This window comes from Osmerus eperlanus, chromosome 25 (genome assembly GCF_963692335.1).
Source record: "Osmerus eperlanus chromosome 25, fOsmEpe2.1, whole genome shotgun sequence".
Taxonomy (NCBI): domain Eukaryota; kingdom Metazoa; phylum Chordata; class Actinopteri; order Osmeriformes; family Osmeridae; genus Osmerus; species Osmerus eperlanus.
In genome coordinates, this window is record NC_085042.1 from 3278474 (window position 1) to 3350562 (window position 72089).

The 72089-nt window shown below is 46.5% G+C and overlaps 1 protein-coding gene across 1 annotated transcript; it reads left to right on the forward strand.

Annotated features, from left to right (window-relative positions):
- Window positions 1–13604: 13604 nt before the first annotated feature.
- Window positions 13605–46241, forward strand: rtn4r (reticulon 4 receptor). Its single transcript, XM_062451761.1, has 2 exons — window positions 13605–14108; window positions 44168–46241. Exons 1-2 carry the CDS (start codon window positions 14087–14089, stop codon window positions 45544–45546), a joined length of 1401 nt encoding a protein of 466 aa, XP_062307745.1. The 5' UTR covers window positions 13605–14086; the 3' UTR covers window positions 45547–46241.
- Window positions 46242–72089: the final 25848 nt, after the last annotated feature.

Below are 72089 nucleotides of genomic sequence, written 5' to 3' on the forward strand. Positions count from 1 at the left end.
AACGTAATTTCCACTTAAACCATGCAACGGAACGTAAATCCCAATAGAAGCAACTCAATCGCTACCAAGACGAACTTTTGACACCTAGGTTGTCTATGTAGTCCAAATATTGACTGAGTTTTAGGGGGGCAAAAAGAAATAATAATAATATATATGTGAGAGAACAAAGGTTGTGCTCTCGCCGAAGGCTTGAGCACACCCAATAACATCCTGCCTGAGATTCGAGATGGAACATGCTGATCTTGCAAAAACACATTTACAAGCAACTCATCCCCTGGAACATCCGACAGATGTTATAAATATATCAGTTGAGCGAGCTGTTCCAGCGTACCGTACATCCACAGAACCAGGTCAAGAGCACGGCTTGGATTTTGTTCTTTCCATGACACAGACGGGTACAAAGGAGAAGGACACATTGATCTATGGTTGTGACATAGGGCTGACCACAATTGTACAACAGCTAGCGCACACAGGCCGAAAGCAGGGCTAAAACAGGAAGCCTTCAGCATAATCCGATTAGTGGTGCGTGTCCAGCACATGAATCAAATACTTCCTCAGGGGAGGAAGTGGAGGTGGGTGTGGATTTATCAACAAAACTCTACAAACCACTCGCCACGTAGCATTAGCATGCATTGCCATACTGGACTATGGATGGGTGGACTGAACTTGAATCCCATCGCAAACAGCAGTCTGCATACATACAGTATCACGCCTGAGGGCAGACACACACATGCACACACACACCCTCACCACACCGACACACACACATGACAGACAGCCCGGGGGGTTCAACAAGGGGTTACATCTCCTCAGGATACTGTAGGTCAGTGCATGGTAAGCATTGGAGACAGTGGCACAGAACAGTACAGTAAGACTGACGCTACATCAACAGAAACAAATCTTTTGACACACAAATATGAGATTAGCATCAAGACAAAGCGCTGTGCACAAAGCTTTCAGCATTGAGCACCTCTGACCGGCTCACATTTACAGATGCCTAATCCTACACGCAATTGGGACACTGGATTTTATTCCTGGTCACACATCAGCATGTCACGAAACAGCGATGACAGTCGTTCAACCAAGTGCAAATGAGGTGTGATGATAGCCTGGTCGTGTTTAAACTCCCGGTCTCGCTCAAACACAGGCGCAAACACAAACAACACAGACACACACCATATAGACACACCCATAAGAACACACACAGACATATTCACAAACGCACGCACCAAACACACACAGACACGCAGACACACAAATTCACACACACAGGCAGGCACACACTCACAGACACACGCACACACACGCAGGCACACACACACACACACACACACTCACAGACAGACACACACAGACACGGACACCCACAGCCACACACACAGACACAAACCCACACACGCACACACACTCACAGACACGCACACACAGGCACACACAGACACACACAGACACGTACACACACAGACACACACTCACAGACACACGCTAACCCCATTTTCGTCCTGTCACCCCTTCAGTCGCAACACTTCCAATGTGCAGTCTTTCAATCATCCAGATCGGATGTGATCTGAGTGTCTGCTGCCTCGTCGTGTGAACTTGTCAACGCCCCGGGGCTCCCGCTGTGGGACGGAAGGGACGTTGTGGTCAGCCATCCTCTGAATCAGATAGCCCTGCAGCCCTGAAGAAACCAGCTCAGCTCCCAGCTCTACGCCAGCTCCACTCCGCACCGACACACATCAACAGTATCGATCCCCATCGCCGGGACAGTGAGACTGCTCTGCTCGGATGGCGGACTCAGAGGGGTCTTTGTGAGACTTCATATCTGTGATTTGTGGTTTATCCCCCCCCCCCCCCCCCCGCCCTCCCCCCCTATCAGAAGCAGGCACACGTCGATGCTGGAGGTGTGAGATGTGGAACACAATCGGGCGCGTCTGCGTGGGCGATGTCAATGGAATGAATCCACCTTCACTGTCATCTGAGATTAGCACCATGGCGAAGACGAGGCAGGTCCAGTCTGGGATGATAGCGACTCTCTCGCCAGAGAATCTGGTTGTCAGCAGTCTGGAGACTGACATAGAATGTTCTGATGATGCCTTTGACAGAGTATGAATTATACAATATCTTGGAACTTGTTTTGGTAACGGAATAGGCCACATCCGTAAACATTAGCGACGTTTAAGCCGTTGACTGCGATAGAGAGCACTTTGGCAAACTCAAAGCATCAGTTCAATACAAGTAGGAAAACAAAAGCACCAATGTGATAATGCTGCAGCACCAGACACAACAAAGCAGCCCCCGTTCCTTGGAAATGTCTGTTCTTCCGTAACGGAAATGTAACTTTGAATTTGTCGTAACCCAACCCTCCCCTAGCGATGCCTAATCGAGCACTTTGGTCTCAATCGAATTATAACGGCTTCATTTTGTCTTCAAAGGAGTGTCGTGTGTTGTCTGCCTGTGTCCTAACCTCCCTACCAAAGGACCGAAACGGCCCAAAAAAAGTTAAGCCTCCATTAGCAGGGGTCGTGATTTATAGTCTCGCAGAGCGGTCTAATGTAGCAACTGGACAGGCAAGGCTGTATTTAGCCTTGTGGTAATGAATCACTCCCTCGCTGCTAAATCCAACAGATTCAAATATCTCGGCAGAGGACACAGGGAGGAGGACTGAGAAGCTCATCGTTGTCCTGAGCGACGCCGGGGAACTGGCTGTGCTCTCCTTTCATACTCGTCGCAGCCAATAATTGATATAATGCCACGCGGGTCTAATTGCCTACTGGGTGATGCTGTTGCGACACAGAGACCGCCACCTTGACATTTGGCGGTCTGATCTATCATGCCTCATTTGAATGAACACAACGTGGATGAAAAGCTCAGCGGAAGGTTAGGTCGTCCTCGTCGCATGCACTGAACTGCCCCCATCCGCTGGGTCTGTGAGCCGTGAGGAACATTGGCACATCAAGTAACCATCATCCCTCCTGGTGGACCGATCACGAGGTGTCCTCCTCCACTCACTCCAGCCCAGTGCCGGGCTGGAACAGACTGATAATCAATAATGTCAATAACATCAAACTCTCAAAGCTGCTCCTACTAGTCCCCTGCAGGACACCTGGGAGATGGTCCATTCAACACAACATCCAACCCTGGGAGATGGTATATTCAACATAACATCCAACCGTGGGAGATGGTCCATCCAACTCGACATCCAACCCCTGGGAGATGGCCCATCCAACATGATATTCAACACTAGGAGATTGTTTATTCAACATGTCAAATAGACTAGGGAGATCCACCTGTCCTCCTCATCTATCAAGTGTTGAAAAACAAAACAACACTAATCAGAAAACAAGCCATGCACTACATCGAAACGAGTGCTTATCTGTGTGCCTGGGCTTCCTTCTTCAATGTTTACCTCAGAACGATGTCCTCCAAAAAGGAGACCAGAGGAATGACATGCTGACGGAGAGATTTAGGACTGCAGACATTAATTTCCCTAGTGAGGCCAGCACCGAGTGGTGAAGGGCTGGACTGACCTTTGGTGGGCTCTGAAGTAACGTAAGACAGAGTCTGTAGAATCATGAGCTATTAGATCGTAGGAAGTGGATGTTTTAGGAGTGGGAAAGAAAAAGGGAGCGCCTTTATCCTGTTTCGTCACGTTAAAAACATCCGTGACGGATCCAACTTCTCCGTGGTCTGCTGGCTTGAGGCTCCGGGGGCTCGATTGGGGTTTTGATCGGCGGTCGAATAACACAGGCGTCCATGTTGGACCCGCCGCTCTCAGCGGGGGCCTGTGTGGAGGTGGAATGATGGACATGTTGCGCGGGCGCGTCACAGACAGAGAAATGATTCCCAAGCTCCTGTACCTCGTGTTGATCCGACGTGTCGACCCAGCTCATTCAGCGCGTTAACCCGCGAAAACGCCGCTGTTGTTGAGTTGACCTCGTCCCTGACATACTGTCCTGCATGACCCGCTGTGGGAGCATCACTGGAACCAAACAGAGCCACACACACGCACACACACACTTGGTTAACTGTATAAAATGACTCCTGAAAGGCATTGCAATTACACCATTGACCGTGCCCAGAGAGAGGCCTTAATTGGGTCTGGGCGTATTGACCGCTGCGCTCGCTCCTGTGGTCGATGGAGCTGTAGTAGAGGCCGGAGGCGGGCCACCTCTTAGATCCATGTTTCAGGCCCCCGGGTCAGGGTCTATGTGCTCCTTCATGTGGCGGGGAGGAGGAGTGGGAGGGGTAGGAGGGGTGGGAGGATCAGTGGTGAGGGGGGGGGGGCTTGACCCTGCCTGGGGCGAGAGATTGGGATCCACACGCAGGTCTTTTAAACCGATACGCCCTCACGGTCGTGACTCTCTTTAGCCAGGCTCTTTCAAGCAGATCCAGCCGGCCCAGCAGGCTGGAGACAGTGCTGTTGCACTATCCTATGTTTCAACTTGAACCTGTTGTCCTACACTATGGAGCCTTGTTTATTGGGGTTCCATTGAGATAACTTTGTGTGGCTCACTCAGACCATTCACTATGTGTGGGGTGAGGTTGGGGTTAAGTTTTGACCTAGCTTGGTTAGGGTTAATCCTCAAATAACGACAAGGGTTCAACTTTTACTGGAACGTCAGAGCAAGTTATTACTGACACAGCACTATGACACCTCACGAAACACCTTTCAGTGTTAAAGGCTTATTTCTTTCGGAAACATGCTGTCCTTCCATGGTTTTCCACAGGGGTTTGATTTGACATTTAATTTAACAGATTGCAGAGGAACACAAGACATTTCCACGTGTGACTCACATAATTTTATGAATATCATATACATAATGATAATGATATAAATAGATACTTTTTCACTTTTTAACATCTTACAGATGATTTACTATGTCTCGGCTTGTGCTCATTAGAGCTGCTTTCAGCCATGTTCTTCACATGGCGCAGTGCCACTGAAAAACAAATACATGTCCTTGTCCTCTGGCCTGACAGTTAGAATCATACTTGGAATAGCTTCTGGATCATTAAACGGTAATCGTAAAGAACATGTACCTTCGCTTTTTTCTGAATGTCGAGTAAATTATATTCCGATTATTTTTGAGAGGACATCCGTCAAGATAGCCCGGAAACATCTAAATGCTTTAAACGCCGCAGTCACGGCTCATGAAAATCTTCTTGTCGCAGACCAAGGACATTAAAGATGTGAGGTTTTGATCCACACAATAAGCGTGTACAACAACAGCAGGCAGGCTCGAAATCCAGGGACAGTAATGAGTTCAAAAACCAAACAGAAACAGAACTAAACAGACAGGCAGGGTTCTGGACAGGAACTGGACACAGGAAAGCAGGAAACGATCAGGAAAAACACCAGCATCATCTGGCAGGTATCACAGGAACAGACAGGACATACAAACAGTCAACTAGACAGAGCACAGGTGAAGCTTGTGATGTTAATTGTTCTCAATTGAGGGCCATGGTCGAAGTCTGAGGTAAGGTTGAGGTGCTAACACGTCTTTCTCATGTAATCGTGCTGTTTGCTCATTGAAGTTGTCACAAATTTAATTGGTTTTGTGTTGGGTGAAGCCACAAGTCGCATGGCACAAAAACACAGTCTTGGCTCATAATTTGTCAAGCGCGGTATTTTCTAATTGCGGCTATTAATTTGTTCTCCACTTAAAACGTCAATTATGGCCTTTTGGTTAAACATTTCCTTTGTTTTTCATCATGTGGCAAATGGACCGTGTGGAGAGAAAAATCTTTCCTTGATGCAAGTGGTTGCTGTGGTCTACATGGGGCTAGAGGAATGTTCCGGAAAGTATTGGTTTTGGGGCTAGACTATCTGCTTGAGTCCGATCCAGGGATTATACCCTGGGTAGAGGCCCTGCTTTGCCTGCAGTAATTAAGCTCCACGTTTCCATTGATCCTTCGCTCCCCCTCTCCATCCTTCCCTCCTTGTTCTTCCTCAGGCTCATCCTAAAATAAATAATGCAGTATTCAGCGTGTGTGTTAATTGGCTTCTCCTCATGTGTCCAGAGAGCTACCGCTGACCTTTCTGGAGATGGCCTGTAGCCCAGGGCCACACCCTCCTGAGACACACTGAGGACTGCTCGCAGTGGGAGACACTGAGAACAGATAGCTATAGGACACACAGGGGGGACAGCTAGTTGTAGGAGACACAGAGGACAGCTAGCTGTAGGAGACACAGAGGACAGCTAGTTGTAGGAGACACAGAGGACAGCTAGCTTTAGGAGACACAGGGGGGACAGCTAGCTGTAGGAGACACAGAGGACAGCTAGCTGTAGGAGACACAGAGGACAGCTAGCTGTAGGAGACACAGAGGACAGCTAGTTGTAGGAGACACAGAGGACAGCTAGCTGTAGGAGACACAGAGGACAGCTAGCTATCATTTACATTTAGTCATTTAGCAGACGCTCTTATCCAGAGCGACTTACAGTAAGTACATTCCCCCGAGGCAAGTAGGGTGAAGTGCCTTGCCCAAGGACACAACGTCATTCCGCACGGCGGGGAATCGAACCAGCAACCTTCCGATTACTAGTCCGATTCCCTAACCGCTCAGCCACCTGACTCCAGCTATAGGAGACACAGAGGACAGCTAGCTATAGGAGACACACTGAGGACTGCTAGCTAGGAGGACAACACCAGAACAACACTAATAATGGGTAGGAGACCAGAGATAGACAATGTGAAAATGCCTACCAATAAGATGTAGTCAAATAAGTTTTACAGTGTAATTTACTCAAAATTGGTCATGTTATGCTGCCAAAATTGGCAACAGAGAAATTATGGATTCAATTTGTTTTCAATGCTATGACGTCAAAGTATCGATAAAGTACATATTTGAATTTGGATTTCAGGTATTTGTTGGATACCTGTATGTTATGTACTTACTGGTATGTACATAACCTAAGTCATAACATAAGTCATAAGTCATCTGGTAGTTCCACTTGCATGATGACTCTTCCCGACAAGGGGTTCGACCATGTATGTGTGATTCACAGATGTCCGCTGTGGTGGGGTTTATTAAGGTCATTCCAGAAGGACATGGGAGTCATCCATCATTGTCTGTCAGTTAAGGGATAGCAGAGTTCAGAATGTGGCCAATTAGATTGCATTCTTCACAGCCATCTTGATTCATGACACCCCTTATTGTTTGCACAGTGGACAGGGGCGCCGTATAGGGGAAAAAGTTAGGACAATTCTAAGGGCCCCTGACTGACAGGGGCCCCAACTTTCGTCGGTTGCACAGGGGTCCGTTTTTGAATGACATTTTTACAACTGATATTTCTGTATATTTTATATAAAAATGCATACTTATTATTTATAAAGATTACATAGATTTAAAATCTTCTTTTTTGCTGCTCATTTACAACTGAAAATATGAGTGAAGTGTAGAATGAAATAGATGTCTTCTCATTTCCCCTGCAAGAGGCAGCCTCATCGTTGAATCAAAACGAATAATTATGGCAGACCGGTCTAAAAATTGACCTAATCTCTATGACTTAAACGTCATTTTAAGTTTTTCCCTTCTCATGATATTTTCAGGCATTTAGCCTACTCATTGCATTCATTCATTAATAAAGAACCCCCTTTGAAGATTATTCTACGACGTTACCCGGCAGTAGAAGATGGAATCGCGATTCAAACAGTACCATCTGCTAACTGAAAATATGCCCATCAAAACGTAAATAAGCTTGACATTTATTTAGTGGAAAATCGCTCATTCATAAAAAGCTCACTGGTAGCGATCATTGTCAGTAACAACGCCAAGTGCGATATAGCCCTGTGTGGAGAAGCTGCCCCGGTAAATTGTACTACTACGGTACAGTACTAGACTACTGCTGTGTTCGTCTTGGTAGCGATTGCGTTGGTTGAATTGGATTTAACGTTCCGTTGTACGGTTTAGGCTGAAATTAATTATTTTCATGAACAGATGGACAACGTTTAGGCTGTGGCAATGAAGTTCAGGTTAGTAGTTAGATAGACTTTTGATTTAAGTAAGGGGAGTGCCGAACATGTTCTGTTGCCGTTTGACTTTCTAAACAGCTGTGTAGATGTTTTTGTAGTGTCTCGCGTAGGCTACAGCGTTGCAGTGAGCTACACTGGTTTGAAACGACAGGTAATGATAATTTCACCCACAAATCGTTTACTTGTAATCTAATGTCATAATAAATCCTACAACGAAAACGTATTTGTGAGGAATGTTTATTTTAACGATTGAAAACAGATGCATCATAGACCACTGTTATGTGTTGCCCGGGCAACAGAGGCTAATGTCATGATGCTAATACTTCAGTGACATAGTAAACTACTGTTTCCGAAAGTAGATGTACTTCCTTAATAATATCAGCTTATATTGTACATTACACATCACAATTGTGTGTCATATCACAAAGTAAAATTAGTAAATAGTTATCACCCTGGCCTCTTTGCTTGTGGCGTTTCTGCAGCTGCCTTGCAGTAAAGTAGTTAGCTTAGCTATCTCCCAGAAGTTAACGAGCTGCTAAACTAATGTTCTGCTAGAGGTAGTCACGCGAGTTTTCGTGACGTTAGTGACGTAGTGACGTTAGTAACGTCAGTGACTGTGGCTAGCAAATTAGCCACCGTTAGCTTCACTTTTCGCCACAAAAACTTAACCTAAGCCTAAACCATGCAACGGAACGTAAATCCCAATACAAGCAACTCAATCGGTACCAAGACGAAACTTTTGACACCTAGGTTGTCTATGTAGGCCAAATATTGACTGAGTTTTAGGGGGGCAAAAAGAATAATAAAAATAATAATATGTGAGAGAACAAAGGTTGTGCCCTTGCCGAAGGCAAAGCACACCCAATTATATTATATTATATAAACCATCATCGAGTATATAATACATTTAAAATATAATAATACAATGAATGATCTCTTTGTTTTTACTTGTGTTTGGCAATAAAGGTTAAATATCCCTATTGACCACTTTTTTTTTTTGGGGGGGGGGGGGGGGGCACTTTGAATTTTTGCCATGGGGCCCGAAATTCCTGGCGGCGCCCCTGACAGTGGAAGCCTGTGAGGGATCCAAGAGGACGTTCAAACACGTACACATTTTCTCAGTTGTATAATGTAATTGATTTTATGGCACATATTGTTAATTAATTCCTGTGAAGTGCTAAGCTCATAAGCTACTCACGTTCACATGATATTCAGCAATTGCATGTGTTCCAGGAAACCAGGGAGGAAGGCTAATGGTTCTGAGGGGAAAAATTTTAAAGTCAGGCAGCTTCTCAAATCGAATGTTACTGTAATCAACATAATCAAGCAACTGAAAACAAATTTTAAAATCTGTGTTGTTTTAATTAACTGTAGTAAAAGGTAAGGAATTTTCTCCAGCAACATTTCACCTCACAAATCAAATCCACGATAAAAAATAACGTTGCCAGAAAGTGGGCATAGAACAGTTGTGGCTCTCGTGCTCAGCTCAGTTCCTTGTCAAGGTCTTCAAATCTCCAGTCAGATCTTCTCCAACTTCTTCACCTGACCTCCCCTCAGCTCCTGAAATCCAAGCTTGGATGGGGAGAGAACCCAGCCCTGCCAGATGCCCCAGGCCCAGAGGACTGCCTCAGAACCTGAAGTGTCTCACTCTGACACGGATGGTCCTCCCTGACTTGAAACCCACGGTTCCCTCCACAGGAGAAGAGGGAAAGGTTCTCACTGTAAAGTACACTTAGTAAGTTTGCTCTCGACTAGCTGTGCATCAACAGCAGTAGATCAGTTGAGGCCTTAGCGCCGTTACTCGCTTGCTAAGGAGGTTCCGACCCTCTTGCCAGACAAAGAGAGTAAAAAGAAAATGAATCGTTATGCAAGCACACATGCCAGATTAGTGAGAGGATCTGAAAATGGAAGCAGTTTCATGGGTCAACTTTTTATATATTTATTTATAGAAAGTAGTAACACATTATCTGTCTTTATCATTCTGTGATCCTCTTTTGGAGGCTTACTGTATTTAAATATAACTTCTAATGTATTCCAGTGGTGATTACATTTGGTGATTTTGCTGGATGTAAAGTGTTATATTATTTGAAAAGTGTTATTTTGTAAAAATATAAAATATGAAATTATAGCAGGTATGAGGTCTCCTAACATATATCCACATGTGTAGTATGTCATATGTATATCTGTAATATTGAGAGTAAGCAGATCTCATTATATGATAATTGTCCAGTCACAATACCATTCATCCACTGGTGTAGGAGATATTGCATTTTGACTCTAAGAAATTGACAGTACACCAATTGAAAAAAGCCTCTTTGCTATCATTGCAAATACTGTATCTTAGATATAAAAACATATGTCGGAAAATACCGCAATGGTAATGGGGATTTGTTTTACAGATACAACAATGCATGACAGATATATAACTGTAGAAATAAAAATGACTATAATCCAATCTTAATATGAATTTTTACAAGATCATCACATGGTTGATATCTCTTCACTTTTGCAACAGTAAAGTTGAGTATAATTGTAAACAACGTATTCTATGTCATGCCCTGATCCTAATTCCAACCTTGATTATTTGAAAGATTGAAACACTGGGCACTCAGTTGTTTGTCAAACAATTGTTCCTTCATTAAATAAGAGTGTAAAACAAGCTTTGTACATACCAGGAATTGTACTCAAATAAATGTACCTAGTACTCTTAATATTGATATTCAACAAACCACAATCCGCTCTAAACCATGAGAGTTGTAATAGACACCAGGTGCTGAGGTGAAACCATAGTCAGGGTGATGAGTAAGAGATTACACTGAATGAAGTGAAGCAAATTACCTAATTCCATTTGGAGACACGCTGTAATCTGCTTAATCTACCATGGAGGCGGTATTAAACCCTCAAATCATCTGGAATGAACGGGACTTAAGGAAACGAGGAGCGGAGGGTTAAAGAGAGTGAGCAAGAGAGAGAGACAGAGAAAGCGAAAGAGAGAGATGTAGTGAGAAAGATAGAGAGACAGAGAGAAAGAAAGAGCTAGAGAGGGATCTGCGGTCTGCCAGCCCACCTTGTCTTCCCTTCATCCCTCTCTTCCAGGAGTATCCACATGTGGGCCTGGGGAGATCATGTTTATCACTCTGCGGAGCACCGCTGTTTCACTTAATCTGGTTTATTTCCATTCTGATCAATCTGCTACATGGGGACTGAAAACAAATAGGATTCGGTTTTTCTCACCTAGAGAACAACACGACCCTCAGGTTGAAGGTCAAACAAGCAGACAGTCCTAGATTATATGAGGAAAGGATACGATACACGCATCAAAGGCTACAGCTCAGTTAATACTGCAATTACTGTAGTTCTAAATCCTCAACTTGAAGACAGCTGATGAATCATTGATTGTGAGGCAGCCCAGGAAATCCTAGTGGGACATCTGGCGTTGGCGTCCCCGAGTCACCCGGTGGACCAGACCAGCATCCCCCGGAGGGAAGAACGGGGGCGCTGCCGCCATGTGCTCACTCTCGAGGAACGCCAAGGTCAGACGCCACGTTAAAATGCGGGGAATAAATTTCCTCCTGCTTGTCCTTTACTGCCAGTGACAGTCTGGAGGATTGTAGCCTTGTCGTGCTGATAACCAATGACTCACGGGGAGACATCAGTGAAGCGGCCTCTCCCGCTCTCGCATGCTGCTCAAGAGACGTACGTCCCTCTCCTTCATTTACGAGTCGGAGTCCAAGTCACACAGAGCATGTTTGAGAAGGAGAATCTAATTAAACTGGCAAATGGAAAAGAGAGAGAGAAAGGCAGGGAATCAGCGTAATTACAGCTTAATGCGAACAAGTCTGCATTGTCTTTATTCCAATGAGTTAATGAGGTTCTGGACAGAACTGCAAAACAATTCCATCACCGCCATTGTGTTGTCCGGCCGGGTTGTAAAATTAGCTGTCAGAGGATTTTAATGGTGACAGAAGCTTGGCCAGAGCCCGATGGATATCTGCTCCTGTCTTAATGAGCAAGAGCAAGGAGCACTGCGAGCGGACACTACGATTTTGGAGAAGGAGGAAGAAAATAAGATTTGTTTGTCCCCAACGATGGCAGTTTGTAAAATGATGATGATGAATGAAGTTTTATGTTGACTGAAAAAAAAACGGATGAATTCTATGCGCATAAAGCCTCGACATCGCGTATGTTTCCCAGTAGAAGGCCTCTCAGCTAACCCAAGGTCAAAGATAAAGCTCAGTTAAGTCAAGCTCTTTCAGGTTTTTCTCTGCATAATGTACCAGCGGCTAGTTTATTTACAGTTAGCGTAGGCTACAATATGGACATATGGTTTTTAATTAATTGTAATTTAATAGATCCACTACCTCTACTAGACAAAAATGTACAGCTTAGCATGGCCAGACCAGTTAACTATTTTCTCTAGCAGTTGAAAGGATATTTAATTGCGTCACGTCTGGCTTGTTGTTGAACCAGCTAAATAAGTATGGGCTACATGCTATGTGAAACCACATGGACTCTTGTGGTTTGGTGAAACCCAAAGGACTTCTTCGATGGTTTGATACCGTATCTAGAGCTCCATATGTTTGTTTTGCCGCTGGAGATGAGTTTAGAATATAAAGGTGAAACCATCCCTTATCTCCCTATATGCAGTAGGGGCCTATGTATTTGTGTCCCTCATTTTGGTTGGTATATGTTAGGCCTACTGCTTATTCAACATTTTATGAGATGCATTTATGAGGCATGTGAGATGTGGAGGTCAATCCCAGCGGTGTATTTATTTGATTGTTTTCATTTAATTCAAGAAGGGTTCGCAGCGTTATAACACGCGGAACGCATTGTTTTCTCAATTATTTTCCTGAGACAATATCATGTAAGTCGACAAAGTCTACCGGTAGGCGGCGCATGTCACCCAAAAATATTGCAACTAACTCCTGCTCTTATTTCCTATTCCCTAGAGTTTGTATAGATCCACCGTCAAGAGGGCCACGGGGAACTAGTCTTTGGAACTGGTCTTCGATTTAATAAGCTTCAGCAGCATTGCAGCTCACTGGTTTAGATCTAACCACAACAAAAGCTTTACTTCATCAGCTAATCGTCTGAATTTATCTCAATACACTTCACATGATATTGTCGATTGGTTAGAAAAAGCTTGAGAATATTGAATAATGGTCAAATGTACTGATAAAACGTGCATTGCATGTCAGACACATCACTAATCCTGCTGTTATCCTATACACTAGATTATAATATCATCTATCATGGAGCCCAGTGTGGGTGCTTGAGCGGTGTCTCACTGAGATGTCATGGCCCACATCATGCGGACATCTCAATGTTTACACAGTAGACCGCCCGTGCTGAGTGGCACAGGTCGCCTTTAACCTTTATCCTTTTAAGTGTGTTCCTGTATGCATTTGCGTGCACTGCGCTGTCGGATCCAAATAGATTCACCTCACGCCAAACCCCCAAATATCATAAAACATTCATCAGCGCGCACAGTCCCTTATTCAGACCCATGAAACATTAATCTTTGAGTTCTCTCTCTCCCTCCTCTCTCCCTTTCTCCTCTCGCTCTCTCTTTCTCTCTTGAGCGCACTTCGGTCTCGCTGCCCCGCCTTTCCCTTTTCCGCCTCCCCGTGCGAGCGCAAACTGTACGCGCGCCAGTGCGGCCAACATCCAACCCTCTCACTGAGCCTTGTGTACTTCGGAATGCAGCAACACAGAAGTCGGACTCGATCTATATCTCTGCATCAGTGGATTCATTTCTGATTTCGCCTCTCCGTTTTTGATCGTGTACTCCTGCGGAACTCTGAGCTTTGTTGGAGGGCGTGTGAGCGTCCTTGCCCTCCGGTTCTTCTGCGGCCCCAGGTTGGATAATAGTTTGTTTTACTCGCTGTGCCCAAATGACTGAACGTGGTTTCCTCCGGAGACGGGGCTCTCCAGTCGGCCTCTTCAGGACAACCTCTGGCTGAAGTTTGAATGTGAGGGAGCCGAGTGTGACTAACCGTGCCCTGGATTTGCACTTATCTAACGGTAGCAACACTGAGCGGATATACTGGCTCCGAGAACAGGAATCATTCCTCTGGAATTATACAGCAACTGGATTAATTCATAAAACATGAGTATCCCTCTCGTTGATGGTGAGTAGCCGGGAATGCAACCGGACTAACGACCCCCTAACAAAGTTTTTCTATCGATCTGGATGCTGCGTAAATTAAGCACTTAGAAAATCGACATCGGCCAATGTCATTGCCCTGTATTATACCGCCCCGTAGAGAAAGTAATCTGGATCCAACGGTTGCTACAATTTAACGAAGATTAGTTAAGAGTGCTCAATGTAATCCTGTCGAGCTACTTTACTACACAATTCCATTTCTTTTATGTTGCTGCTTGAAGCATAATATTTAATAATATATCATATTTTTTATATCGTTCAATATGCAGGTTCGCTTCTGTATCCAGTAGTTTATTATATTTATGAAGGCTATCATTGACAGATACTCGGTTGAGACAGCACGCAAATGAGTCAACGTTTTGTACATTAAATACATTTAATTTGAAAATGACCATCTGTATGGTTCAGTATACGGGTATGGCTATCACAACGTATAGTCCTAGCCTGTCTCCAGCAGTTAGGAGATCTCACATGAAATCTGTAGATGCAGACTTGACGGGACGAGTTCAGATGTTGTCTAATTCCATCACTGATACTGATATTACAGATGGTGGGTGTTTACATGCAGACATATCGAGAATATGTCAGCGCTAATGAAATGTTCCTCCCCTTAGCCCCCTTCCCTCCCTCCCTCCACACACACACACACACACACACACACACACACACACACACACACACACACACACACACACACACACACACACACACACACACGCACACACACGCACACACATGTATACACATATATAGATGCACACACGCGGATTTGCAGAACTGCGTGTGACATATCTTAATCACCTACCCAGCTCCCTTTTACACTTTTATCTTTTTGACACGCCACGTCAAATGCTGTCCCAGTCGCTTTTGCAGTGGTAATGTGAATGCCTCAAAGGCCGAGGTCGTTGATGCCTACTGATACTTCAATTAGCCTGCCATGTGCTGTGTTTAAACTGTCAAAACCAGGAGGGTGCCATTTCGGCTGCATACGATCAAACACCTCCTTCACCAAGCTACTGCTCTGATGGGTTAGCGTCTTCCTGTGACTTTCCAGGCAAAGCCAACATAGCCCAAATGAACACCATTATAAGGATCATAATGCTTCACTTTGAGCAGCTTCCAATCACACAATAAAGGTTTAGTCCATTCGTGAAGGCAGTTATCGTCTTGCCAAGGTATAAGAAGGATTTTGGCCGTTTTTGGTCATTCTTACATTCTCAGAGGGCTGGTCGTTGGATTTGATGGCAACGGGGTCAGCAATACTGTTTGTGTAGAAATGGGACATGGACATGAACCACAACCTTGATTTGCATAGCTTCATCAGGTATGATCAAACGTCATGATATTAATTTGAAATGAAACGTTGCAACTTCTGTATTCTGAAAGGGAATTGGAAATGGATTTCGGCTTGTGTTTGGATGGGTGGGTCTGAGAGAGAGCGAGAGAGAGAGAGAGAGAGAGAGAGAGAGAGAGAGAGAGAGAGAGAGAGAGAGAGAGAGAGAGAGAGAGAGAGGGGAAGAGGGAGAGAGAGAGACACACAGACACTGACACAGACAGACAGAATTATCACCTTGCTCACATTTCTCGCTTCTTTCCGCTGGAAGACGTCAATAAATGTTGATGTGCAATTTCATGCCCCATAGAAGTGTGTGACTGTGAGATCTGTGCCGGGGCGGGATAAGCGTGGTGATAAAAACATCCCAGGTTGTGAATTCACCAACATTCCCAGTGGAATCAATCCTGTCCTGCTAGGACACTGAGGATTGCGTCGAGCATGTTCTAGCCATGCAGCGCTAATTGAGCTTTCTCAGCATGGATAAAGTGGATTGGTCGTCACTGGTAGCCAGCCAATAGAAAGCAGCTCTCTCCGGTGATTCTCTTTGGACCAGGTGCTGTCAACACCATGGTACAGGTGTGCTACTGGTTCAGTCGATGCACCAGCCAAGACACAGGACCCGGTTCCCGATAGAAATATACACCTAGATAACTCTAGGTCTAGATAACTAGAACCAATAAAAAGGTTATAGCTGTCTGTAAAATGTACTCTTCAAAGGACTCCCCTACAGGAGAACAGCAGAAAAAACATTTATTCAGAGAGGGAATTTGGCAAAAACGCAGGTTACCAGGGTGTATTGTATGTTAGCAAGATTTCCTCACTGATGGAGCCACTGTAGAGGCCTAACTACTAATGCATCGTGATAAGCACAATCCTCTAAGGGATATGTAATTAGCTAGCCCTCATGTTGGGCTCTGTTTCTGTTTAATAACACCACACACACACACACACACACACAACTGTATCCAGCCTCATATATCCTTGGAGTCGGTCACACAGGTCGCCCCTTCAGCACTCATCACAGTAGACAGAGAAACGAAATGGATAAACGAAAGAAAATGAGATTTGTTTATGCGGATATACACAAAAACTGAGGCGGTGGAAATGGAATATGAAAGACTTAGATGACGGGGCCCAATCCTCTCTGGATTATCACCCGCCCGCTGTAGGCATGACACGGGTAACGCCGACTCGCCAATGACAAACTGAGGTTTGTCGATGGTAGGAAATATAAATAAGACTTGACTCTTTCGTCAGCAGGGGTGGTGGGAGGAAGGGATATGAGGAGGAGGAGGGGGGGGGGGGCGACAATATCCCTTCAAGCACCGAGCTGAAATGGTGTTACGCAATCACGGGGAGGGAGGGAGAGAGAGGGGGGGGGGTGGATTTATTTATGTGCTTAAAAGATCCTCTCTCCGCCGTAAACGGTATCGTAATCCGTCAGAGGAGCCCACCCACGGTGGAGCGGATCACGACCCCGGAACATGCGCACAGCTGCATCACCACGCCAACCCGGCATCGCCGTGCCGGCGTGCGCTCACGGAAGGACGGCCTCCTCAATATGGACGTACTCAGAGCTGTTCGCACACAGGTCATGAGGCGCCAGCCCCTCACTCACCTACTCCCTCCCTCCCGCCCGCGGGGAACAATGTGGAAGAAATTTGGATTTCCTGTGTGCTCACATTATTCACTAATCAATAGAACTAGTCATTGGATACTAGCTAGTATGTTCTCATGTAAGCTTGCTATTAATAAGAGCAGATTGTGTCTATGTGTCAGGGTTAATATACTATGTTTGGGGTCAGGAGAAAGTACTGGCTAAACGTCCCTTGTCATGACTACAAGTCGAGCTCCAACTATGAACTCTGTAGTCTGAGAGTGGTCATGTGTTGGGAGCTGTGAATCTCTTTCTCTGAGACTGTTGTAACGTCATTACTGCCTGACTGTCACTATCTATGTTTACATTCTTGTGCCCTATAAAAGATGGTCCTCTGGCTTTCAGAGCTGAGAGAGACATGATTGAGACCTAAGCCTGGTGTTGTGTTGTCATTTATTGTCAGAGGTCTGGTTTTCTCTCCCAATCTGCAGATTGATAATACTTATTAAAATCCAGAATGTAACTGAACTTAGTCACTCCGTTTATGAAGAGACGGACAAAACACTTTCTTCATCAACAACCACACACAGGGCCATCTGCTGGAGTCCTCTCACACCCAACCGCAACTCTCCAGGCTTGCCTGTGGCGGGGAGCACACCATCCAGCAAGGATGGCCCGGAAGCTGGCTAGCTGATGGACCCTGCGTGGTCAGGTCTGGTTCCCTATGTGACTGGGGGACTGGTCTGTGTATACGACAGGGTGGGCACAGTGCTACATTCGTGACGCTTATTATACCAATGGAGAGAGTGACCTGGTAAATTGTTCATTAGACACAGCAGAAGCTCTCTTAATTTAGACTACTGAATGGAGAGACCTGTTAGAGAGACCTGCTCTGTCAGAGACCTGCTCTGTTAGAGACCTGCTCTGTTAGAGAGACCTGCTCTGTTAGAGAGACCTGCTCTGTCAGAGACCTGCTCTTTTAGAGACCTGCTCTGTTAGAGAGACCTGCTCTGTTAGAGAGACCTGCTCTGTCAGAGACCTGCTCTGTTAGAGAGACCTGCTCTGTCAGAGACCTGCTTTGTTAGGGTAGAGAGGAGACATTCACTCAGTCATTTCACTCTCATTTTCAATCAACAAGCATCGATTCGTGAATCCGAGGATGACGTTGTAGAATGCTACCGTAGAGAAACATGGACACATGTTCCAATAAATGAGCACTGGCAGTCAGATAGGTGGGAACGTCCTTGTTTTGACCCGTTTTTCTGTGTTTGCTGACACATCCGGAGAAATCACTGGGAGCCGTGGGTTGATGCTGGCAGGGATGTGATCTGCTGCAAAGTGATCAGCCTGGATCTGACACAAAGGGGATTTAAAGGAAGAATTGAAGCTTTTTGGAATGATAGATATTCATGGCTATTTTTGGCAATGTTTATCTCATTAGTATTTGTGGGAGAAATGCTGTACTCGCTGGAGCCCTCAGATCTGTCTCCCTCAGTTTTAATCTGGCTATAACATTTGTTTGTGACAAATCAGGCAGATGAGAATTACAATTATAAGGAGAATCTCTTCCAGCATGTCTGGGCTCCACGTAGAAGAAGCTTAGATACTTCGAAAAGTATCAATTGTTCAAACCTGCTTTTCTATTGTTTATTGCCTTTCAAACCAAACTCCAAAGGATGACTTCAAGAAGAATTTATGGTTTGCTCAAATGGCAGTTCCTATACGACAGATCCCCTTTCATAAGATTCCCATTTCTGTAAATGTTATTTAACTGATCGATTGATCGATTGACAGGACATTCAGGTGGAATGAGGACCGCACTAGACCAGTGCTGTGTTTGTGATTGACCCAACTAGGTATAGTTCTCTGCTGAAATATGTATAGGGGGGAGGCCTTCAAAGGCAGTAGCATTTCAGACCTTCAGTCCCTGAGCTCTGTTGAAATAGCAGTAAAGCCCATTCTGCAAGAGCTAAACAGCAAAATATAGAAGCGATATCTTTCAAACACCAATTCCCTTAGCCACCGACTCCAGGTTTGCTGAAATAACTATGTTTGGCAGGATTCACAGTGATCCAAGGGGCTTGAAAGTATAAAGATGAAATCAAACAGAACTCATTGCATATGCGCCAACATGGTATGGAGGATGGCAGATAATAGCAAGGGGGAGGGGGCGGGGGGTTGTCAGGGTGGACTATCACTATATCTTTAACATCATACATACCAATGACATTCAGCCTTCTGTGAAAGAATCATGAATGGTAAAATACAGCTGCGATTCAATTCAATTCACTTTATTAATCTCAAAGGAAATTCAGGTATTCAGGTAAACTCCAGTGGGAGATAACCTTAAACAGTCTCCGGGGCTGTGTTCAGACACGCTGTGTTCAGACACACTGTGTTCAGGGGCCTTGCATTCAGACATGTCCAAGTGAATTCGGTCTTTTCTGTGCTATTGGAGCAGCCTAAAGTAGGTTACTCTTATTAAAATGCAAATCTGACAAGTGCTCTCTGTCGTCAGTCTCCCTTTGTCCCTGCGGTGGATGTACGACCGGTGTGTGCGTGTGTCTTGCTCTTTCACTCACACTCACACTCACACCTCTCTCTCTCTCTCTCTCTCTCTCTCTCTCTCTCTCTCTCTCTCTCTCTCTCTCTCTCTCTCTCTCTCTCTCTCTCTCTCTCTCTCTGCCAGCCCCTCTCTCTCTCCCAGGTGTAAATGCTGATTATCTTGTATAGATATCAGGACACAGAGAATTAAATGTGACCACAGCTACCCTGCCAGACGTCCATTACAATGATATCTGTAATCTGGGAGGGGGAGGGGAGGCGAGTGAAAGGCAGAGGAGAGGAGAAGGAAGGAGTGTAGCTACAGACTGATAGAATACTCTTAATGTAAGATTCCATTCCATAACGTCAGCATGTTAAGCCATTGTGTGTGCACGTGTGTGCATGTGTGCGTGCGTGTGTGTGTATGTGTGCGCGTGTGTGTGAGAGAGAGAGACAGAGAGAGAGGGAGAAAGAGAGATAATTGTCTGATGGGTGGGACGTTCATTTAAATGCTATCACCGCAGCAATTAACATCAGTAGGTAGAACACCCCTGCCAACACTCCAACTTCTCCCTGTAAACAAACCTCACAGAGGGTCCAAATGTCAGGTAAAATGATGTAATTGAAAATGACTTTATTTTCTGGTACATTGGTATTCTATTGGTATGTCTCCTGCAAACCTCTGGAGCCATATTTAGATGATCAACCTAACTATGGTGCTGCGCTGCTGCATTATATTTACTAGCATCCCTGGAAGGTGCTGTCCACAGGGCTCTGTCAGCTATCAGGGGCCTGTTCCATAAAGCGAGTTTACCGAATAAGCCAGGCTTATGCCCGGGAAAGAAACCGGCATAAGCCTGGCTTATTCGGTAAACTCACTTTATGGAACAGGCCTGGTGTTGCTGCCAGCAGATACATACCAGGTTGTTAATTACGACTGAAGAAAACCCGAATGCACGCATCAAGCTAATACGCGACTGATACACACCATTCACAACTGTCTAATTTAATTGCAATTGAAATGGAATGTCACGCTCTGTGTTGTGATTTGGAACAAACAAATGTTTATGTTATTGACTTGACTTTGTAGACACCCAAGCTTTTGTTTGGATCTGTCCGTGTTGACTCTGCTTTGTCTTGTGGAAAATGTGCTGTGTCTCAGTCCTTCAGAGGTGCTGTGTGTAATTGACAGGCTGGGTTTTCTCCCAGGGAGAGTATTAGCATACTGTGTTTGGTTCCTGACTGTGAAGCGATTCCCACCAAGCATCTAAAAGCTTGGCAACGAAGGATCCTCCACTACAGAGACACATGAGCCGGGGGAGAACCTCACACACACACACACACACACACACACACACACACACACACACACACACAATGTCAACAGATATTCCAGGAGGCAGGTTTGCAGATAGAACAAAAATGCATTTTATTATAACACAAAAACTTGGGAAGCTACCAGGGAAAAACAAACCCCTCAAATTCGCTTCCCGGTCCGGGGAAGTTTGTGAAGAAGAGGGCCTCTCTAACTCCTTACTGCCAGGACTCCTACAAAACCACTATCTCCTCCTGTGGCACAATCTGTGGGCTTTTGTAGGCCGTCCAATTAGGCCCATGACTGGTTGCAGGTGGGCGCCGGCCATGAGGCAAGGGTTAGCAGGTGGAAGTAATTACCATCGATTACCTTCCCCAGGCTCCACCCCTTGATCTCTACGCCTCCTCCATCACTGGGGGTGTCACAACACACACACACACACACACACACACACACACAACACTCAAACACATGAACTATCCCCCTCTGTTCTGAAGGCTGACTCACTCAGGAGCTATAGGAAGAGAACATTGGAAAGTGGATGAGGAGCTAAGACAGTGGACGAGGACCTAGGAGAGTGGACGAGGACCTAGGAGAGTGGACGAGGACCTAGAACGGAAAATGCACAGTCAAGCGTCCGTCTTGTCCTGCCGCAATCTACACAACACATCAGCGTCAAAAGCATGCGCCCGTTCGCTAAACTCACAGCTTACTGTAATTCTGCTCCATTAGAACGGTGCAGTTTAGTTTAGGCGTGACTTCAATTGCATAATGTATAATAAATGGTTATTAAATACTGTATAGCACTTGGAATGGATCTCGGTTGGCTGATGGTAAGAATCTGCCTCCGAACTCATAAGGTAACACCTTTTAAGTTTCCATCCATTGATTTCTGTTGATCCTTTCCTGTGCTGTGGAGGACCCAGACTCTGTAATAGCCATGTGCATCTGTATTAGATGGATATCACTCTCCATCACACAGCATAAACAACCATTAGCACCATCCGGCACACTCCCATGATGGAGCATCAGACTGGAACATTGGCAGCCAGTGAGTGGACAGGGAAGGGTGACTCATCTTATCCTGAGCACCTCTGGAACAACTTTCTGATGAAACCTCCAGAAGAACATCCAGTTAGGAGATGTTTCAGGGAACGCCACAAAGTGAATCAATTATGTAGGAGACTTGAGGGATTTGTAGGAAAGGGTAGTGTGACATCTGTTTGGTGTCAGAGATAGGAAATATATGTAGCTAAATATAGGAGATTTTTCACTAAAAAATGTGCCCGACTTCTCTGTTACATCTTGGTGACCTCTCTGGTAACTATTTCTACTGACTCGATCTTTACCAGCTACAGTTAGGTCCATAAATATTTGGACATTGACACAATTTTCATCATTTTGGCTCTGTATACCACCACAATGGATTTGAAATGAAACAATCAAGATGTGCTTTAAGTGCAGACTTTCAGCTTTAATTTCAGGGTATTTACATCCAAATCAGGTGAACGGTGTAGGAATTACAATACATGTTATATGTGGCCCCCCCCTTTTTAAGGGACCAAAAGTAATTGGACAATTGGCTGCTCAGCTGTTCCATGGCCAGGTGTATGTTATTCCCTCATGGGAGTTCGTTATTTCATTGACAAGGAACAGATAAAAGGTCTAGAGTTCATTTCAAGTATGGTATTTGTGTTTGGAATCTGTTGCTGTCAACTCTCAATATGAAGTCCAAAGAGCTGTCACCATCAGTGAAGCAAGCCATCGTTAGGCTGAAAAATCAAAACAAACCTATCAGAGAGATAGCAAAAACATTAGGTGTGGCCAAATCAACTGTTTGGTACATTCTTAAAAAGAAAGAACGCACTGGTGAGCTCAGCAACACCAAAAGACCCGGAAGACCACGGAAAACAACTGTGGTGGATGACAGAAGAATTCTTTCCCTGGTGAAGAAAAACCCCTTCACAACAGTTGGCCAGATCAAGAACACTCTCCAGGAGGTAGGCGTATCTGTGTCAAAGTCAAAAATTAAGAGAAGACTTCACCAGAGTAAATACAGAGGGTTCACCACAAGATGTAAACCATTGGTGAGTCTCAAAAACAGGAAGACCAGATTAGAGTTTGCCAAAAAACATCTAAAAGACCCTGTACAGTTCTGGAACAACATCCTATGGACAGATGAGACCAAGATCAACTTGTACCTGAATGATGGGAAGAGAAGAGTATGGAGAAGGGAAAGAACTGCTCATGATCCAAAGCATGCCACCTCATCAGTGAAGCATGGTGGAGGTAGTGTTATGGCATGGGCATGTATGGCTGCCAATGGAACTGGTTCCCTTGTATTTATCGATGATGTGACTGCTGACAAAAGCAGTAGAATGAATTCTGAAGTGTTTCGGGCAATATTATCTGCTCAGATTCAGCCAAATGCTTCAGAACTCATAGGACGGCGCTTCACAGTGCAGATGGACAATGACCCGAAGCATACTGCGAAAGCAACCAAAGAGTTTTTTAAGGCAAAGAAGTGGAATGTTCTGCAATGGCCAAGTCAATCACCTGACCTAAATCCAATTGAGCATGCATTTCACTTGCTAAAGACAAAACTGAAGCGAAAATGCCCCAAGAACAAGCAGGAACTGAAGACAGTTGCAGTAGAGGCCTGGCAGAGCATCACCAGGGACGAAACCCAGCGTCTGGTGATGTCTATGGGTTCCAGACTTCAGGCTGTCATTGACTGCAAAGGATTTGCAACCAAGTATTAAAAGTGACAATTAGATTTATGATTATGTTAGTTTGTCCAATTATTTTTGGTCCCTTAAAAAGGGGGGGGGGCACATATAAAATGTGTTGTAATTCCTACACCGTTCACCTGATTTGGATGTAAATACCCTGAAATTAAAGCTGAAAGTCTGCACTTAAAGCACATTTTGATTGTTTCATTTCAAATCCATTGTGGTGGTATACAGAGCCAAAATGATAAATTGTGTCAATGTCCAAATACTTATGGACCTAACTGTATATTCCTCCTGACTGCATTTCTACTGAGTATCTCTACTGACGCAATCTTGACACTGAAAAATGGACTTTGTTACAACCCTGACATTGAAACTGTAATCCTGAAGCATTCCCACTTCACTTCAGTAGAGGTGAAGTCTTGGTTTCCGGTATTGGTCCTGTTTATCTGTGACCTCCGCCGGAAACGTGAGTGCTGTAGCTAAGTAGACAGGACCTCCCAAGCCCATTCATCTGCCAATCTCCATGAACAACGCCACACCTCCTCTCTCCTTCAGCAGAATGGGAACAGAGCAACACAAAGTTGAGACATATTATCGTATCGACTCATTGGTCAATTAGCTGCGAATTGGCTCCGTTTACGACTAATTAAAGCCTGTAAAGGGTCTGCGAGCTCATTCGTTCCTGGCTGATAAGAGAGACTGCGTCTCGTTTTACGGGCGGGGTCAAGATGAGAGTAATTAACTCTGTGTTCCAGTCCCGGCGTGGCGGTGGTGAGGCGACGGCTCTCAGACCAGATGGAGGAGGCTGGGGCTGGGGGGGGAGCTGATTGGGGCGAGGCTTCTGGAGAGGGTCTCACTGTAATGCCAAAGCTCCTTCGAGGATGCTTGAAAAATCAAGGAGCGTCTCTCTCTCTCTGTCTCCCTCTCTCTCTCTCTCTCTCTCTCTCTCTCTCTCTCTCTCTTTGTCTGTACGTGTGTGTATGTGTGTGGGGACAATGCTCAATGTTGAGCTAATGAGACTTCCACTTGAAAGAGCTCTGTTCACGGGAGTGTTTCTCTTGTGTTGCCAGCTGAGTGAGGAGGTATTAGCCTGAGAGAGCAGTACCTCAGTACCCCTCCACCAAAACATTCCAGATGGGCACATATTTCACGTGCACATATAAAACTCCTTATCGGCGACGCAGCAGATTAACACTGCGACGTATCTAGTGGCACGCCAACATACCACTTCAGTGTGGATGGGAAATGTGAGATACGGAGAAAGAGAGAGCGCGCGAGCGAGAGAGAGAGAGAGAAACAAGATGAAAGGAAAACAACTATTTCCGTGTGTCAGAAGAGTAAATCGGAGAAAAGCTGCTGCCAATATTGTTTACAACATGGATTGCGTGTCGTCAGACAGACGGTGTGAACTGGAGAACATGGAATTCATGATAGTGTGAGAGTTCCTTCTGTCTCTGATGCTCTCTCAGACAAGGTCTGGGCAATCAGAGAGTTCCAGACAAGGTGTGCCTGTTCTGTTATCCTTCTTGGATTGGATGGTACACAGCCAGTCAGCCAATCAAAGACGTGATGCACCACGAGAGTCCAGACACACCGAGAATGACAACGAATCCAGCTAGGTTCAGACACAATCACACAAGGCATGAGTTAAACACACAACTCCAGCCCTACAGTCATAAACAAACAGATCAAAAGGCCTTCCCATTGGGAGACAGAGGTTGAAAAAGAGAACATGAGAGAGAGAGAGAGAGAGAGAGAGAGGGAGAGAGAGAGAGAGAGAGAGAGAGAGAGAGAGAGAGAGAGAGAGAGAGAGAGAGAGAGAGAGAGAGAGAGAGAGAGAGAGAGAGAGAGAGGGAGAGAGAGAGAGAGCGAGCGAGAGAGAGGGTGTGAGATGCAAGTCTTATTCAACCTTAGACTGGAGGGAGCGAAATGTTGCTAAGCTGACTTTGCAGTATCTCTCCAACGCTGCGTTCAATACAGGATCACTAAGTCCCGAAGAATCTGTTGCCAATTGGACTCCATCTTCAAAGAGATATTAACATAGGGCCTATTCCTTTAATCTCAATTTGCAATTTCGAGAATGCTAGACCAAATTAAAATGCGGTGAGAATAAACCTTGTCTAAAAATATCAGACGCACAAAGGAGAGAAAAAAAGAATGTTTGCGAGAGAGAGAGAAATAAAGTGTGAGACAGCGAGAGAGAGGCAAAGAAACAGACTTGGGTGAGACAGCGGCAGTTAGAATAGAATGGATTCATTAGCGAGGTCGTTCGCAGTTTCACCCTTTCTACCATCAAGGCTGGTCTTTTCTAGGCTTTCGTGTGGCAGGTTCGGGAGGGTCTGAGGAGACCAGGAAGGGTCTTTAAGTCCTAATATATAACTAACTATATATAACAGTACAAATCATATGTCCTGTATATAGTATGAAGAAGTATAATATATGTATATACAGTATATACATTATATACATATATTATACACACATATATTATGCACACACATATCACATATATATATATACATACATATATGTGTAGGATGTTTGAAGTACTTCCTCCTTGCCAGCTCAGTCACATCGACCTAGATCAGGGTACTATGATCAACCTAGACCATCGACCGACACCAGGGCACAGTGAGTGCTGGCCAGCGCCCCTGCATACCTGGAAGCCATTCATTCTGCTGGCTCTGTCAGAGCAACACAAGAAACCTGCCTGTGTCTAGCCGTGTTCAAACCAAACCTCTCTCCCTACCCAGCAGCCCCATGTATATTTCATTACTCTCGCCTCTCAGGAGGAGATTTCAAAACCATTTTTCAAAACTGCAGTCAATTTCAACTGTGTCCCCAAGACGGGCATGCGGTCCACCAGCTTCATTGGGCTGAAGCTACATTGTGTGTTTGCCGTCGACGTTCGTCCACACGGTGGACGGATAATACTGCTCAGAGAAGGTGGAGGAGAAGATTGTCATTGATCAAATACAGGGAGGCATCGACGAACTCCTGTACAGGGCAGGACACAAAGACGTCGACGGAAACATGACAAATGAACACGTATGACGTGTTAATTAAAGTTAGGGTTCATTAGAGATAGGCAACTACTGACAGACAAGGCTGAGTTATGAACGACACACCAGTTTGTGTTACTAGCGACATGTTCGGGTTGCCCCTCGGATTGCGATGGGGTCTCCGAGCCACACGGCGGAAGGTAGCAGCTGCAGGCGTGAGTCGGGCTGCTCCCACCCCCCCACCCCATTCCCGGAGAGCAAGAGTGTGTCAGGTGCCCAGCCCTCTCCATTTTCATTGGTCAGATATGGGCTGAGGTGGATCCGAGTTCGGACTCGGACCAGAGAGACAAGAACACAAAGTCATAGAAAGTCAAGAGCGGGGGAATTCAGCTCCATTCAGACAAATTATTCATCAAGCTGCATACATATCTGCTTTTGAATATATATATATATCTATATATATATAAGAATATTGCGAGCATTGACTTCAGAGAAATCCCTTCAGCTTCAGTAGAGGAGGTAAAGAGCGTTCTGGGAGTTCATCTGTTTGGCATTCAGACAATAAGATAACCCTCTCTCCCTCTGGACCACATGATGAAAAGCAGTCGATCTCAAGTTAGAAGGAACCTTCTGACCTCCTTCAAACCCTCTAGGGGGTCTCCAGCTTACTCCGGAGAGAATCTCAAGAAGTAGCCTGTGTCCTGTCTGATCTCTCCGCTCACTGTGTCTTCTGTCCGAGCTGGTAGGTGTTGCCACGATGGTAGGGCTGAGTGATGTCATCTTATCTCTACAGGCTATCCACTCCTGTGAAGAGGGAGATATCTTATCTATGCAGGCTTGGCCCTTAGAATCAGAATCAGAATCAGAATTTGGTTTATTCGCCATGTATGTTATACAAACACGGAATTAGTCTTTTTCTATCCCGGTCTAGGGCCGCCTGACTGGCCAGATGGTCTCTTTCCTAATTCTTACATGCTCTGTGAAGTGGATACAACTATAGCTGCCAAAACGGCCTTCTTCAAAGTGTTGATTTAAGTGTAAATCGTCTGCGGAGGAGTGGATTCTATCTCGGTATTGTGGAAACTGGGGTGGTAGAGGAGCTGTGTTTTGCAGTGTGGAGGATCTTAGTTGACATTTACCCAGATGAAGAGGTGGAATCAGTCGTTCACTTAGGCTAGACACACTACTGTTTGTTTTTCATTTTCAGAACACTAGCGATGTGCTGTCTCTACCGCCCTATATCTGTCTTCCCCGTTCTCTCTGTCTCTCTTTTCCAATCTTTCTCTATCTCCCTCCCTCCCTCCCTCCCTCTTTAACTCTCTCTCTCTTCTTCTCTCTATCTATCTTTTCATCCCACTCTCTCTCTTCCTAATATGTCTCTGTCTCTCTCTTCCTCTCTCTTTCTCTCTCTTCCTCTTCCTCTCTCACTATCTCTCTCTCTCTCTCTCTCTCTCTCTCTCTCTCTCTCTCTCTCTCTCTCTCTCTCTGTGTCTCAGTGTGCCTGCCGTCTGTCACATTCTGTCTCACAGTGTCAGTCTGCTGTGTCACTCTTATCCCCTTGTGTCTCTCTATCTTTCTCTCTCTCCCTCCCGTTCTCCCTCTCTCCTTTGCAATAAGGTCTACCTGGTCCATCACAGTGAACATCCATCAGGCATGCCTTTCAAAGGGCTTAATCCCTTGTCAAACACACACACAACAACACAGAACGGGGGGGGGGGGGGGGGGGAACAGGTTTTCACCAGACTTGACAGTATATCCACAAATACAAGAGGATTTTCCGCAAATGCTTATTCATCCCCACCTCACGTTCGGATATTCAGTCGAAAAAAAGCCCGATAATCCCCTAAAGTCTCTTATTTTCCCTCCAATAATGCGATAGCTTTGGGTTTTTGCTTGAGTTTTGCTTATGCCGTGGAGTGGTTTGATAGTGACCGCGTGTAACGGGCTACTTCAGCTGGTCAGAGCTGATCCTCCCGTGTCCCACCAAGGAGAGAGCCCTGGCCAGGCAGGGAGACCTCCAGTCAGGAGTGGGTCTTCCTTGAGATGGGACTGGATCCAAGTACTTCTCTCTGAGATGCTGTACGCATGCCTCATCTGCCGGTAACTGAAACTCAGACTGTATACAAAAACAAAAAAAAAAACATCAAAATACCATCAAGCCAAATTGATTTGCTGGCTTACCTACTCGTTTCCTTACTCTCAGCTTGCTTGTGAGTCGTGGTTAAGAAAACCTATTTGTTCCACCAGGGGAGGCAGAAACATTTGGATAATGGGTCTAAATATCAGGAGGTTTGTCAGCACAGTTTTGCCGTGACTAATGACATCAGAACGAGGGGGCTAGACAAGAGAAGTCTTCATAGTGAGCATGGACAGGATTTCCTGTATCCCCCATTAGGCCTTGTCCACTTGCCTGACTTTGCTCTCAGATGTACAATCAACACATCGGTTATTTTCTTGTGTCTTTTCCTTTCTTGTGTCCTTAGTACAGGAAGGATGACGTGTTTATGAACCCTTACACACCCTGGTCTGTACACTGGCCAACACAATGACTCGCAAATGTCCCTGACTTTATACTTATAGCTCAGTTACCAAATATCAGTGTTGTTCTGACATTGTTCTACCTAAGGCTTTGATTACTGGGTTGTGCCCCAGGATCAAGTGATTGTATTGATCGGAGTTACAGCTATGACAGATTTTGCATACATATTGGTTTCCAGTAACAGTAACACCCTGTGTTAAATACTGCTATCTAACACGATTGAACCTGTCATTAGGAATGAATGTGTAATTTCTAGACTCGATAAAGGGGTATTTGTCACAGCACATTGACGGGTCCCTAGGTGGATAAACATCCACACAGAATTAACCCCCTGCCACTTGTCTCATGACCTGTCACACCAGCAGCTATTTTGTTGATAGATATTGGCTTCAATTACTTATCATCTTACATTGGCATTACTGTAATACATTTGAGGTGTACAGGGTTGGTTGGTGTGTCTCAAGTGTTCTAATTTTGAGCAATAAGCCTATCTGGTTGTTCTGGAGAGAGAGAGTTTTCTGTTATATCCTTCTTGTCTTTCTTTGCAGTTGAATTTACTTCAAAGTGATATTGTGCTGAGCCGTGATATTCTCCTGTGGTTTGTCTTTTTGGCTTGCCTTGTGGCGTTGTGTGTGTGTGTGTGTGTGGAGGCGCAGCACGCTACACGCAATCTGCAGCACCCAAACAAAATGTACCGTTACAGCAGGGCTGAATATCTAGTTGATGAATCGTGTTTTTTTATTCGTCATTTAAGAAATGTCCTTGCGCTCCCTTTAATCTCTGTATGTATTCTACTTTGATCACGAGCACCCTCAGCATGTCGCAAGTAGTCTAGTTATGCTTCGTAAGACATATTCCATTATTTTATACTTGAGTGTTTATCCCGGACTGTTTTCATGTCTATCTGTGTGTGTTATGGCTAGACATCTGGCATACGAAGCTAGCAAACACAGTCCCATCTCTGAAGTATTCAGAGATGACCATTTAATGAGCTTTGGATACCCTCGGAGCTAGCCTTCCAGTTTCTACCACACACACACACACACATCAACACACACACTTGCGCACGCACACACATAATTCATCTCCCTCGGATCCCAGAAGACTGGGCTGTTTTTAGACTAGTTACAGCCCGATTCTCGACACAGAGCACACTCACAGCGATCTACAGATGTACTGCAGAGAGACTCAGGCGGGAATCTACCACGCTGATCCTGGAGATGCAGGAAAGTGTGCCATCCCTAATTATCCAGCGGTTTAAGTTAATTGGTATTAGCCTGCCGAAAGACAACACATGGTTTAGAGGCTCCGTTGTTATAGGCAGGGTGGGAACACTGGGAGGTATACAAACAAGTAAAAGGCTCTCACTGAGCTGTACCAGGCCCCTGTGAAGAAGGAACCATTTTGTGGTTGGTTTGGTACCACCAGCGACCGGGAGAACCACTAGGGGGCAAGCTTGAGCTTTTCCACATGACAACCTCTGGCCATTGTATCTCTTTCATAAACTATCATAACATACATAATGTGCCTTTGTGTAGGTGTGTATGTGTGGAAGGGGGAGAGAGCGAGAGTGGGTGTGTGAGTGGGCGGTTTGTGGTTGTGCTTTTCTGCGACAATAAACATGTCGGCCCTTCAACTCAAGTGTGAGTGGCTACACGTATGTGCATGTGTGTGTGTTCTGTATGTGTTTAGCCAGCCTCTACATTAATCTTAATCTATAAATAACGAGCACGGGCTATTTAGTATTCTGATTGAGGCAATTCCAGTCGACTTAATTCGGTCTGTAGTTCAGCGGAAGCTTCTCTTTTCCTTATTCCCTTCCCTCTCTCTCTCTCTCTCTCTCTCTCTCTCTCATCTCTCTCTCTCTCTCTCTCTCTCTCTCTCTCTCTCTCTCTCTCTCTCTCTCTCTCTCTCTCTCTCTCTATCTCTCACTCTCTGGCATTCTGCTTTCCTCCAACAACTGCTCTCTTCCTGCCTTCCTGTCTGTCTATGAAGACATGAAAAAACCAAACATTTCAGCGCCATACGTGAAGATTGTAGCCAGGGCTTTCACCTGAGAACAGAGAAGGCATCTATGAGTGAGGAAACAGCCCCACATCCCCACATCCCAACCCCTGGTCCCCCCTGTCTTCCCTTGCAACCAGTCAAGATCTATTGAGCAGTCAGTACTGTTACTGTAACAAATGGGAAGCACAATGTTCAGGGCCATACAATTTGTTAGTATACAGCCTACAATGCACTGTACTACAGTATACAATACTAAAAGGGACAAAAATCAAAGAAGTAAACATGTGATCAATATGCTTCTTCTTGTCTTTGGGCTGGGTTAGGCCAGAGCAGTGATGTCGACATCACAAGCAATATTTTCCCACCTTCAACAACCTGTTTGCTCTCTGAACTGGCTTATATTGGTTGTGTCACATCATTTGAAACAAGTGATATCAATTTTGAGTGGTTGTGTTTAGTCAATTACATGTTTTCTCTATTTATATTTGATTGTTGCCATTTGTGTTTACCAGGTATGGATGTCATGTGCATTAGAGTGCAGAATGTGTTTTAAAAATGAGAATTTGTTTAGAGTTTTGCTGAAATCCTAAGTGAGATCTGCAAATTGTGTTTTACCATGTGAAATGGCTTAAGGTATTGACAACAGACAGGCCCAATTAGCTACATGAGTTCAGCCAACTGAGAACTTTGTTCAGCCAATGGGTTTCAGTGTTTTAGCAATTGACAAAAACTGTAGTTCCTCCACTCCCCCCCCCCTGGTCCTGGCTGCGCCAAAGGACTGACATGTTTACCCTCCTCTGCAGCTCTCTGAGGCTGTGTGAGAGGAGCCAGGGTGTGTGTTCACCCTCTGGCCCACTGGAGCACCATGTGGTCTGGGGAGAGAAGTCACCCTGGGAGACTCTCTCTCTCTCTCTCTCTCTCTCTCTCTCTCTCTCTCTCTCTCTCTCTCTCTCTCTCTCTCTCTCTCTCTCTCTCTCTCTCTCTCTCTCTCTCTCTCTCTCTCTCTCTCGGAGGGGGGGGGGGGGGGGACCAGCCTGCTGCATTTTTAGCCAGGTGGACGAACTTGTCTCTGTTCAATCGTGTTTGATTTAATTTCCTGCGATGCTTGGCAAGGTGAGCACTGAAGGACACTGGCGACAAAGCAGAGGAGATGGCTAATTCTAGACTGGGTTCCTGTGGCGGCCATCTTGTCTTTAGAGAGAAGATCGAGGATGCCTCTTGCCCGGTCAGGGTGTATCTTTATCTGCAGAGTAGTGGAATATAAACCCTTACACTGAAAGATACTCTGTATCGTTGTCTGTGCTTTCCCTCTAAAACACTGGCACATAGGGCTGAGTGCAGCCAATTCAGACTTTTGATTCAGATATCTGAGTAATTGTATCACCAGCCATGATTAAAATGCTACTAATGCTAATCCTTTCAAACATCCCTGGAATAAGTCATTGGAGATATGGTCAAGGTTCTTGCCCCAAACAAGTAATTAGGCTCTTATCTCTGCCCAGAGGGCTACGCAATCAATCACAACTAGCTTGTTCCATTTAGACGTTGCTGGTGGCTGATTATAATCTCACAAGGACCAAAACGTGTGCTATTTGTTAGACGGAAAAGTGGTTTTGTCAAAAGTCAATCATTAACATCAGTCTTAATGTAACAGTTATTGTTTTAGGATAGCATACAGTGGATTTATTTGCTACCCTCTTAAAAGCATTAGGTTATCTCCATGTCCAAACACATCACGCACAGCAGAGATATATAACCAATCAATAAGCCTTCAGTATGTTATGCAAAACATAATATCCATCCAATTGTATTTCAGTATGCACAGCAGTGCTGCATAGCCAGCCAATCCATCTTCCGTTTGCACTGCATAACTTTCTAACCAGCCAATAAGCCTTCAGTTTACATAAAGGTTGGCCATTTGGAGCTTGGTATGAAAATCAATACAATCTCCAAGTGTACTGGCCTCTGGCAGGTTCCATAAGGTTTATAATTTATATTTTATAGTTTATAATTTATAGTTTATAAATTCAGTGTACACTGTGAATCTGCTGGTTTAGCAACACAGATACTATACTATAGCAGAGTAAACCTCTTCTATTGTTAGACTAGGCCAATGCTCTGCTGTTACTCACTCACACACACATAACCATACTCACACACACACACACACACACACACACACACACACACAAACACACACACACACACACGGAGAGAGCAGATGCTATGATAAACATGCAACTACTTTAGTGCTGCCTCTGAGCTAGTCTGCTACAGCTTAAGAACACCACAGGACAGCTCCCTTCTCCTCCCTGGATGGTCCTCTGGAAACCAGCTTTTAACAAGGAGGAGAGAGGAGTGTGTGTGTGTGTGTGTGGGTGTGTGTGTGAAAGAGAGAGTGAGAGGAAACCGTGTTAGATCAGCAGAATGAAGATCCTTCCTGTCACACAATGTCTGCAGAGATGAGGAGGGAGAGAGGCTGTGTTAGCGCAACACGCAGCCCCCCAGCCTCCCGGCCCCACGGCCTCCCACCATCCCACCCTCTTAACCTCTAAGTCGCCCAGCGCCAATGCTTCCCAGCCCCCCAGCCTCCAAGCCCCCCAGCCTCCCACCCTCTGAGCCTCCCAGGCTCAAGGAGCCTCCCAGGCCCCCACCCTCTCAGTCTCCCAGCCTCCCAGCCTCATGGCCTCCCTTGCCCCCAGCCTCCAAGCTTGCTACATGAGAGGTGCTCATGTGGGCTTTGATCACTCGAGAAAACCTTTCAGATTGACCACATCATAGGATGAGCATGCACACCCAGAGGAGGCACACACACATACACACACACACACACACAGGACACCTAGACGCACACCCGCAAACACACAGGATACCTGGACGCACGCGCACACACACACAGGCACAGCAGTCAAACCAAACCGTGTCATCCGAGCACTGAGCGAGGCTGTGTTCTTCGCACACGTTGGCCCATTAGCCTGACCAGTGAGAACCGCTCTCATTTCACAGCCACTAGGATCTTCCAGGCGGGGCTAGGGGGCGGGGAGGGGGGGGGCGGGGAGGGGGAAACTGCAGCTGAAGGGTGCAGTTTAAAATAGCAGATTGTTTTCCTCCAGGGGAGAATGACTCATTACCCAGGCAGCAGAGCAGGAGGTGTTGTCAGCTGGGCCGTCCTACAGTACAGCAGCTTACAGGAGACCGAGCAGAGCGGTGTGGAACAGGGACAAGTGTGGAGCACACCTGCGCAGGAATGAGGGGAGTGTTGGTAGGGGTAGAGTTCTGTCATGTGTTGTGGTTTCGCAGTGACAGCATGGCTTTTTCATGAAGTCTCAGGTGGTTGCCAGGCTCTGTGGCGCGTTTATCCCCCTTTCTGATCTGGCGGCTGCTTGTTCAGACTCCACTTGCTGGGAGCTGAGGTGTGTCGCCAAGATAGCCCGGGCCGATCCTCCCCATCGCTCAAGATGTCTCCCCCGCTCGGCGCCACCCACTATTGGATCCCCGTGTCTTATCAGATGGCCTCACAGAAAATCTTTCACAGGCTCGTCGTCTCTTCATCCAACCGCACCCTATCTCCCAGAATGCACTTCTGTCCCAAGCTGGTGGGGCGGGGCGGTGCGGCTCTGGCGCTGGAGATAAAGAGCGAGGGATACAGCAGGCCCAGTGGGGGGAGACCGGGGCCAGGATCCGACCTTTCGAGAGGAAAAGGTGACTGATCCATGAGGGGGCCTCAGATGTAAAGAAGCTTCTTCTTATCTGTGTGACACGGAGGAGAGAGGTGGAGGGAGGGATGAGGGGGGGTGGAGGAGGGCTGGGAGATAGCAGAGAGACTGGCAGGGGAAAAGTCTGGGTTGTCCCTCTAAGCCCCCGCCCCCCCCCCCCCCCTTCACTTTCCTCCCTTTTTTTCCTTTCTTCCTCCCTCCTTCTCTACTTCTCATCCAGGCTCCTCAGAAGAAAATCCATTTTCCTGCAGCAGGAAGCTTTATCTGACTGGGCAGTAGTGATGCTCAAGTCGGTGGTAAATAATGCACAAGGCTCTCCCTCCCTCCTTCCCTCCCTCCCTCGATCCCACTTATCTCTCTCCCTTCCCCTCTTTCTCTCCCTCTTTCTATTCATCCCAAAGCACAGCGGCGGCTAGCTACAATAACTTCTCTGAAGTGGGCTCATTAAACAAGCCCCCTTGCATCTTTCTCCCTGACTTTCTCTGTTGACGGGGAAAAAGGAACCGTAGCCTTTCAGCGATCGCATTGTGCGAGGGGCCTTCTCTCCACACACATACCCTGCTAAAACAGAAAAAGCACTCAAATGCGACGACTCACAGCGTCCCCCTCCCTGTGTTCCCCCGGCAGAGAGAGCCTCAGGTCTGGCTCCTCTCCCCAGCCTCAGCCTCCTCCCCGGCCCCACCCTGGCGTCAGCCTCGCCCCTCCACCCTGTCCTCTCTGTATGCCTCACCTGCAGCGCATGCAGAGGCTCCGCGAGCCAGCTTGGTGCTTTGCCTTGTGATCGCCGGCTTCCAGGATCTGACAGTAGTCGACATCAGAAACGGTGAGCAGATGGCTGTGACGTCTGCCTCCCTCTCTGGACGCCACTCACACGCAGGCTGACTGAACTCCAGTTTGGGACTCAGCACCCACCGTGGCCCGTGGGCATCACTGCCAGAGCCAGGCATGTAGAGAGGGGTCTCTCCCAATGCATCTCTCCTCCCCCCACCCACCCTCTCTCACTCTCTCTCACTCTCTCACTCTTCCTCTCTCTATTGCTCTCTCTCTCTCTCTCTCTCTCTCTCTCTCTCTCTCTCTCTCTCTCTCTCTCTCTCTCTCTCTATTGCTCTTTATCTCTCTCTCCCCTCTCTCTCTCTCTCTCTCTTTCTCTCTCTCTGTCATCTTCCTTTTCTCTCCCTCATTCCTCTGATGTCTCTATCACTTGGATTTATTTGACATCCACTCTCGAAGTGTCTCCTGCTTCATCCCTCCGTCGATGTTTGTCGTTCACATTTACATTAGATGTTCTCAAAAACGCTCTGGCGCCCTGGGAGGGCTGTTCCTCCATCCCTCCTCAGAAGTAGAAAGGGTTTCATACAGTCAGAAAGATTCGGCAGAATCTGAATCTGGTTGTATTGCCAAGCAAATTTTCCCATACAAGGAATTTGCTTCTGATGATGCATTGCGAGATTGCATCTGACAATGCATTGAAATAGTGCAAGAACAACAACAGGCAAATACAAAAGTATAAAGTACAGGGACACAAGTGACAAATTAACAATAGAAGATATGAAAATGTGTTATTTGAATAGATAGTAACAAGGATAACAGTCCTGCCGTCAAGTTTCGAACTGTACAAGAGACTGAGACACAAGTATCATACTAATGGCACAATTGGAGGTTTTCTGGCTTGGGTATTTCCAAACATGCTGTAGTCTGGCAGGGGGATACAGAGGGGTAAGGTTCAGAATACACACACACACACACACACACACATGCACAAAGACACGTGTACACAATAGATATCACTACCAAATCCCATGCTAACATGCTAGCCTGCAGTGTTGGGCACAATGGTGGAACCAGGCCCATGCTAACATGCTAGCCTGCAGTGTTGGGTACAGTGTTGGAACCAGGCCCATGCTAACATGCTAGCCTGCAGTGTTGGGTACAGTGTTAGAACCAGGCCCATCCTAACGTGCTAGCCTGCAGTGTTGGGCACAATAGTGGAACCAGGCCCATGCTAGCATGCCAGCCTGCATTGGGTGACTCCTGAGATGAAAGGAGAAGGGAGGAGAGAGGTTTGTCTTTTTCAGGTCAACGTGTCTCCAGAGTACCCACACTTTGAAAATAGACCGATCCGTAGAAGAAGCTGCTCTGAATTAGTTAAAACGTGGCCCGTGATGATGGGTCTAATCCGGCTCCAGCTTACTCTCTGCTCCCCGGGGCCTCTCTGTTTCTCTGCTGTGATTGTTCAGGGATTTGTGCAGACGGCTGTTGTTGGTGCCTGAGCTTGTGTTTGCCATTAGCGATGAGTCATGCTATTGTGAGAGTCGAGGTGAGAATGTATATTTACGGCCATAATCAGGCCTGAGGAGAACCTGGTGGCTGGCAGCTGAGGAACAGAGGGCAAGCATGAGTTTGGCGGATGTGTGATGAGGGATGATGGGGTATTCAAATGTGTGAGGTTAAGGAACATAAATATCCATGGCGGTGAGACTCGGTATGTCATACAGACAACCTAGCTCACCGTGGAAACACAGTGCTATGGACACACACGCGCGTGCCCACTCGACGAACTGCATTCACCCCTGTACTGCTCTTTTAATCCGTCGCACTGGTCTTAATTCTGCTACTGTAGATACCCCCCCCCCCTCCTTCTCAGCCATGCTCCCGACCCCCCCTCACAACTGTACACTCTGTGTGTATGTCTGAGTGGACGCACTGTCTAGATGCCTTTGTGCTTCCAAGGCTTCAAAGTGAAAAAGAAAGCTTCTAAAGTTGCACTTTCCAGAACAAGATTAACGGGTTGCAGCGAGGCATGACTGAAAGATTAGCGTCTCTGTGTGACTTGCTGCTGAGCTTGTTAAGGTCACTAGTTGAGGTTTTCCTCATGGGCATCCGTCAATCACAGGGTCCGCGTCGATGCGGGCTGACGTGCTAGGGCCTGGGCACCATCAGAGCGCAGGGCAGGGGAAGGGAAAGGGAAGGGTGACACGTTAAGCCGATGAGAGAGACGCCGATGACGGCTTGTCCTGCGGTGGCAGTCAGAGCAAGTTGTTGGCACGCTTGTCAGAAGATGTGGGCGAATCCTGTAGCAGATGCTCAGTTGTGGATAGACTGTGGAGGAAAGGGTGCAAAGTGAAGCCCAGGTTCATGGTTAAAGCTAGACGAGCTCCAGATTGAGACTGAAATTGCAAAAAAAAAAACAGAAATATTTTTCGAAAATATTTCACTGAAATACGAAACGCTCAGAGTTCTGAAACACACACCATTTCAGCACAAATCCCTCAACGGCTTCCTTCTGAATTGAGTCTAGCTGCTGAGAATTGAGCTGTTGGAACCGCTGGTTCGATGCATTTTTCTCAAATTGAAACTTGCAGGGAAACAAGAGTTTATCTTGACTGGACTCTGGAATGCAAGCAGAACGAGCCAGGCTGCCAGGCTGTGAGACAGTATGTAGTAATGATCCTGTCAGAGGGCTCTGAGTAGATAATGTTCAGTGTCCCAGAACAGGTCTTTCGGTCTGAAGAACACTGAGAGGTTCCATCTCATCCACGTAAACAAACCTAAAAACCAGAAGGAAGAAACAACATTTGGTGCTGTGCCAGACACATCGGGTGCTAAAATCGCTACTCAGACAGCCAAGTGTGAATGTCCAGGCGACCAGACTGTGAAAGTGTTGGCTGTCAGCGGATGCTGTCTATGGTGCAAGCTGTTCTGTCTCAATGAGGCAGTCCTAGCTACACTGGATCTCTGTACAGCATTGGCATTTCTATGGGGGTTGTGAAGCTTCGTACAGAACAACAATGGTATCTCTGTGGTCGTTGTGAAGCTTCGGACGTAGCAACACTGCTATCTCTGTAGCGGTTGTGAAGCTTCGTACAGTATCTGCGAAGCTTCGCCCAGTTCAACACCGGTATCTCTAAGGTGGTTCGTCATGCCTCATCTCCATTCATACCAGAATAATGCCTTCTCTCAGAGTGTTATCAGCCTCTTCAATTTCAAACGGAGCTTTATTGCTCATAAAAGCCCCTCAAATGGGAGGATGTGATTCAGTTTGAGGCCTGCTGAGGAGAAGGGGGGGGGGGAGGTGTGTGTGTGAGGGGGTTATCTCCTGACGCTCCAAACATGATGGCTTCAACACCCATTACCATGACGAGGAGCCCCTTCCGGAGCAGATGCGAACAGCTGTGCTGTGGGATCCGCCTCCGCGAAGCTGAGGGAAGTCGCACTTCTGGAAGCTTCCGTCCGCCGTCTCTCTGCCGCAGGCTCCGCGTACGCCGACACAGAGCAACGGAGCTACGGGCTAACCCGCACGATACGAGCCCAAAGTAGGGCACTCCTCCTTTGCTGCGCTGAGGTTTGAGGAGAGCGCTGTTGGACGCCCACACGTTGCCCTCCTCTCAGCTGAGCCCCACGTTATTGACACCGTTTCCGCATGAGAGCCGGCACAGTGAGGTGGGTGGTGCGGGGCTGCTGGGAGAAGGGGTGAGTCCCGGGCAGACAACAGTCACCTCAGACACCTCCAGAGTTTCGTGAGCTATCTCTTCAAGCAGGCCTGTTTGGCTGGTTGCCAGGTGATGAATACCATGGGATGGGGATGAGGCTTCGTTTTGTGGCCCTGGTCTCATGGTGTGAAGCTTCTCTCAGTGTTCTGTCCCCCGCTAGGCTTGTCTTCGGTAGCTATGTTTCCTCCTTGTTAAATCATGTAGTTCTGACAGATGACAGATACCTTCTGCTGCTGTGCTGATGAAGTTGTTGGGATGGGCACACACACACACACACACACAGTCTCACGCTTTGTTTCTCTCTCTCCCCAAAAATACAATCTACATTTCTGGACGAGTGTGCACACATCCCCTTCCCTCGCTCTCTTCCTTCTTCTCTCCCTCCCTCCCCCCATTTCCCTCTCTCTCCCTTCCTCCTCCCTCCCTTTCCATGTCTCTATCCAACCCCCCCTCTCACCCTCTCTCTCTCTCTCTCTCTCTCTCTCTCTCTCTCTCTCTCTCTCTCTCTCTCTCTCTCTCTCTCTCTCTCTCTCTCTCTCTCTCTCTCTCTCTCTCTCTCTCTCTCTCTCTCCCAGCCTACCCTTTGTTATTCATGAGCCATCTGCAGGGCAGCACTAGATATGTGTCAGAAATGAGCCAGTCCGCCCCTCTGATTGGCTGGACCCCATAAAACACACACCCCGGGTCTGTCCCTCTGATAGGCTGGACCCCAACCAAACCCACGCACACACAGCTTGACCCCACTTTGATCAAATGCTCCCTTTCTCATTCACCAGCCCGGCCCCTCCGCATCTCTCTCCCTCTCTCCCTGCCATGTGTGAAGATCTGGCCGGAGCGTGTGATGAATGTCCTCATTGAGTTATGTTTGTCGGCTGGCAGCTGGTCGCAGCGGAACACGCAGGCTTCTTCCCCTCACTGTACTCAGGAGCGGGAGACAGCGTCCGCTTTTGACGGCGTCTGGAAACAGGCCGTTTGCGAAAGCCCGATGGACGGCAGGTGATCCGTCCTCGACGGCAGCGTCTTGGTATGCACGAAGGCACTCCGCAACAGGCACACACCCCGACGTGCCCCGATCGGGCGCACATACAGAGCAGGCGAGGAGACCGTGGCGGAATGCAGAGTGCTGTTGGAGAACCTCCCGTGAGCAGCATGAGGTTTCTCCTGACAGAGGCTTCCCCCTTCCTATCTGGGCTGGAGGATAACCCTTCCCGTCAGCCTCACCCAATCCCGGGCCCTCGCGTGTCAGCCTCACCCAATCCCGGGCCCTCGCGTGTCAGCCTCACCCAATCCCGGGCCCTCGCGTGTCAGCCTCATCCAATCCCGGGCCCTCGCGTGTCTGCCTCACCCAATCCCGGGCCCTCGCGTGTCAGCCTCACCCAATCCCGGGCCCTCGCATAGCAAAAGCTCCGGTGATGAATTACAGCACGTCCCGAGCTCCCGTTTCAGCCTGCCCTCGGTTTTCTGGGAGCGCCAGGTTTGTGCGCCTCAGTCACAGGCGGGTGGATGGAGCTGAACCGACGCTGCCTTCCCTTCCCTGGCTTGCCCGAGAAACATGCAGATAAGCTGGGCGTCGGCATCTGTCACGCGCTGGCGAGCTCCACAAACAACCCTCGACGCTCCCACGCGCCCTCCTGTGTTTTCGCGAGCGCCTTGTTCGCGCCAAAGATCTCAATTAGGAAACAAGAGAGAGCGAGAGGCCGTCCCCGGGTCGGCTGTTCGTCGACGCACGGCCAGGCGTGCGTGTCCTCTCCGTCTTTTTGTGAGGGTTTGTCTAGTGCTTGTGTAGTGCTTGTCAAACAAGCAGAGGGAGTGCCACAATCAATGGGCTTTCACAGGGCTGAGAGGAAAAGGGTCGCGGATTAGCACCGCCGCCAGGACACACAAAAGAGTGCTTGTCAGTTCCAAGAGTGAATATGACCATTGTCCAATAACAGAGGTGTTTTTCGAAAGAGACGGCATTGTCTGAAACTTGATTCGACGGCTGGCATCTAGGACTGGGATGCCATAGAGAAGATGTGGGTGATGAAATGTTTCAAGTTGGCATAATGTCGCTTTTGTGCTGCATTTCGTAGTATGGGATGTGTACGTTTTGCACCAATAAGCAACACAGTAAGTGTACACTATTTAATTAGATACGTAGATATAAGTACCATCAACAAAACGCTACCTCAGTTTCAGATTTAGCAGAAATATGCTATGAAGAGTGTTTAACACACGTGGACCACATGATAGTGTTAAGGGGTTGAACTAGCAGAACTATCTGTCCTATAGTTAGTTATAAGACCTGCTTCGACAGGTCAGACGATCTGCTCTGAAGTTGGTCAGGAGTCACTTTGAACGACAGAAGAAACCAGTTGGACCCGAGTGATCCCAGTTCAAAGCAAGCACACAGGTTCAACACAACAGGGAGGCGGGCTTCACATAGTTAATACGTAGTGACAGGTTTCATGGCTTGGTAATTGATACGGCACTAAATACAGAAGCAGTCAGTGGGCCAAAAATAATTGGTTCAAACCTGATGTCATTTGAGTGGCTTCGACTGTCATTCACCAGATGCTAACGAAGACAAGCAACATTATGCCCAGAGCTCCAAAACAGGCGCTTCAACATACAACGCGTGGGTGGAAATAGCCCCTTAATGAACAGAGAGGGAGGGAGAGAAAAGAGGAAAGCAGCCGCGGAGAGACACGAAGCGTGTTATGCGGTAAAAAAAATGTGCTATTGTTAGGCAGGGCTGAGAAAAGAGAGAAAAGTGCTGCGATGCAGAAAAAAAAAAGAAGCAGAAGTCTTGACAGCTCTCCGGCGGTAGAGTCCTGACGGCTGAGGAGTAAGATTGGAGGGAAAGTGAAGCAGAGGGCCGCTGTCAGACCACGCAAGAGCCCCCGATAATAGGGTCCGGAGATGAGCTCGCACCACAACACGGAGGGGGGGAAGAGGGGAATGAGCGACAGAGAGAGGGAGGGAAGGGAAGAGGGAGAGGAGAGGAAGAGGGGGAGGGAGAAGGGAGGGAGAGAGAGAGGAGGAAGAGGGATGGGTAAACCTCATGCATTTCCCAGTACTTCACTACCTGTCACAACGGCTGGTGTGGGACTCCTCTCATGCCCCTGGCAGCTGGGGTTGGAAACCCTTCTCTCCAGAGAAGGTCGGAGTAGATTTGTTCGACAGTATCTGCTTCTCGGCAGGGGGTGCTACATTTCTGACTAGACGCTTGACACGCTCAATCTTTGAGGAATTAGTCCAATGGGCTTGCACGTCTCGCGATTAGCTCCAACACCTTCTGTGCAGTGTGAAGAATATTGATTACCACGTGAAAACGCAGCCCTTGTCACGCCTCAACTGTAGAGCACTTAAGCAACAACGTTTGCAGCAATTATCGATGAGAGCACATTAGGCTTCGGAACCGCAGGGACTCGGGATGAACGGTGACGCGTCTTACAGAGTAAGCACTTCCTGTTCCTGTCATCTTGACACTGCTCTCGTAAAAGCCTTCCTGTCATGGCCTGAAGTAACCCCACCTCCCCAAACCAGCCCCAGCCAGGAAACCCCGCCTGTCTACCCCCTTCAGGCCAAATATCCGACCTGAAAAAAAGTCTCAATTATCCACTCTATTTGAGACGGCTAATTCGGCATAAAAGCTGCCCACCCATATTTAATGAAGCATCTCCCATGGTCCTTGGGATGCGCTGATGCAGGCTCGAGAAGGCTCCCCAAGCACACATTAGCAGCAACGGGTCTCTCTTTAAAGACACACTGCATCACCAGTAAAGAGAGCGTCCTCTCAGGGCTTGGCACAGGGCTACATCAGACCAGGCATGTGGGTATTGCTGTCTCTTAATGGAGACGAAAGCTAGTCTTACAGTACGGTTTATTGACAGGAATGCACTTAATAAAAGATGTGTCCTTTCGGAAAAAAGCGTGGTTTTTCACGAGGGATTAACAGTTTGTTTCCGGGGGCCTCCCCTGTAGCTCACTGGGTAGTGAGTGTACCATGTGGGCTGAGGCCCTAACGTAGTGGCCTGGGTTTGAATCCCCTCTCTCTCTCCCATTCATTTCCTGTCTCTCTGTAACCATCTCAGTCCAATAAAGCCATCAAATGCCAAAAGAATATCTTAAAAATAAACACACACACGCAAAAAACGTTCTTTCCTGAGACAGTGACACTCAGAGGTTGGTCACAGGGACGACACGTTTACAAACCTCTATAAGTTGTGGAGACATTTAGAGATGTTGATGTAGCATGAAAGGTAGTGACACACCTGCTGGAGGGTTCTTCTCTTCCCACTTCAAAAGACAACATTCACTTTTCCTTTTCCACCTCTGGGACTGAACCTCCGATTCCCCTCGCGCTCACGAGTCATCTCGTGAATAAATCTTTGATCGGGAGTCATTTCAAGTTTGCCTTTGCAATTTCTCACTGAAAGATTTAGATTTCACTTATTGATGACCTAGTTCTGTTCTATTGTTAGAATTATGATTAAGCTCATAACTGATCCAACTCCCCTGCTTCCTTCCTACTTCTCTCTCTCTCTTTCTCCCTCTCCCTCTCTCTCTCTCTCTCTCTCTTTCTCTCTCTCTCTCTCTCTCTCTCTCCCTCTCTCTCTCTCCCTCTCTCTCTCTCTCTCCCTCTCTCCCTCTCTCTCCCTCTCTCTCTCTCTCTCTCTCTCTCTCTCTCTCTCTCTCTCTCTCTCTCTCTCTCTCTCTCTCTCTCTCTCTCCATCTCTCTCATTATCTCTCGCTCTCCAGGGAGTCGACTCCTGTTCCTGGTGGTGTGGTTAAACCTGGTGCCTCAGGCACATGGCTGCCCTGCCAGATGCGTTTGCTACATGGAGCCGAAGCCCACGGTGGCCTGCCAGCAGCAAGGACTGTCATCCATCCCCACCGAGATTCCCATCCAGAGCCAGCGGATATTCCTTCAGAGCAACAAACTGACGGTGGTCAGGTCCACCAGCTTCAGCTCCTGCCACAACCTCACCGTTCTCTGGCTGTACTCCAACAACATCAGCCACATCGAGGCCGGGGCCTTCTACGGGATGGAGAGACTAGAGGAGCTGGATATCGGGGACAATAACAACCTGCGTATCATTAGTCCCATGGCTTTCCGGGGCCTGAACAAGCTGCACACGCTGCACCTGCATCGGTGCGGCCTTTCAGAGCTCTCTGTCGGGGTGTTCCGGGGCCTTTTCTCCCTCCAGTACCTTTACCTGCAGGACAACAATCTGCTGGCGCTGCACAACGACACTTTCATGGACCTGGCCAACCTCACGTATCTCTTCCTGCACAACAACAAGATCAAGACGGTGTCGGAGCACATGCTGAGAGGCCTGGTCAGCCTGGACCGGCTGTTACTCCACCAGAACCGGGTCGTCCACGTTCAGCCGAGGGCTTTCAGCGACCTGGGCAAGCTGACCACTCTGTTTCTGTTCTACAACAACCTGACCGTGTTGACGGGGGCGACCATGGACCCGCTGGTGTCGCTGCAGTACCTGCGCCTCAACGGGAACCAGTGGGTCTGCGACTGCCGGGCCAAGACCCTGTGGGACTGGTTCAAGCGCTTCAAGGGTTCGAGCTCCGAGCTGGAGTGCAACGTTCCCGCCGTCCTGGCAGGGAAGGACCTGAAACGCCTGAAGAGCAGCGATCTGGAGGGCTGCGTGGAAACACCTCAGATCCACACCCACGTGTTCAGCTCCAAGACGGACAACCCCCTGGGAGAGTCCCTTCCCAGGTGTTGTCTTCCCGACAACGAGAAGTCCTCCATCGTCTCCGGCAAAGCTATTCCCGACCCGTCGTCCTACAACAGCCGCCAGATCACAAATAACCCCCTGAAGGAGAAGGAGAACATATCCAAGACCAAATTCCGGGAGGCCGAGAGGACGAAAAACGAGACCCGGAACAAGCAGAGTCTGAACGACGGGCCGCTGGGGACTTTGTCCAACGACCTGGATCAGCTGAACCCCGACCTGCTGAACAACCTGGAACCTTCTACAGCCCCATCCAAGAAGAAGAAGAAGTGCATGAAAAAGCCCAAATCGGACGCTCACTGTCTGAGAGGGGGTGGGTCGACGTTGCAGGTGCTAGGCTGGTTCGTTCTGCCCTTGCTCTGGATGTGGCTGCCGATGTCTTAGGACCGGAGGTCCTTCTCTCACAAGTCGGACTCACAGATTGTTAATGCCCATGACAATGACCCAGGATTCGCCGTGACCTCCGCAACAGTCGAGGGGACTGAGAAAGAGGAAGTCGCGTTGACCCGTCAGGGGTAGACTAACAATAATAGGAGAAGTTAGACTACATTTAACAAAATGGATGCCTTTACAGAACACTTCAGCTCTAATGTATATAATGAATTGGTGCCCAAATTTCTGTGTTCCGTATGTACTGAACTGTATCGTGTCTAAGCTACACTTTGGAGTGTGTCATCTTTGTTTTCCCTCTCAAAAAGCTTTTACTGCAAAGACGGTGACTGCACGGCCAGACACTGGAAAAAATACAGGAAATGAGAGCGCCGAACGCACACGAGGATTGTTCAGTGGGCTGTTTGTTGAGAAAGATCTTCATTCCCCATCATTTATTCCAAAAGTGACGCATATGTTGGGTACTGTTATGTATTTTTGTTTTTTTTGTTTATAAGTACTTAAGTAAAGACAAACGTCTGACCTCCCTCAATATGAGTTTGTTTTTCCTCACAGTATGGCTACGGGCGGTGGGGAGAAAGCTGTCCAGTTGATCACTCGGACTGAAAATGAAATCATAGAAATGCATTTTATTTTACTTGTGTACAAGTATGAATATATTATGAATAAAAACTCTTCTTTCATAGAGATGGCTGCGGTTTGTGGATGTTTCACTCTCAGGATACTCGTCCATTTACGGAGTACAATTAAGCTCGAAGTTGACCAAAGAAATCCTGTTGATACCTGCTAGGCATAGGTAATATGTGGATGAGCCTCCCTGGGTATTACAACACAGAAATAATAACTACAGTATGAACACAGTTGTTACGTCATATGGGTTATGCAAGCCGACTTATCGGTATCCCAGTCCGAAAACATAACAGATCAGCGTGGACCAGTGTGTCTCTCATCTCAGTCAGGCGTCAGGCCAGAACTACACCCTCTCCTCCCGCAGATCCTCACTGACAGCGGGCTGGCCCACAGCGACATGCTCCTTATCTGGAGGAGGAAGTCAAGTGCTTTGTCAAGTCTGGCCCCGGCTCAAGTCCGGGCACCTCCACATTGAGCTCTCTCGGACCGAGGACATACAGTGTCGGAGGACTCACTCCCACGAGTGTCTCACCCCCAGCCCCAGTCTGACATCACCCGAGGATCCAGAAGTCATTCATCTGCATCGAGACGACAGCACAGCAAGCTGCAAACCGCATGTCCTCAGCGCTTTCACGACTTATCTTGGTCGACCTTTTCACAGTACTTTTTGACTACAGCTTCCTCTTCCTGGTCAGGACCAGCTTGTGCTGATAGGTGTGTGTCAAACCCATTCGTGAATGTAAACCTGTGTGTATGGTCTCTCTGGGGGGAAGGATCAAAGGCAGCTAGCGATGAATAACACTAGCTTGCCCCGAACATCACACTGCATTACGGCTGATGTGAAAGCTGCGGCGTTTCTAAGTGCAGTTTTTTTGCAGTTAGTGCACGCGCTCGAGACTCACTCGCCCCAGGCAACTGCCAGATTCCGAAGTGAGGTAAAATTAAGTTTATGTATATTGAAATCCATGAATTCTGTGTTGCTCATCATTTTGATACATTATTGAAGGCATATGGAAATAAACTGGTGAATATTCAATGAAACGACACCACACATAACTGCTCTGAGCTTGACCCGAGACCGTCATGAAAATGACATAAACGTGTTTAACGGTCATGTGTGCCTGCTGTTCAGGCCGCTTCACGAAGGTCTGATGTGAACTCAGGTTGGCTTCTCATCGCAGTATTTTGAAAAGGCAGACCAGTCTGCTGCAAAAACACGCCGTCAAATCCAGTATTACGCTGGACGGATAATCTGCCTCAAATTAAGTCAAGATCTTGTCTCCAATCCAGGCTATATCTCGCAGAAAGCGAGAGGATTAGAAATCTGGGGCTTTTTACAAATCCCTTTTCTGTGGTGTCCATTAACCCTGGCGAGGGACTGGGACACGTAGGGACCTGAGGATATCAATCTGAGGAGGGAGTCAACAGAATCAAGCCTGCTGCCTCGTGTCTGAGAGGAGAGAGAGCAGAGGGCGCTGGGACATGTGCTGATGCTACTAGTTATTGGTACTGACTCCACAGAGCCCTCCCCTGTCCATCTACTCGGAGGGAGAATGAACAGCTATTCCACCCCTAAAACGCCTTGCAGATAAGCAAAATCGCCAAGGTCGCTTTCGGAGATACACTCTTAAGTGTCTGGCTGCAACGTTGATGCGCTGAACCTTTCACTCGGTCTGTTTCACAATTACACAGACACACACACACAATCGCACACACAGATGCACACACGCGCACACGTACACACACACACACGCTTAACAGACACGCAGATACACACGCACATACTCCTTATACTGGAATGACGACCTATGTTAACTGTCTAACACACTCTCTGAACACTGTCTGTTTTTTCCTCTTTTTAGTCCATATTTTAAACCCCAATGAGGGACGCGTTTGTGATGGTGGTGCAGAAGAAGAAAGAGAGGATAGGAGAGAAGAACAAAAGAGGAAGGAGAGAAGAGATTCCTGGTGGAAAAGAGCAGGAGCCGGTGTTTGGGTCAAACACCAAAACTGTTATTGACAGCAGTCAACCACTTGTATACTTTTGCTCGCATGGTGGTGTAGATGGGTTGTCAGATCGTGGGGGTCAGAGGCTGAGCGGTAAGGGAGTCGGGCTATTAATCAGAAGGTTGTTGGTTAGATTCCCGGCCGTGCCAAATAACGTTGCACCCTTGGGCAAGGCACTTCACCCTACTTGCCTCGGGGGGAATGTCCCTGTACTTAAGTCGCTCTGGATAAGAGCGTCTGCTAAATGGCTAAATGTAAATGTAGATTGTAATGACTTCCATGTCACTATCTGGACATGGTGATGTCACTGCACCCCTGTGATGCAGGACCGGGGAGGCGGGGCTCTTACGGTGACGGACGGCTGGTGACGGTGCAGCTCCATCAGGCCCAGCAGAACCAGCTCAAACACCACATCTGGGATGCTCAGGGGATGGATCTGAAATAGTTCCAAGTTATTAGCTAGTTCTTAGACTCTTACATCTCTGATTCTGATGAAGTTAGATGAGATGAGATGAGAGGAGCTGTGAGGTGCTGTGAGGTGTCCAGGTCATTAAACTGTGCACATTGCCTGGGTTTGGAGGCCAATTTGTGCTTAAAAAACAATGTCAGTCAGACAGGTTTGCTGCCACAGACAGTGTCTCGCACCTTCTAGAATGTATGAATTAAGGCCTATACGGCCTCTCATAAGAATGTGTAATGTCACAGACCCCATGCTAAAGTTGCACATTGAGACTGCCCTGCTCAATAAAGATGTTCTGAGCTTGGCACATTTTTATGAGCATGAACTGACCATAAGGGGGGGATGAGGTCAGCAGGGGAAAACTATTTCCTCCCCCTCTCTTCCTCCTTTCCTGCCCTCCTCTCCTTCACCATCCATCCTTTCCTTCATCTCCTCTCCCCTCCCTCACCTCCCCGGTCTCATCCCCCTCTCCTCACCATCCAATCCATCAAGTTTCCCAAGATGTTGAGTCATTAATAAAATGTTTCATGTGCAAGCTTTTTGTGTTCAGTATGATATTGAAGATATTAATGTTACACTACAGTACACCACAGTAACAGTACTGTCATACATGCGGCTAATACTTTTGCAGCAATACTTGAACCACATGAACTAACTAGCTAACCACATGAACTGACGAGCTAACCATCGGGTTGAATGATTTGACTCTACTGTACGCCAGATCTTTAATATTTCATCAAACACATCTGCAGTAGGGCAACAGAATGATGGAAATACAAAGTTCAGTTGTCCAGCAGTTTCCTCGAATATTTGATCAAAATGACCTGCCTACTATTATCAGTGCATATTCCATTTTCTAAACCCCAAGTCTCCCTCACAGAGCAGCATCCTTTCATCATGAGTAATAAGACTTTTTTTCTCTTCAGCTCCACTGAATGTGATTGAAATATTTGAGTTTATGGCTCCGGGCGAAGGCTTATGAGAGAAAGTTTAGGCTGCATGCTGCAAAGGAACCTCAAAAGTATAAATGAGGCTAAAGGAGTGCTCGCTTTCGGTGCTGCATGCTAAACACACCACACACACACATGCACTCGCTCGCACGCACACACACACTTAAACTTCATTCACACAGATGGACCCTTGCCTAAAATCTATCCTCTGCAAAATTCTCAGACTAGATTTGTGTGACCCAGAGAAGATCACTGCTTGACATTTTTTCCAGAACTTTTCTTCAGGATGAATGAAAGGAAACAGAATCAAATTGACTTGAAATGACTGGAAATGAATTTCTCCCAGGTTATTACAGCAGGGCTGCTGAGCTGACTTCTCCATGGAGCGGAGAGCAAGAGATAGACCAGCGTCCCTCGTCCGACTGCCTTGGTGGAAGCCCACCAGATGGTTCATCCATAGCAGGGGACTCCAACCGTGTTCCTGGAGAGCTAGTCTACCTGCTTGTAGGTTTCCACTCCAACGCTAATCTAGCACACCTGATTCTAACAATTAGCTGGTTGATCAGGTAACTAGTGTTGAATCAGGTCAGATAAGTGTGGTTGGAACAAAAACCCAAGAGGCAGATATCTCTCCAGGAACAGGGTTGGAGACCCCCAGTCTTTGTCCTCCTCCTCCACGCCGCTCCGCAGCACCCAGACTCCTCCATCCCTGGAGAGCAGGTGGCACACTGGGGAACACAAGAACCACACGTCTGGGGCATCTGTCGTTCTTCACCGGCCAACAACCAGACTGCTCTGGGACTCCCAGGGAACCTTCCGGAAGGAAGGATGGATTGGAGGAGGTCCCTTCCGAGGTCTGCTCACCAGAGACTTTTCCCCTCCTGATGCTGTCGTTATAAACGATCTGGAACATGGATGTTGGTTTCAACTGAGTGGTGTGCGGCAGTGGGATGATCCCAGAGATGTTCACTTAGGATTTGACACGTACAAAGACCAGAGACATTTGCAAAGGTCGTCAGACACTCCCGGAGAACTTGTTTCCATGACGTCAAACCGGATTACAGATAGTCAGGACCAAGACCAGAAACATTCTCTGTCAAGTGGAAATATCCATCTTGTACTGTACACATAGTGGGACACAGCAGATGATATTGGTCCACATAGGGTCCACAGCAAACCTACCTTGCGATAGATCCAGTTACCTAACAGTTCAAAGGTCATTTCCAGTCTCCAATTATTATTTTTTTACTCTGAAATGTTGTGAAGAATGAGTTCAATCTTAACAAATATCGTTAATAGAGAGTGTCCAGTGTAAGTAAACATGTTCCAGTATGACTGGATGGACAGTATATAACTAGATAAGTAGATGGTTTTCTCCCAATTCTCTAGGAGGTGTTTTAGTCAAAGAGGATAATCTCCTGAACCTTTTATGCCGGCTGAGCTGCTCATAATTTCGAAATCAGTGAGGATTTGGGAATGTAGAGTGGCAATTTGTTCTCAATCCCAATTCCCTAGATTAGCGCCCCATATAAGATCCGTACCCACAGTACAGGACTCACAGCTCCAACACCAACGGCCAACACAGCTTTAGCTGCAGATTAGGCCGATATCCAATAGGATTTAAACGTCTCACCTCATGAAAACAGTCGAAACAGTACATCTAATAAGCCATCGTAATATGATTAAACAGAATAAATGATGCACGCACACACACGCACGCGCACACACACACACACACACACACACACACACACACACACACACACACACACAGTCGTTCCTGACATGGCACAGCTACTGTACCTTCCAGAGAGCATAGGGATGGATGAGGGCAGCTGTGCAAGCAGCTCTTCATCACACAGAGCTCAACCCCAATGAGGCAGGCATCACTGACAGTAATCTCTTATCTCTCCACCAGATGCTTGTGAAGCCCCTATGGGGCACAGCAAAATACACCAACATCCACTCCGTGCGACACACCAACAGACACGTATGACCCCCGAGTCTAAAAGCACACGCACCTCTAAACGCACATGCCCGGGCACACTAACACACACCGGGGAGAATTAAGGCACTAGGTAAGTGTTGAAACTTCAACTGGATGATTATCATTCGCCGAACCATGAACCATGCTGGAAAATAGTCAACTGGAAAGGCCAGATATCTTAGAGGCTATTGAGGATGGGAATTACATACTCCGAACCAGGAGAGAGGGCCAGTCTGGGTGTGTCGATGTACCTCAGGTGCACCAGGGACGATGTCCAATTCTTTACACTTCCTTGTCTCCACTTTTCCTCTCCTAATGGAATGAGCATGTTTCAGAGCAAGCCCACCGGAAATAGTGCCTTCGCTGACTGGAGGATGTGGTGTGGACAGAAGTGGACTGTAACATTACACCGCCACCCAAAAGTCTGGAGCAATTCTCACATCTCTTTTCACCAATACAGGTCACTAACACAGAGTGCTGATTCGAGTATTTAGCATTGGTAAAAGTAGCGCGGTGCCAGTACGTGGGCAATGCCCATTGGCTGTGAATGCTAGTGCAGTGCCCGCTGACAGCAAAAGTGTGTTTCTCCATGGCTACATCGATATTCGCCGCTCAAGATGGCGGCGGACACGTTTTTCGATTTCTTTTTTGCAAACCGCGAAGCCAAACAACTTCACATGCGATGTCCTAGGGTCTTGAGCAATATACCAGGTGAATCCACTTCATACAGTGGCTGGATCAAGAGATAATCAAGTCCCAGATAGACAGACACACACACACACACAGATTCTTGCCTTTGTAGTTAAATCCCCCAACACCTTACAACCTCTTTCAGCAAAACAGCAACAGGTTCCTGTTCTGTGTTCTCCAACAGTCTCTTGTCGCTAGCCAAGAGAGCGCAGCTCCTCTGCCAGAGACCTGCGGGTGCCTGGCTCGGAGTTCTTGGCCCTGGGTGACTGGCCCTGGAACTGGATGTCCTCCCCTCCTCCATCTAGGACTAGCATCCCACTGAATAAGCTGCACCATTGGTGAGCACATTGTTGGCGCAGGGTGTCTAATCCTCCTCACCATTGGGCGTGCAGAGAAGAGGGATGAGGACCAAAGAGAGGGAAGAACAGAGAGAGAGGGAGAGGGAAGGAGAGAGAGAGGGAAGGAAGGAAGGAAGGAGAGGGAAACAGAGAGAGGGAAACAAAGAGAGGGAAGGAGAGAAAGCAGGTGAGGGAAACAACAGCAGTCAGCGTAAGAGAAAGGAGCTTGTTGAAAGCCTCGCTCTACCCCAGAGTGGCCGTATGGTGATAAATATGACAGATGAATTCGGGAATATTGGTCATGATTCAGTACTCAGACGAACGAGGACGTTGATGATGGTTATATCTGGATCAGCTCCAGCACAACCTTTCTCATCAATCTCCTCTTGATTAAAACTACGCTCTATTAGAGCTGCTGTCATTAGCATTAGGGGCGCAAACGGAGAGAGGATAATGAGTCCACACAAGTAACATCCTGCCAACTTACTCTCCAGACTGCACAATCTCCCCCTAATCGAATCATTTGTTGTTTGTTTTTTTGTTTTGTTTAGTCGAACAATCGGGGTGGTTTATAACCAAGGTAAAACTTACAAGATCGCACACAGATAACGACAAACACAGCTGCGCACATCCATCACATTAGGTTGGATTAGTATGCGACCCAAGCAGACAGGAAGTGACCTGTGACTGAGAGAAGCGGGGGCCTGACCCCGAGCACCCGGTTGAGACCTCCAGTCATTTCTCCAACACCACTCTCCCGCTAATCCTCTCCTATGCTCTCATTTCTGATCGCTTCTAGCCGCTTCCCAGTGAGAGATTACAAACATCTGGCGGGTCATCTATTTCATCATGATGCACTCAGCAGCAGAGTGGCTTTCCCACAGTCGGGAACTGTCCCAGTCGGAAGATATCCCTCGCATCCCTCTAATGCCGCGCTTCGTCACTGTCGATATCCGTCACGTGATGCCCCAGTGGATGGACGTATGGAGAGATGTGATTAAAAGGCGTAATCTGAGAGGCTCGTGTACAGTTTGTCCACAGATATTGCATCGTAGGAAGGCAGAGTCGGACCTGAGAGGCTGTGTTCTCTGCTGTTGCGAGAACCGAGGACCAGGAAAAACTGCCACGTCACACCTCAGTGGGAAGCAGGGCCAAAATATAACGAGTCATGGGGAGCCTAGCACCAAACTCATCAACAACTAATGCACAGTGGAGTAGAATTATGCAGCATCACAGGAAAATTAAAGCATTTAAAGTAATTTAATTACTCTGGGAAAATGTTTGGACTCAAAAGTTGCAGCCCATTGAAAAGATGGCAATCTTTTACACACACACATTTAATCAGGTCCCAAAGCAGTCAACTATTCAGCTTTTTTCTGATTTTTTTCTTGATCACCCCAAAATTATATCAGACCATTTTAACATTCTGTGGCTTAGAGCTGGAGGCCTACCAGCCCACCAGCCCACCACTGATGAAACACCCAAAGACAAGTATTTGCACAACTCATTGTCATTGTAATTACAGACAATAACAAGCTAGCAGATGTCCCAATGTTTTTGTCTTTGAAAAGTATTTGTTTGTAATACATCTGAATCTGACACATTTACCTCCTTTAGGGGTCGTCCTCTTTGGGGGAAGAAGAGGACAGCTTGTTACTGCAGACATCAGTACCGTCATCTTGGGTAAAGACGAACAAAACGTTTGTTCATCTGTAATGTGGACATACATGTACACTCAATTTAACAAAAGGAATGCTTTTTATTATGTTTTGTTCACTGATATGTATGTATCTTTCGGTGAATGAGTGACACAAGTGGTTTTGCATTAATCAAAATAATTCATCATCTATGTGACAGCAAAAGTGTCAATAATCACCCTCAGTTAGAAAACACGTCAGTCAGGACGAAGATCTAGTTATTAGAGGAACACACCAGAGACAAATTCACAAACAGAGTGTGAATCCCTCGGTTTCTCTTCCTCTCTGCTTCCTCACTGTCTAAAACCCCAACATATGGTGGCACACAGAGAGAAACGGTTTGTTTTGATGTTTGCTCAGAGCCGAGGCAATTTATTGGACTGGGATTTTTAGAGATCAGAATTCACTGCGGAAACTTTCTGATCCTGTAGGTTCAAGGGCTTTGGGTAAACAAGAATGATTGTTTCAGATGCATGCATATTTCAACCCGTCTGAGCCACAGCTACTTGCACAGACAGCTCTGGGTATCCAAGCTAGGCACAGAGAAGGGGTTCAGTCGAAAAACATTTGATAAGTCAATGGATTTTCAACATTAAGTGGTTGTAGTGTAAGAACCAGGGTTACACGACTCTTAGTGGAGTACCAGACAAACCAGGATTAGGACAGAACGGACAGATTAGGACATATAACCTAACAGACATCAAATTTGCTACTCATTTGTGAACAAACATATAGTAATCGCTATCTTCATGATGTTTGTGTGAAGCTGACCCTTTAAAAACCTATGAGTTGCATTTGTGGAATAAGGTTGGACACAGAGCTAAGAAGGGAGCTATTCCGTGGTCCCAAAGTGTTGACAGAAGTGGGGACAATGTGCCGTGTGCTGTGAAATATTTATTGGTTTTGGTTCATGAGGAGGACAGTGCAGTGTCACATCCGTACCTAAGCTCCACTGGAGGCTCTGAAAAAAAGTCAGACTTTACAGCTTCTGTCAATAAGGGCTCTCAGTTACAACACGACATTGAGAGATACTGATGTTACAGATTTGGCATCACAGATGTTAAATGTATACGGCCTCTGTGTAGGACATTGTTATCGATCATTTATTATTACTGTTTATTGACCGGCGCACAATTTCAAACATGGCACACTGAAGCTAAAAAATGAAGTGGCTAGTGCATTTGAGGTTGCAGGTTCAATACGTCGTGTGAAAAGCAGCTGCTAAATGTAAGCATTGCAAGGTGGAGAAACAGAGAACAAGACAGTAACAAAATATTTCTGGGATGAATTCTAGCCAACATAGAGTATCAAAAGCCCTCAACCCAAACCTTGCCGTTCTGATGAACACAAAGCAACACCCGTGGCCTGTTGGCAGAGCCATCCAGCCATAAATGAGACATTTTGGACTAAGGTGCTGTTCACCCCTGAAGCAAAATGGCGTCTCTGCTTGGGTTGGTCGAGCCAATTACACATTGAGTGCATTCTGTAGTGCAACATAAGCTTTTTCCAGAGGTTCAATAAAGTACATCTATTTTCTGACAGTGCCACTGATTAATTGGCTTGAAGGCAGGATGTCATTATTAATAGTATTGGACACAACTCCACTCCTGGGACAGAGCCTGCACTGGGAGTTCCACACTATGCCAAGCCCCCATGTGACACCTCGCTACTCGGACACAAACATACCCGTGCCAACGCATGAACCTGCTCACAGCCATGCTAGCTCTGCCAGGGTACTCACGACCCAGAGTAACAGTAAGTAACCTGGTCTTCATTGACTTTTTGGTCTTTTGTGAGGTGACAGCAATCTTGTATGAAAGGCTTTGCCTGTTTTGTCTCATGACGGTGGATGCGTAGACTTTAGTAGGCCAGGATATTCATTTTGGGGTGAGGCGACAACCAAATCCTGCACTTAGATTCAAAAGTGGCATAACATTGCATTTCAAACTGACAACATTATGTTCATAGGGTAGGTACCAATCAGCCGCATGTTTAGACTTCAATCAGAAGGCTTGGTTTCTAAACCAAACAGATGACATCTGTGGGGGGATCTTCCAGAACATTTACAGAGCTTTTCATTAATAACGCCGCCTTTGGCCTCTCTGTGGCAATACCCAAGGTTCCTATGGTTGAATAGAAACATATGATTCATGGAAGGTCACCCACAAATCCCTAACCCAGGTACTCTACTTGAAGCATCGTACATTAAAGAGGAATGAGCCCTCACTCAGAGAACCGATTTGGAGGCTCTTTTATAAGCTCAAACACAACCATATGTCAGTTCAGCGTTGAATGTTCACATCTGGAACATATTTCTGACCAAAAAAAAAGCAGTCTGACAGCTGACAAGGAAAAACACTTCCAACCAGAATAATAATGATTGACAGAACCACGGAAGGCTTGTCCTAGATGTTCAGTCGACTTCCCTTACATTTATGTTGTTGGGACTTTGACGCATCTGTAGTCGAGGTTCGGCAATTTCACTCTTCGTAGAATTCTTTTCAATAATAATAATAATAATAATTGTAAAAAAATCTATACTTGAAAATCCAAAGGATCTAGGAACCACAAATTATTAAATGCCACTTCAAGCAGAATATTCCGGTGTGACCCCAGGCTTGCTGTCAGACCTCAGTACATTATTCATAATGCATCCGGCTCTGAGAGTCCATCCTCCCCCACTCACCACGCCCGGTTCCATCAACCAGGCCGTCAGGGAGGCGTCGGAGAGGGCCCGGCCAGGCCCAGCGGACTGATCGGTGCCAGGGAGGTCATCAGACGGCGTGAGAGGAGGAGACCCAAAGGGGTCCCAGGAAAGGTTCCTCTGTAACGAGGAGCGTCTGAGGGCAGCTGGGAGTCATGTCTGGGGGTGTCCAGGGGTGGGGGGGGGGGTTAGCAGGCCTAGGGGAGGGGGGGGGGGCTGGGGAGGCCTGGGGGGGGGGTTACTAAACTCACCAGTGTCCATTATCGTCATGCTCCATGCCCCATGTGGGGCATGCAATGAAGATCTGTCAGCAGCTTCATGAATATGAATGGGCTTGGGAAGGTACGCAGAGCTGCTGAAGAACTGCAGGATCTTTGAGTTAAAGGCACATAAGTCTCCACAACAGTACCCGTCCCTTATGATCACCACTAGATCGCAACTTAAAGCACCGTCACCACATTCCACCGCGTTAAGACGGAGTGTTTCATGTACAAGTCCCCTCTCCAAATACATGACAAGTATTGTCATGTATTGGAAAACGTGCCTGGTTTATCATGAATGCCACAGGAGACTAAACAGAATGCCGACTCTCTTAAACTTGGGTGTCAACCGAAGCATAAACATTGCACCTGTCAGCTCATTAGCAGGGTCTCGGTCAGGGCATAGAAATGCAGGCTGGATGGTGGCTTGATGCTGGGCAAAGCCAGGGTAAACACCTTGCCCCTCTGCTCAATTCCCAGCGTTCATTACCGCAGGCCAAAACACAAGAGAATTTGTCAGGAGTTACCAGTTCCATTAGCTTCCAAATCCTTTACCAGAGGCTTTAACTCATTGAATAAGATTGATATTGATTCGGGAGAGTGGTTGGGAGGGTTGGGGGTGTAGGAGAAGGTGAGGGTGAGGATACGAGGAGTCATTACAGGGCTTAAGTGTTTGAAAGACGGGAAATCCCTCGGATTCAACTCGCCTCTTCTACCACGTCGCTGCGCACGCATGAGGACGGGCGACGCAGTTGAAGGTCGAGGTAAGTAAGTTGCATCCAATGCAGTTCCTTCCAAGTTAATAAGTCTTTAATTATTATGGATCAGTGGCACATCCCTGCATGGTGAAATTGCTTATCATCTTTAGTATGACAGTGTTCCTGGATAATGAGCCACGTGAGAAAGAAAATCCCTTTAATTGCGGGGCAGATAAGCTGCTTTGTTGAGCTCCCACTGAGGCCCAACTCAACCTGATTTTAAGAAGTGTCTGTCGTTTACTTCCACAGCTAATGGGGAGATTTTCCTGCAGGTGAACAGTAACCCGGAGCCAAGTCTCTCCCGCCTTGTTCAGCTTTGCTTTTCCCTCCTCTATGCAGTCTTCCCTCTCATTATTCACTCACGTGGACCCCTTTCGTTGCTATGATATACAACCATGGAACCTCCTGTCCTCCTTGCTGAGTCACTGAGTTGATTCCAAGGGGATTATCATCCTAATGCAAGCTCAGAGGAAGTTGGGGGAAGCAGGAAGTGATTAGGGCCTGCTGTGGATCACACTGCAGTGGTGTCACGGCGAGTTCACTTCGTCTCACCTCACAAGCTGTTTGCGTTTCTCCCGGTCCGAGAACCTCAGGTGTAGACGGCATTGTGGGTTTCATCATCAGCCATGGGAGGTTTCTTTGGAATAACACGGTCTTTTAACATCAGATGTCAGGTGGCTGATGCGGTTAGGGAATCGGGCTATTAATCACAAGGTTGCCGGTTCGATTCTGGGCCGTGACAAATGACGTTGTGTCCTTGGGCAAGGCACTTCACCCTACTTGCCTTGGGGGGAATGTCCCTGTACTTACTGTTAGTCGCTCTGGATAAAAGCGTCTGCTAAATGACTAAATGTTAATGTAACATCTGGAATCTCAATAGTGATGGCTGGTGTAGTCAGAAACCTTTGAAATTCCATATGGTTTTTACAAAACCAAAACTAAGCGTGAAAAAACACACTGCTTTCAACAATGCAGTGAGAAGTAATCTTTTACTCTTTGCACCTTAAATCTCTTCTTCTGGGACTCTGGGACAGCATGTTAAATGAGGATTTAATTAGCTTGTTTAATGGCTGCTTGAAAGTAACAGAAAACATTTGGGTTACATTGTACGTCGATCTAAGGCACAGCATGCCACATTTATTTCTCAATGTCATGCTGTTACCCGCCTGGATATAAACTCAAGGTCAAGAGACCCGTCTTTACCCCGCTCAAAACAAAAAGAGTTCATGTTGTATAGCTGTCACAAAACACTCCAGTATCATGTTGTTGTGTGTAGCTACACCTGTGCTTCTTAGCACATCTTTAGCTGTGTGCTATTGGAGCAACCTAGCCGTCGTGCTCTGTATACGTAACTCTTGTTAAATATTAACAAATCGTCTCGTTCAAAAATATATTGCTTCTTCTTATCGTTCCGTCTTATCGTTCAGCTTCTGCTGGAGGCTCGTCTGTAGTTTACCAGGGAGAAGGTGCCATCATAGTGTGACTGTCATGTTCCCCGGGGGATCTTTAGCACTGATCTCATTTTTGACACTGTGATACATCGCCTTGTGGGAAACTGACATATTCTCGCTATAATTGAGGTAAATTATGGTTTCCTCTCATTTAATTTATTTCCCCGGTTCTTTGTGTGAAAAGTCACATGTGAAAAATTGCTGCAGTGATTTTGGGCAAAGGACATCACCGGTGTGTTACTGCCTTCAGCATGAATATGTTCTACCACAGGAGAGGAAACACGTACATGTCATGCTAATGTTGCACATCATACATGTCTGGTGGTCTTTTTAACCAGACATTCACCACACAAGAAGGAATTGGTCATGGCACACCAATCGATATGAAGTTTCCACAAAGAAACAGCGGTATGTGGCTTTCCTCCAAAACTCCAGCTCTCAGTGAATCCTCGTTTGTCTGTCCTGTTCCAGTTCGCAGCCAGACATCACTCATCGTTGACGTCCCAGAAAGGGGATGAAATACATCCAGCTCCACATCCTCCAGGGGCAATGTTGTGATTAGGAAATGATCAATGCCGTGAGACAAATCGGCCAGATGCCACAGCTCATTAGCTGGTTCCCCCTCAGCTCATAAATGCGCCACGACATCCTCTATGTATCAATCACCCCTCCACCCCCCAAAACCCACCCTCCCTCCCCCACTCCCATACCACACTGGGAAGCCTTCTCTCCAGTATCCTCTGTTCAGCAGCGTTTGGCCCGTGGTTTGAGAAACGCCACGAGAGACATGTTTGGGTTTGAAGTGTCTGGTATCTCTGTCATGCAGTTACTGCCTGCTACCGTGTGGGATGCAAGCACTGCCACAGACAGGCCTACATGACACAGCTGAACTCACGCGCAGTTTCTCCATCCCTGCAGAACCCCCATCACTCGGTCCAAGGTGTTCGTCGGTCAACCCTGCCGATAACCCAAACAAGCTCTCGCAATGTGGGGTGAAATCCCTTACTTTAGTCAATGGCTGTGATCCATTTGTCATGGAGGTTATGCCCATGTCACTATAATGACTAATATGTTTGAATGGTTGTTGACACAAGATTCATGGTAATGTGCTGACACATCAGAAGAAAAGAAGTGTGTTTGGAGTGAGAACAGTATATCTATCTCTTCCGGGATAAAACTGACCGAAAGGTAATACCTAGAAACATCTGGCAGACAGCTACAGTTTTTAAGTGTAGGTAATTCATCTTGACACAGGTTGCTCCTCTTATGTTGTTCTTGTGTCTTTGTTATTGTCTGGTAAAGTCTTTAGGGTTGAAGTGTACCAGAATTAGCCAGCCTCTATCTGACAGAACCATTTGACACGACAGTAGAGATACTCTCTGGGGATCAGAAAAGAAGTCTTTAATCCAATCCTCTTCTGGGAGGGAAGGGGAATCGGGCAAAGCTAGTTCATGCAGGAGACTCTGAGATCTTACGTGCTGTCAGTCAGCACCACCGTCAAATCACGCAGTCTTGACATCCTACTAACCAGCCAGGGTGCTCAGGAACTCTAACTTACTACTGAGTCCTCCTGCCCGAACTTCACTCCAAGGCCCAACCAAGACCCTTCTCAATGTTATTTGTCCTAATCTGTTGCTATGTTTTTTTTTATTATCTGTGTCATGTTTCATTTTCTGTGTTTGATTGCTTGATACTTGTTACATTTAGTGTTTGTCCCCGTTTTTGTACTGTATTGCCATTGTAAAGCGACCATGAGCTCGGGAAAGGCACTGTAAAAGATTAGCATATTAATATTATTATTATTAAGAGAGGCCACAGAAAAACTGAATATACTTAAAGCTGAGCTGTGAGTGTTAAGATTTGCTTGTTTAGATTGGCCCCTTTTGTTCAGTACAACAAGATTTCGTTTTTTCACACGGTAATCACTCCAAACAATAATTGTTTTTCCAAGTCAGCTGACTCCATACCTGACGACCCAACAGCAACAGCTTTATAATTTCAGATTGATTTGCAACAGTCCGTATCGATTTACAATTAGGGTGATTCTATCTTTAGGCTGAAACGTGTGGAACACACCACAGGTTCACAAGTGGGAATGGGAGTCAGGTGGTAGAGCGGTGAGGGAGTCGGGCTAGTAATCTGAAGGTTGCCAGTTCGATTCCCGGCTATGCCAAATGACGTTGTGTCCTTGGGCAAGGCACTTCACCCTACTTTCCTCGGGGGGAATGTCCCTGTACTTACTGTAAGTCGCTCTGGATAAGAGCGTCTGCTAAATGACTAAATGTAAATGTAAGTATCCGTGGTGTGGGGTTGGTGAAAGCGGAGTGGAATCTGTGACAGACGTGACCGTGATGATGATGATTCAGGGTCTTGGCTTCCCACCAGCATATTAGTCTTTTGATCCCTCTGTGTTGAGGAAGTGAGTGAGTACTACAACAATGTCTTCTGCGACGACAATCCGGGCTACGTTGTGACACTGATTCAAATGCATCATCCCAAAAGTGAAAAGCCGTGACTGTGGTGTTGTCTACTAAATAACAATGCTGAATTAATCAGACACTCATTCATGCTGTTTAATATGCAAAGGATGCATACTATAATGTTTAATGCAGGACTGGAACTGTCTTCTGGTACATCTTCACAGAAGTGACAATACTTTTTAATCTTTTGCAGTGCTTTGAAATAAACCCCATTCCCATTTCTGGAAGCAAAATAGAGAAATGATGGGTGTTCTGACATGTTCTACTGGATAGTGAGGGGGTGTTGTCATATTTACCACCTGCTGTGTAAAGCACATGCCAAAAGTATGACAGCATGATTCAGACATACTGTATTTAGACCATTGCCAGCCCAGAAAATACATATTTCTAAAAAGAGCTGCTCTATTCAACACAGCAGGAGCACCTTTCGGACTTTCTTTGAAATATTTGACAGTGTTGAATTTGTGATGGTGAGCTTTGGGCCCACTCTCTCCCAAACAACGACCTAATGACAGATTGCATTTTCAGAAGCTGCATGTGACCATCATCCAGTTCAGACCGGTAATGCTGGTCTCAAACACCTTAGCTTACAATGAAGCAGCCCAACTCAGTCGAACCAGTGCAACAGTAGCAGTCTATGGTCAAGGTTGCTATACTGGTATCACCATGTTCGCTGTTTCCCCCTGTCACAGCAGGTGATACAGAACCCAAGTGGAGTGGCCAAATTAATCATATGTCAACTTGAACACATTTCAGGAAGGTAAAAAATGAGTTTTGCCGTCTTGTTTGCGCTACCCAGGAGGAACGCTTACTTGTCACAAAGCATAATTACAACCTTGAGGCTCTCAGTGATTGGAAGCCATCCAAATTAATCTGGGTTTTCACGACTGGCGTTTGCCGCATTGTCTTTTTCATTTTCCGTCAAATTAGCGAGGAGGAATGTGCAGGGAACAGCCAGGCAGCTGCTGTAGTACACTGCGACCTGATTAGCAGGATTATTTACATTCTGCTCTTCCAGAGTCTTTTACCTTGTCTCTGACCCCATTCCAACACGCACCGTGCTGCCACTGCGGTTTACCACGCACTTTGAGAACTCAGCTTTTTCCGTTTGCTAATTTAAGAGGAGAGTCCAAAATAATAAACAAAGAAAAGGCCTATCCTACTGTACTGTAGATGTGAGGTGCAGTGTTAGAGATAGGCTGGTTCATAGCAGTGTTCGAGATAGACTGGATCATAGCAGTGTTCGAGATAGACTGGATCATAGCAGTGTTCGAGATAGACTGGTTCAATGCAATGATAGAGATAGAAGAGTTCATGACAGTGTTAGAGAATAGCTGGTTCGTATCAGTGTCAGAGATGGGTTTATAGCTGGGACAAAACCTGTCTGGGAAGAATTGATTTGCTCTGCATTTCCAGTAGTAACAATGCCCAAAGTGGTGTCACCTGCGAGCAGGGACTGCTGCAGCTGCTGGAGTCATTATTATCTCGTGTTACTCAGAAGAGGATGAGTGACAGGAGAGAGAGAGGAGGAGAAGGCGGGAGGAGGAGGAGGAGGAGGAGGGAGTCAAGTCAACAACCAATAACCAGGGGCTTCTTTGCCTTCAGGATACATATCTTCATTTCCTGGATGACCTTGACGGTGTCTAGATGTTTAACTTAATTAGTTTGATTTTGACCATGTATTCGAATAAAATCCCTTTGTTCCCATGTAACAGTCATGCAGTGCCGGTACGTCACCAGCATGATATCTGGTGCACCGTTATTGTAAAGCTGGGTCTTCTTCAACAGCAAACTCAATTATTCTGGCTGATAAAACATGATTTTTAACTCAACAAGCATTCTCAATCTGTCTGAACCGAGAGCTCTTCTGCTTTGGTTGGCTTTTGTTCTAGTCATACTGTGTGATTTCACAATTCACCATCCCAAACATAGCCTCCTTCCGGTACATTCTCCCAGTCTGGATGTTATCTTTAATGACATGAGGTACGATTTCATCCCAAGAACCGAATGACTGGAAGTTACATGACCTCAGGAGTCCTGAGCAAGCCCCTAATAAACGTTCTTCCCAGAACCCCCATAAAAAGTCTCACTGAGTGCAATTAGATGGGGCCCGTATATCAAAAGGCAGCCGCCGGATCAATAAAAGTGACGTCTCATATACAGCGTCCAGTCGGGAGGGAGAAGACGCCCCTGCATTGTGATTCATTAAACCTTTAACCTGTTTACGCTCCTGTTTCGCCCGCGAGACAAAAATGCTGCCTCCCCCTTCCTCAGTTACTACGCACTAAATTCTAAAAAATATATTTTTTAGACGCTACACATGTTATACATCGTTGGAAAGCTACGATTCTTGTGCTTCCATTGAAATAAACCAATTCAAGATCAAGTCGCAATAGCAAGCAAAGTCAACGTCTTTTTCCGGTGAACATTCCTTCAACAATGCCAAAGAAAAAAGTTGTACTCACCCTAAGTTGTTCAAATAGGTCCAGGTGTGCAAATCATGCCATCAAAACTTGATCTGCGTAAGTCCCAAGGGTTCAAAGTATCTAACCATGTAAAGTAATTCGTCCAAATACAATGTTTTACGTTCATGAATAGCCATTATCCTTTGTTTCATTATGCAAGTTAGCCGACGGAAGAAACAACTTGTTCACATAAAAGTGTTATTTTCTCCGATTTATCAACGGAGTATTTACAAAATGAAGGTCTCAAAATGTCCGTTGAACCCTCCCCTTTTGATTGACACCTTGTTCGACCCAATAGGAGCTTCCATGCCCCGTTGACAGCCCTCTAAAGCCAACTAGGTCTGTGCGTCCTGCCCCCCCCCCGCCCCCCCCCCCCCACACTCGTTCTAAACAAATTTCTCGAACTGGCTTCGACTGGCTCTGAAATTAGCTCGTTAGCCTTGTAGCTGACAGCTAGCTGAAAATGCCAATACCTCATTTGTATGCGTCTGTGGAGCCTTCAAAATAACAGTCGATTGCGCAATATGGTTGACAGAATCAGTGTTCTTTGTGCGCCAATCCTTGGAATCAGATAAAGCACTCCAATGTGTTCATGCTTCAGTTTTTGTGTTTCAGTATTACTAATTAGGGATTTAGCTATTATATATGATATTTCTAAGTACCAGAGATGGGCCAGAGATAACAATTATGAAAAATAATACCTTTTTATTTGACCTTGACCTTGGTTACAAAGGGTCATTTTGGAGTCTCCAAAAGACCCTTTTAGAAAATTCCTGGATGTACTCTTATAAAAACATGTGTCAAATATGAATATATTGTGGTATTATGTTTGACTTTTGATTTGAATTGGGTAAGGCTTCAACCTGTGGTCCAATTTAGTCTTCCAGATAATACCTACCACCTCTAGGCCTCTTCAGGCCTCTGTTTTCAAAACAAAATCTAGGCGGAAATAGAAATTTTCACTTTCCTTGTGTTCAAGCTTCTATTACTCAACACTAGAAGGACTGACAGGGGTCCTGACAACAGGGGACATAACTTCAGAGTGTCAGCTTTCAAAAGAGATCATTTACATGCATGTACTCCAAATGGTTCAAGAACAGCTTCCAATTTACTTTGGGTATGCTGTTTAGGCGTTTTCAGGCAAATTTAACAGGAACATGAAAAGGTTAATGAGGCATTTTACACCGTGTCAGCTTGGAGATGATTGAAGAGCGTTTATTTATTCAAGCAGTTTATGTGATTTCCCAGATGGTGACGGCCCAGCGCAGAACGTCGGGCAGCGGGCAGGCACACACACACACACACGGAGGAGGGAAACATAAAAGAGTAGAACGTTCTTGATTTGCGGCCAGCGGTGGAGTATTAGAAGCCATTAAGATGCCTGTGGAACAAACGCTGTGACGAATGGTTGTGGAAAGTAAGTAGGATACGCCATAATGGCCCGGGAATTATGGAGTTTAATCTGTGAGAAATTAGTCCGATTTATCCAGAGGTATCTAGATAGGGTGTCTCTCAGAGGACTGCCTTTAAAGAGCTGGTGATTAACCACTGGTAATAACGCCTAATATCTCTTTGTATCCAACAGATAACAGAAGAAAAAAAAACGTAATTAGGCAATGTGTGCTTGCGATAAAGGTGAAGGATGGTGTCACTGAGAAACGATGGGGGTAGACTGCGTTCACACAGATCCCAGACGGCAACACAAAGATGAAGCAGCTATCCCCATTTGGCCCAGGGAGCAATGCGGTGCCACAACGAGGAGAGACACTCTCATCCACAACCAGGAGACGAGCGGCCTATCAGTCATTCAATCCTCAGCCTTCCTGACAGAGTCCAGGGAGAGTGCGTGTGGCGGTGGAAGGGAGTGTGCGCGTTTGTGTCGAGCAGAGTCTGGAGAGGCGAGGGTGGAAACGGGAGACGAGAAGGTGGAATTGATTGTGCATTTGCGGAGACGAGGCCGAGGCCAAGATTGAACCCATGCCAAGAAATATTGGAGAGGAGAGGTTAGTGTATCAGTGTGCTGGAGCCTTTCACCGTTGATGGAGGGAAATGGCCTGTCAGCGAGTGGATCTGGAGCAGCTTGTAAAGTACGACTGAGGGTTCCTATATGCAATAGGCGACGTTCAATCCACTTTCAGATCAGTGCTGTGCCAAAGAGACTGTTTTCAGGAAATATTCAAACTTTCATAACCAGTGTGGGCTGTTGGAAGTGAACTGATAAAGAATGCAATTAATTCTGGGATTGCTATTGATCATCAATTTTGATGAGTCAAATTGCGCTCATTTCTTTGAGCTGTGGTGTGTACTATGAGGGATAAAAATAATACCCTCAACCTATCAAGTTGGCCATGCTGTAAAGCTTTCTCATGGATCTTTTTATTTATTTACATTTTACTTTTACTGTAACTTCCTTCTTCTACACACACATTGTCTTGCCAGAGGGCGTATGTTCAGTCCATGTAGATACCGTATGTTATTCAGCCCTTGGCACATACGGTAGCATGGCTTGTTGTTGTATGTAATCCTGGCTTAGATTCCCAATGGCTACATCACCTGGAACCATTGGGATTGGATCAAATGATGCACTCATGTGGTACATGAGACCCAACAGACCTTTTAGAAAAACATGAACGATTCAGTCAGCCATAACAGGTTACACGTGTCCTGTGCTGATTACGGGAGAGCTGCGATTCACAAGTCGATCTCTAGGTGTTAGACCGGTGCACAATCAGAAATATGGAGCCCTAACACCGAAGCAGCAATCGGATCTCAGCTTCACATCCCAGTGCTAGATATGTGCACATTTACAGCATCTGAGAACAATACTCAAATGTTCTCAGCGTGTGGTGGGAAAGGAAAAAAAATCTTTAATTTCATCATTCTGGGACATTCATTTTTAAAAACCTTTCCTAATCGTAATTCCATGTTCCCTGGAGCTATCTTTCACTGGATCGACCTTCAAACTATACTGGAGAGCTGTTCTGGAGAGGTCATTAGAGAATGACTCAACAGCCGTTAGGAATGAAAGCCTGTGTCCCTGGGGAGACCTTGTAGTCTACCATGTCACAGTAAGGAAAGCAGAGGATAGATAGAAAAATAGGTAGATACTGCAGATAGACAGACAGACAGACAGACACACAGACAGACACACAGACACACACACAACAGACAGACACATGCATGTCAGCTTGCATCTATTCTGAAAGACAGATAAGAGTGATGGTGAAATCACGTGGAGAGTGTTCAGGGTGATCCTATATAATCCAAGCAGTCGATATGAAACATTGGGCGGCTATTTGGCCTTTGGACGGGCCCTGATTGATCTGCCAGCTCCTGCCATTTGCCAAAATGGATGACGGGCAAATGAGTTGAAGCCAGGGTATCAATTGGCTTTCACAGGCTGACCTTCAAGCCAGAGAGGTTGCAAGGGCCAGGCCGGTTCCACCCAGGAGAATTGCAACAACATTTTGCACTGAACAAACACATCCACTTCCCTTGGAAAAATTGTATTCAGTTTGCCAACTGTCCATATAAAGAACACTGCAGCAAGTTAAAAGACAAACATGGTTTCCAGGCTCACAGCTTGAAAAGACCATGTGATGTTATGAAACACCTTTCGATTAAGCGAACTGCATTAATAGAAGCCTGTTTAATTTTCTCCACCTAATAGTGTTTATGAAGGGTCTCGCTTGAATACATTCCCATTTGTCCAATGATGGAAGATGTGATCATTTAATATTCATTTAACAAGTACACTCATTTGACAATTTCAAATACATACTGGAGAGAATATTAGTTCAGGTTGTGCACTGTGACTGACCATGTTTCAACCACAAGGAATGACTTTGCCCTCCTTTTCTAATTATATGCTGTGATACTCGACAAACATCAGGACACTGCACACTGACCTTAAAGACTGATGTAATTTTGTTTCCACCAGTGTGCAGAACGTTATTGTAAGGCCATCAATGGACATTCTCATCTCACCTGCCTAACACAGCACACCTCCCAGCTAGTTGCTCGGACTTTAGATTCACACACAGAGTAATTGGACCTCAAGGGATACAAAAAGCTGTCATGGACGGTAACATATTCCTGCCTAGAGTGTTCTAAGGGCTGGGAACATCTCCCAGAATGCATCAGAATGTTTGCGTTTGGCCCTGTGATGAAACTGTCCCTCCCTCTCTCCACTGCGGTGTGGTGAGTCTGCCATTCCCAGGAGATACGTGCCTCTACAAAGGTTTCTCAACACTCTCTTTAGTATGTGCTTTGTTCCCTCGAGATGCATGTGGAACAAATCTGGAAATATCCTCACACATTCCTTTTAAACGACACAAAGTAGGTACATTTGAAAGGCATTTAAGAACTCGCATACACATACATGGACATTAGGCCATGTATGTGTACTAGACTATATTTGTATATTCTACATTTTTAACTGTGTTTAGTAGCGTCGCGTCTCAGAACTGATGAGGTCTTGGGTCTGGAGTTGTCACACATGCTAATATATATATTAGGATAATAGCAGTTGCCCCAAAAATTGCATTGTCACATAAAGCTAGATTCGAATTGATACCATCATGGAATCTTACTGACTGCTGGTTGGTGAATTGGGATCACGATGAGGCCACAATGATGGAGCTTATGTCAGTCAACATGAATCGACTTGCTAAGGTTTGCTGTCGCGCGATAGAATTGGTGGGACAGTTTGTTCATCCAGTTATCCAGAGAACAAAGAAATCAAGTATTTTCGGATTTTTTGTGCGCCCTCCCTCTGTAATTGCTTGGCTAAGGTTTTTCATTCAGTGAACAAATGCTTTTGTGTGCACCCATGCTTGGGTGTTTAATGGACGGTATTTGCTCAATATTCCAGTAACTGGAACCCAGATTGGCCACGTAGCTATGGATCTCTTTCTTCTAGACGGAAAAGAAGACTGTGAAACTTATCCGACTCCTTCTGTTAATTAACTAGGGAAGACAATACGTCGGAACACGAGAAGCACGGCCAGTGATAATAGCCGGTGTAACAGGACGAAAGTTCATCCAACAGCAGTGTGTCGGTGCCGTTGAAAGGGGCAGGGTAGCGTAGGGCCCATGGGTGGTGCTGAGACACACTGCTGGCAAGCCGCAAAAGGATATCTCATTCACAGCAGCTCTCCATAATTTCAGTGAATTATCTCCACGACTGCAAAACAGTAATTAAACTGGCGCTGATACCCCAGGCTGTCTTCGGTCTGCGTCTCTGTTCTCACCCTCTCGACGGTGCTTCCATCTGACAAGAACAAACACTTTTTGTCCACGAGCGTCGAACGCAGCTGACCAAAGTGCATCAAACCCGTGATCTATGATCAAACCCATGGCCGTGTCTGGTTCTGCAGAGGAGTGATGCGCTGATTGGATTCAAACAGATTGACTTTGAAATGCCGACTGATGTCCCGCCTGTTTCCACGTGGGTCTTGTGTTCCTTTTTGCCCGTGTCTCGGACCCCCACCATCCCTGCCAGGCGTACTAGGAGGACCTAGATGATGCCCAGTCCCGTTTACTCACTCTGCCCAAACCTTGTAGCTTCTGCGAAGTGGACCTCCGTGTGTGAGGAGGAGGGGCTCCAATCTGTGGAGCAAGCCCGGCTGGATGTTTCTTCCCTGCTCATCTCCTCCAGGATTAGTGTTTAAACCCTGACCCACTGGCTCTGGGATGATGAGAACACTGGTCCAATCTCCCCCTCTGAAGAGCCCTCTCCTCCAACCTCACCAGTTTCCTTGGCGGGCAGCAGAATTTAAAGGGATCGTCCACCACAAAATCAAAGTTTGGCCAGACTTTCTGAGACAGCCTGAAGTCCCTGCGAGTAGCTTCATTGCTGGATGGGTGGGCGCGTTGCTTGTTTTTGGTTCGTGCGGAATCAGTTTCAACTGTGAATCCCTTGAAAATGATATTACGGTACATGATGAGTCATTCGGCCCTTTAAGGAGGACTAGCTAGTGTGAGACCTCTACGCTGAACATTTACATTTAGTCATTTAGCAGACGCTCTTATCCAGAGCGACTTACAGTAAGTACAGGGACATTCCCCCGAGGCAAGTAGGGTGAAGTGCCTTGCCCAAGGACACAACGTCATTTGGCACGGACGGGAATCGAACTGGCAACCTTCAGATTACTAGCCCGCTTCCCTAACCGCTCAGCCACCTGACTCCCTGAACAGACTAACAAGCCCAGTCTTGTCGCAGAGGAGAGGTTGTCAGTGCCGATAGAGGAGGTTAACACTTTTCTTGTGCTCTCTGGCCTTTCAGCTGCTCCTCATTTTAACATTAAAATGCCCCCTCTTGTCTGGTCTCAGAAGGGTCCTGTAATTATTGGTTCCACATGAATTGTGAGGGCAACAATGGGTCGCTGTAATTTCAGAACGTTCTTCAGTGTATATCGATGTGTGTGTGGACAAGTGTGTACGTGTCTGTGTGTGCGCGCTATTACCAGGATTAACTTTACTTAGTATAATGGAAACTTAATATCAGACAAATTCCTATGCCGGTCTATAACATATGCTCTTAATTTGGGTTTCATGTATTTCAAGTTGTAAGTATAGCAAATTGTGTTTCATTAAATCAACTGAAATGGGCCTGGAGTTAAATATTATGGGGCAGGTCCAACACTGTAGCTTTGTCCAGTTTGAATCAAATGTTCAAAGAATAGCTTTCATACACATTACAAGTACGCCTAGATATCAAAATGACTTTCTTCCAGAACTTCTGTGTGGAACATAACTTTACATTATGACGACTCTGTCGTGATAACACAGATAGCACAATTACACACAATCACATATTCCATATAGGCTCTAAGTCCTTCAAGGTCTGTGGCTTTGAGAAAGCTGTAATGAGGAGGGCTAAGTGAGACCGACATGTTATATTCCAGGCTGAAGTGATTTAACACTTCAACGGTTTGACTTTACTCGTGCCTCCCTCACTCCAGCCACAGTGATCCGCCCTCAAGCAGTAGCCTGTGCACCAAACTCTGCTTACACATCTCACTGAAGTCTCCTTCGGACGAAAGACTGCCCACTTCTCGCAGTCAGATCACTCGGGAAGTTCAGCTCGTCAGCTGGGTGCCAAGAGAACCGGAACACAACGTGGTCACGTTCCTCTATCATGACGCTGGACATGTTCATCATCCATACAAAGTACAGAACAGCTGTTGTATGGATGTAGCTGACTGTGACGTCACAGTCATCATAAGTGAAGCCAGGCTTGTTTTTCTCCTAAGCATCCAGCACAGCATCCAGGGTCCTAAAACAGAGAGCCGGGGCTCCTATCTGATCTGCCCCGGTTATTCGCCCACGGGGGGATAAGATGAGGCTTATCTAAAACCAGACAGACGCACTCCAGTGGAACGCTCATTCTCTCTTCTTCTCCATGTTGTCTGGGTCTTCAGATTCAGTGGGGTGATAGGTGCCTTCAAATCTTTTTCATATCTCCGTAAAAAAAGGGGATTATTTTGCCATGAAACTTATTTTACAGTAATGAAAGGCATTTTATTGGTTCTCCTTTGACAGTTCTGTTCTGTGGTCTGTCCAGTGTGTTCTGGGTGTGTTATCCAGGCCTTCTGACAGGTACTGGAGGGTTGACTTTAGCAAACATCACCTCATTAGAAACTGCTGAATATGTATA

Excerpts from the sequence above, each read along its gene's own strand:
- rtn4r (XM_062451761.1), top strand. The coding sequence starts at position 14,087 with ATGAGTATCCCTCTCGTTGATG. Across the intron at positions 14,109-44,167 it reads GAGTATCCCTCTCGTTGATG|GGAGTCGACTCCTGTTCCTG; the intron begins GTGAGTAGCCGG and ends CTCGCTCTCCAG.